Source organism: Dendrobates tinctorius, unplaced genomic scaffold (genome assembly GCF_039654945.1).
Source record: "Dendrobates tinctorius isolate UK_male_01 unplaced genomic scaffold, ASM3965494v1 ptg000177l, whole genome shotgun sequence".
In the NCBI taxonomy this organism is placed as follows: Eukaryota; Metazoa; Chordata; class Amphibia; order Anura; family Dendrobatidae; genus Dendrobates; species Dendrobates tinctorius.
The window spans coordinates 16,282,511-16,354,599 of NW_027361844.1; positions in this window are offsets into that span (position 1 = coordinate 16,282,511).

Consider the following 72,089-nt stretch of genomic DNA (forward strand, 5'->3'; position numbering starts at 1 on the left):
CAATGTGGAAGGAATATTTTAGCTGCTACTCATGACTATTATATTGAAAAAAATATAAGAATTGTTACCAGTCTTCAGTAAAGTTCATCTTTCAAGTTTGCACAAGACCCCCGGTGTATGCTTCTTTTCGTCTGAGGCCTCATACCTTGTGGGCATCAACATAACCCTCAGTCTCATATATCTGTCTTTTTCCCCTCTATAATTGCCACCTAACCTAGCGATTGTTAAGGTACTGTCACACTTAGCGATGCACCAGCGATCCCGACCAGCGATATGACGCGGTCAGGATCGCTGGTGCATCGCTAAGTGGTCGCTAGTGAGCTGCCACACAGGCAGATCTCAAAAGCGACATCGCAGGGGTCGGGGGTCGCTACTTACCTGTCAGACGAGGCGATCCTGCATCCTCCCGCCCGCGTCCACGCGTCACTCGTCTCCACAGCAGGAAGCCCAGCAGGAAGCTAACGACGAGAAACGGTCCAGGACGTTCTCACGCGATCAGCGATAACCAGCAGGTGAGCGGTCGGAGGTAAGTATCAGACATAGCGATATCGCTAGCAATATCGCTATAATGTCACAAAAACCAGTGACGTTATAGCGATATTGCTAACGATATCGCTTAGTGTGACAGGCCCTTTAGAGCCATCGGAGTCACCGCAACTGAACCGTCCTCCGAGATACTAGGCCCTGCATCTCACAAGGCGGTGCGTCACACCTTGGATTGTTCTTTGGAGAGGGCATTTATCTTCTTGGCCTCAGCTTCTCTAGTGTATTTCCCTAGTCTTGCAAAGTGTGCTGTTAGCCTTTATTTAGCAGTCTTTACGGCTTCAGTTGGGGGTAAGACATTTGCGCTTGTCCAGCTTGGTCTTATTCTTGATCTTTACACACTTCTGTATGTCTGTTAGTTGGTGGAGTTAGTGGAGCGCCCACAAGGGCTGTGGGCTACCTGGAAATGGACCGGACAGTTCAATGAGGAAGGTCACGGGGACTTTATCCATTTATGTGGCCCTGGCCATGTCATAAAATAGTGGATAGTTATGTGGTGTTTAATCGTGACGCCACCCGTGGTGTTCGGCAATGGGTGGCTGATGCTGCGGTTTTGGTCCACTGGGGCTGATGGTGACGCAGCAAAGATGGTTCAGCTCTCCACGGGTAGAGCGGGGCCCCCGGGCAAATATATTTGATTGTTCAGATGGTGGTGAACATTGGGGTGCAGAGAATAAGTGAAGGACACAGAGAGATTCAGTTTTCTTTACCTTTTACTTGAAAGTAGATGAAATCTGGGGTACCAATTACAGATGACAGATTAAGTCTGGCTTGCCTGGAGACATTCAGGGGATCCACCCTGCCATGTGGGGTTGCGGACCTTCCTTCTGCGCTCTCTCTTTGGGTCCCTGCTGCTGTAGCTTCACACAATAGTACCCCAATTCATAAAAATGCAGCAAAAGGTTAATGCCCGCACATACCGTATATACTCGAGTATAAGTCGACCCGAGTATAAGCCGAGCCCCCTAATTTTGCCACAAAAAACTGGGAGAACTTATTGACTCGAGTATAAGCCTAGGGTGGGAAATGCTCCATAGATTGTTCCCCCATATGCTGCCCCCATAAGAAGCTCCATAGATTGTTCCCCCATATGCTGCCCCCATAAGAAGCTCCATAGATTATTCCCCCATATGCTGCCCCCATAAGAAGCTCCATAGATTGTTCCCTCATATGCTGCCCCCATAAGCAGCTCCATAGATTGTTCCCCCATATGCTGACCCCAGAAGAAGCTCCATAGATTGTTCCCCCATATGCTGCCCCCATGCTGCTGCTGCATGTAAAAATAAAAAAAATGACATACTCACCTCTCCGTCGCTGGGTGTCAGATACTCACCTGTCCTGCGTCCATGGCTGCTCACTGCTATCTGCCACATCATCAGTCAGTGACGTTCAGACTGCAGGGGGCGCGGCGCGCACTAACCATGTCACCTCGCCCTCTGCTGTCTGAAGTCACTGACCGATGACAGACAGCAGCAAGCAGCCATGGACGCAGGACAGGTGAGTATCGCTATACTTACCCGTCCTGACGCTGTGTCTTGAGCCCCCAGCTTCTCCGCGCTCTCTCTTCCTGCCTATGGCGGTCATGTGGTACCGCTCATTAAAACTCATGAATATGCGCATATTCATGAGTTTTAATGAGCGGCTCCACGTGACCGCTGAAGGCAGGAAGAGAGAGCACGGGGAGAAGCTGGGGGCTCTAGACACAGCGTCTGGAGGGGTAAGTATGACCTGACACCTCCGCCCCCTCAGACCCCCTTTGTATATGACTCGAATATAAGACGAGAGGGGAATTTCAGCCCAATTTTTTGGGCTGAAAATCTCGACTTATATTCGAGTATATACGGTAGCTATTACCTTAAATTGGTACATAATAAGTGCTTCCATGCATGGTATTTCCTCTATTTAATTTTGTGTATTCTATTGTTTCTTATGTTTTTCTGTATTTTTATTTCTTTTTTTCTTATTTGCCCCCCTTTATTTTTCTTTGGACTAATTAATGCCCACTGCCCCATATTATTATGCATTTATTTGTGATTTTGTCCTCCTCCTATTTGCCATATTATTTAACATGCTACATTGTTTTTTTGATTACTATTTATTAGCGGTATATGTGAGACATAGGCTACTACTGGTCTCAGCATGCCTTGCTCTTTACATCTATATGAGATATGGATTTGTTGCACTTTTACTGTTCACTACCTCCCTGTTTTCCTGCAATATTTGTCTATTAATTCAATAAATTTTGTAGTTTTATAGAAAAATATTCAGAATTGAGAGTCCTCAGTGGTTGATATCTTTTAATGGCTAACTGAAAAGATGGTAACACATTGCAAGCTTTCGAGACTACTCAGGTCTCTTCTTCAGGCTAGACTAATACAAAATCTGAAGAGTCACATATTTATGCACAATACAACACAGAAAAAATGCAATGGATAAGACAAGTGACGTGAAGCAGAACTATCATTATGGGAGAGGGAGAAACATAAATATTGCTCCAGTTCATAGATAAGGAGTCCGGATGTTTTATTGTCCTCTGATTGGGGTCTCCTAATGTGTTGTGATGCCCCCACCAGGTCTACTGGCTAACATGGTACAAAGATATACATCTTTCCTGTATCAAAATGTAGTTTTATAGTAATTTTGGACTGCTTGGTCGCATTTTTGAGGTTCCCTCATGTTTCTTCTGCTGTTATAGTAGCATTTCATCAGATCCAGGTTCTCTTGCCTTGTCCATGAATGGTTCGTTCCAGTAGCCCATTTATTATTAGATTGTCCTGGTTCCTCAACAATGTTACTGGTGGGCCCTTAGCACCCCAGTCTGACACTGCATGGCAGCATCATGCTGAGAGGATGCTTTTCTTCTGCAAGGACAAGAAAGCTGGTCAGTGTTGATAGGAAGATGGCTGTAGCTAAATACAGGGCAATCCTACAGAAAAACCTATTAGAGACTGCAAAAGACTTCATACTGGGTCACAGGTTCACCTTCCGGCAGGACTACAACCCTAAACATACTGCTAAAGCTAAAACGGAATGGTTTAGATCAAAACATATTCACGTGTGTGAATGGCTCAGTCAAAGCCCAGGCCTAAATAAAAAATCTGTGGCAACACTTGAGAATTGTTGTTCACAGACGCGTGAGGGTCGACCAGGGTGGAAGTCACGGCTGAGGCAAGCAGCTCAGGTGCGCCCTGGTCTCCCGTTACATACATATCACAGTTCTGTGTCAGCATACCTGTGGATCTATTCTTCTCATCATCAGGGCTATCCCTAGGTTGCTGAATACTTTTTCAAGAAATTTTCAAGAAAATGGAGTCACAGTCCAATTCCAGGGTCAAACATGTAACTTTACACTAAAATATTCTCAGTCTGTTCACTTTAAATACAACATATACATCAGGTATCACACAGTTTGCCTTCTTCTCTTTCCCTATGTTCTCACTGTCACCTTCCAGAGTGTTCCCGGGTCGTCCCATCCCGGTCAACATCACAGCATCCTCCCTGTCCAGCTTTGCCACCTTTGGGATTCCCCCTGTCTGTTTCGCCCCAGACAAAAGGGCATCTGCCCACATAGCAAGCTGCCACATGATGAGCGAACTATGTTACTGTATGGCTACCAACTGACTTGATAAAGCCTGCTCTGCTGCAAACTCTGTTATTTTGATCTCAGCTGCTGTATACTGCGCTGTTATTCAATTTGACCCTCTGGACCGGAACGGCTGGGCTACTATCTTCCAAACGTTATCGGGCTGACTGCCCTGTCAGGGCTCCCCCGGCGTAACTGACTAAAATGCTGGATGCTCCCCAGCTTAACCACAGTTAGCCCCTCCTACATTTATCTACATACATCCTGAGCATAACTCTACCCCCATCTAAAGGACTAAATAGGGTACTACACTTTCCCTACCAAAAGGAATATAACAATATACATTTGTAGAACCATACATTAATATATGCACATCTCCTACTATATACACAGGACGGTCTTGTTAACCCCTTACACACGCTATCCGTCCAATCTATCTGAGCTAGAGCTAGTTTTGCAAAGAAGAATGGGCAAAAAAATTCATCCTCTAATGTGAAAAGCTGGTAGACACATACCCCAAATGACTTGCAGCAGTAATTGCATCAAAAGTTGGTCCAATAAAGTATTGGCTCAGGGTAGCTGAATACAAATATTTTTCACAACTTTAATATTTATATATTTTAACTATTTTAAAATGTATTATTTTAAAATATTTAGAAAACCATGTACCATTTCCCTTATACTTGTAAAATATTTGGCTATTTTGTGTTGATATAATACATACAACCCATATAAAAAACATTTAAACTTTTGGGTGTATTTTGAAAAAAAATATAAAGGTGCATTCTCAAGTTCCTAAATTGCTTTAATTGGTTAGACAACATAGAAATAAGACAGTATGCGATTGACTTGTTTTGTTTTATGTGTTGTCATTCTCCTGCAATGAGAGATTTTATCTTTTTTACTGTACAGTTTGTTTCCATGGAGCCCAGCATCTAGTGCTTGGTCTAAACTGTGCAGTAGATACATTTCAATAGATGCGTTAAAGGTTTGTGGATGTAATCCGCGCTGCCGATTAAAATGCAGGACAAAGATAACCAAATGAAAGAAAGCACACGTTTCGAAGTTCAGATGACTTCTTCCTCAGGAACACAACCACATGATATACATGTGCAATTTGAATAGATCGCTTATTTTGTCTATTGGATAAGACCCTATGTGCTCTGATTTTTTTTACAGTTACGTTCTAAGGCTAGTTTCACATTAGCGTTTTTTAGCACTGCGCTTCGTGCGCAATAGAAACGCATGCAAAAAACCCGTCATGTGTTTTGCATGCATTTTCGTTTTTTAGGCGCATGCGTTTTGACCAGTTTCTAGCCATGTTAACTCTTAAAACGCATGCGATTTCATACCCAGGCATGTGCATGTCCATGCGCACACCTGCGTTCCCATAGACTGTAATGTGTTATTTTTGCGCATTCCATGCGCAAGAGTGCGAAAGCGTTTTTTGACGCCATTGGAAGGACCCAAAAATGCAACAGGTTGTGTCGAGCGCACCAAGGCGCACACTACAAAAAAAACACATGCGTACGAAAATGCATACGAACGCATGCAAACGCTAGACCATGCACCCGCCATGTTAAACATAGGGGCACATGGCGCATGCGCATGGACGCGCAGGATGTGCTGTGCTAAAAAACGCTAATGTGAAACCAGCCTAAGGCCGGGGTCACACTGGCGAGGAATACGGCCGAGTGAGAGGCGCTAAAAGCACGCATTAGACACGGACCAATGATTCTCTATGGGGTCCCTCGCACAAGCCGTATATTTCTCATCCGTATTCTACGCTCCGTGCCAATCGCAGCATGCTGCGATTGTCAGTGTACTACGGCCATAGTACGCCAATGCAAGTCTATGGGTGCGCAAAAATACGGATTACACACGGACCACACATGTGACTTGCGAGAAATATGCACCAGGTGTCTTTTAGCAAAGCCGGCAATTCAGTGCGCTATACAGTAAACTCACACTGACAGGTTTAATAAAGAAACGAAAGAATAGATATATGCACATAGAATACATATATATATACAGTATATATATATAAATATATATATATGCATTCTATGTGTCTATATCTATTCTTTGGTTTCTGTCATAGGGCTCCATTATATGTCCATTTTGCAAGCCTGCGAGAAAATCTCGCCATACAGATGCCATATGGATTACATACAGATGCAGACATGCGCAAAATACGCGACCACACCTTGATTACGGATGACATACGGAGCACTGTTTAGAGGCCATTCTTCCGTATTACGCATGTAAAATACTGACCGGTTAGTGTGACCCCGGCCTAAGAGATGCGTTAACTCTTGACATCCCACTCAGCTCTCTCCAGTTTAATAATTTACATACACCAGTTAGCTGCTCCCCTCCAACCCCTCCCTCTCATCTTCTGAAAAAATCTAATATAAATATAAAGCTCAATGTGTGTGTATTAGAGTTGAGCGAAACGGGTCAAAAAAATTCAAAAGTCACTGACTTTCGCCAAAGTCGGGTTTCATGAAACGAAACCCGACCTCAGCGTGAGGTCGGCCACGAGGTCGGCGACTTTAGCGCCAAAGTCGGGTTTCAAAACATGCTTCAGCGCCCTTTTTCAGCCAATGAGGAAGAACGGACACTTTGGGCAACGTGATGACATAGGCAGCGGTCCCCACCATCTTTGAGAAGGGCATGCAAGTGATTGGCTTGCTTTGGGGGGCGTCACAGGGGGACCCTGCAGATTCTGTAGGGAGAGCGTTAGGCAGGGAAGAAGAAAAAAAATCAGCTGCTGCTGCTAGCGATTTTGCCTGTACAACACACCAGTCACTGTGCAGTGCAAGGGGAGGCTATATTTTGGTGGATCAGCTCTGCTGGTTGTTAGGCTGCCTTATAAGGCTACCTGATAGCTGCATTGCTGGTTTCACACTGCTTTGCAAACTGCTTTTTTAAAAGCAATCCTTTTTTTTTGTCCTGGTGAGATACCGAGCATGCATTTTTTCACACCGTACAGTGGTGTACGCTGCTCTCTCAGTACCGTGTAATGGCTTTTATCACGGCCACAGTGAAGCTAAGGGTGTGACTCTGTAAGAATAAGTCGAGGAGTTGTTCCGTTCTTACAGACCTCCACCTTATAGTTTTGTCTGTTTTTCATACAGTCTAGTCTATTTGCTGTTTGATTACATTCAAAACTATAGAGAGACAGCGTGTGTCAGTCCGTATACTCAAAAAACACGGAGCTTGACAATTTAGCATACACCGGACAGCGGTGTATGTGCACGCTGCTCTCTCAGTACCGTGTAACAGCTGTTATCACAGCTACAGTGAAGCTGAGGGTGTGACTCTGTAAGGATAAGTCGAGGAGTTGTTCCGTTCTTACAGACCTCCACCTTATAGTTTTGTCTGTTTTTCAAACAGTCTAGTCTATTTGCTGTTTGATTACATTCAAAACTATAGAGAGACAGCGTGTGTCAGTCCGTATACTAAAAAACATGGAGCTTGACAATTTAACATACACCGGACAGCGGTGTACGTGCACGCTGCTCTCTCAGTACCGTGTAACGGCTGTTATCACGGCCACAGTGAAGCTAAAGGGGGTTTCACACTAAGCGAGATCGCTAGCGATGTCGCTCAAGCGTCACCGATATTGTGACACAACAGCGATATCGCTAGCGATCTCGCTAAGTGTGAAATGTAGTTAGTGACCGGACCCCCCGTCGGCTATCGCTGATCATGCTCGAATGTGCAGGTACATTTTTCCATCGCTGGCGTCCCACTGGCCAGTAATCATCGTTGTGTTTGAAGCTTAAAAAACGATGAGCGACGTCGATAGCGACGCAGAGCAAAGGACACAGGCGTGACTTACCGGCCATGCCTCCTCTGCCCCTATTGGTCTTTACAGCGCTCACAATGTGCGAAATGTATCCGACGAAGGTATAAAAGACAACGCTGTAGCGTCTCATTCAACACTTTGTTCCCGTGCATAGTGGATGGTATTAACCGGTTTGGCTTCAACGTTCCTGTGGGTCGCTACAGCGTTTATATTTTAACGGCTTTCACACCGCGGTTGCTTCAGCGTCCCTATCGCAATCGCTATTGCACTTTTATTTGTGGATTCATGTTATTCATCAAAGGACAACTCTGTTTGCCAGGTATGTATTTAAATTGTACCGAAAGTTGCCTTCCCCCATTTTAGTTTGCCCCTTGTTGTACACTCGTCCACCTCCATTATCTCTATTGATAAGCGTTCACTTTTCAAGTTCTGTGATTCAAGATCAGCAATTTAAACATTTCTATGTACATTGTGTCCATACGCATTGGACTGGGCATCCATTTTTTGTTAAAAACCGTGCCCACCCCATTCTTGCTATTTTTGAGCGTAACAATTTGAAAGCGCAGCGACCATGTATCTGCAATTCAAACTCTTTTTTATTTCCTTTTCTATGGCCATTGTGTCCATACGCATTGTCGTTGGCAGCCATTTTAGATGACAGACCGCGCCCGCCCCCATGCTTGTTGTTTTGTAGCGTAATACTTTTATTGCTTATTATTAACCATGTTTCTGCAATTTAAATTTTTTTTACCTTTTGTATGTCCATTGTGTCAATACGCACTGGGCCTGCACAGCCATTTTAGTTTCAGACCGCGCCCGCCCCCCTTTTCTTGCTACTTTTCAGCGTGACACTTTTATAGCTCAGCGACCATGCATCAGTTTTTCACTCTCTGTTACCTATTGTATGTTCATAGTGTCCATACGCACTGGCCTGGGGCATACATTTCAGGTGTCAGACCGCTCCCACCCCATTGTTGTTATTTGTTGGCTTTATACAATTGTAGCTCTTGTTTCCAATTTGTCTAATGATTTTATTTTATTTTGCAGTTTTTATATCATGAACGGCGCAGAGCGTGCTATTGTGGCTGCTGCTTTGTTGTTGAAGGGTGGTCGGCTACATGAAGAGGCACTGATGCAAGAGAGGCGGTCCAAAAGAAAGCGGTGCATGTGGACCAGAGAGTGGCTGGCGAAGAGGTCCAAATTCTCACACATGCAGCTCGTAAGAGAACTGCAGGAGAACAATCCTCAGGCTTTCAGGAACTATCTGCGGATGTCAGAGGACTCTTTCAAATTTTTACTAGCCAGGGTGACGCCATTGATTGAAAGGAGAAGTACAAAAATGCGAGCTGCTGTGCCGGTAGATGAACGATTGACCGTGACGCTGAGATTCCTGGCCACCGGACGATCACTCAAAGATCTGCAATTTTCTTCTGCCGTTTCTTTGTCACTGCTCAGCAGTTTGATTCCTGAAACATGCAATGCCATAGTCCAAAGCCTCAGGAGCTACATCCAGTTTCCAAAAACAGAGGCGGACTGGAAAAATATTGCCTCTGATTTTGAGCGGCTTTGGCAGTTCCCAAACTGTGGGGGGGCTTTGGATGGTAAACATGTGAGGATCACCCAACCGCCAAAAAGTGGATCCTATTTTTTCAATTATAAGGGCTATTTTAGTGTAATCCTTATGGCCCTTGTTAATGCAAACTACGAGTTCATAAATGTTGATGTAGGCATGAACGGCAGGGTTTCAGATGGGGGAGTGTTAGAACACACACTTTTTGGAGAGCGATTGAACAACAGTGACCTGAACCTGCCTCCCAACACAGAGACAACCGCCAACCTCAACTTTCTTTTCGTCGGTGATGAAGCCTTCCTGCTGCATGCCAATCTGCTGAAACCGTACCCCCAAAAAAGTGTCACGGAGCAAACATGGATATTTAATTACCGTTTGTCAAGGGCACGAAGGGTTGTGGAGAATGCGTTTGGCATCATGGCCAGCCGCTTTCGGATTTTCCACACACCCATAAACCTAAAGTTGGAATCCATTGACTCGGTGGTTATGGCTTGTTGCGTGCTGCACAATTTTCTGCGGCGCCGCGACGCAAACGATTACACTCCGCCTGACTTTGTGGACTCTGTTGACACGACAAATGGTCAGGTTCTTCTTGGTGGGTGGCGTGACAATGATCCCGCAGTACCTGGACTTCAAGCACTGGCAAGGGGAAGAAACCGTGATGATGCAAAGGCCTGCAGGGAGCAATACTGCCAATATTTTAATGGGCCTGGTGCTGTTACTTGGCAGCATCAAATCTAGACAGCAAAAGTGTATATTTAACATGTTTCTTTTATTCTTGTGTGATAAATACAACAATAAATTCAAATTGTTACTACTTTACAAAGTGTTTGTGGTTTTTAAAAGAAAAAAAAAGGGAACGTTCCAATGTGCTATGTTCCACACAGTATATACATGACATCCCCACACGGTATATACAGGGCAACCACACACATTATACAATGCCCAGCACCGCATGGTATATACAAGGCAGTCCAACACGGTATATAAAGCCCAGCCCCGCATGCTATATGCTGGGCAGCCACACGCGTTATATAAATACCAGCCCCGCACTGTATATACAGCTCAGCCCCACACGGTATAAAAAGCCCAGCCCCGCACGGTATATACAGCCCAGCCCCACACGGTATATACAGGGCAACCACACACGGTATACAAAGCCCAGCCCCGTATGGTATATACAAGGCAGTCCAACACGGTATATAATGCCCAGCCCCGCATGCTATATGCTGGGCAGCCACACGCGTTATATAAATACCAGCCCCGCACGGTATATACAGCCAAGCCCCACACGGTATATAAAGCCCAGCCCCGCATTCTATATGCTGGGCAGCCACACACGGTATATACAGGGCAATCACACACGGTATACAATGCCCAGCCCCGCATGGTATATACAAGGCAGTCCAACACGGTATATAAAGCCCAGCCCCGCATGCTATATGCTGGGCAGCCACACACGTTATATAAATACCAGACCCGCACGCAGTGGCGGATTAAGTGGACCATTGTGCCCGGGGCTGTTCATAAAACCTGAGCCCCAGTACCCCCCTTCCCAGGAAAACATTTTCTGTCAAAATTTTGTGGCTCTTCTCATAAAAACACTGCATATGCTGATTTTTAGGTATACAAATTGTAACATTTATTAGACCATAAAAACAAAGAAAAATTACTTTTTTCTCACAAGAAATTGTATTGTATGGTCAAACAATATAAATAATATTAAATATTCCTCAAAATCAACAGTCAAAATATATAATGTGGTATATACTGGCCTGTATTTCTTCATACAAGGTAAACATAAGGCTACATTCACCGTACCACATGTAAGTGCAAATAAGAACATGTAAACATAATATTAAACAATAATTCAACATAATTATTTATCTATACAGATGTATATCTGTGTGAGTGGTAGCCTAACAGGAAAAGTGCAATGAGCACAGGCAACAATTTCTTAATGGACTAGAAACTCTGATTTTTTTTGACACTGAAGATCATAAACTGCTCACAGACTTTTTCGGCGAGATTTTTTGGTGCTAAAGTCGTTGATGATTTCTGAGAGGTCTAGACTCTTCAAAAGCTCTTGTTCAGTGCTCATTAAAGAGAGATGATTGAGTCTGTCTTGTCCCATTTGACTCCTCAACTCATTTTTAATTTGTTTAAGTTTTGAAAAGGATCTCTCACCTGTGCAGTTTGAAACCATCATGCATAAATACAGCTAGCTGAGCGCTGCGGTCCCCGTGCGGGAATTGACAGCCGTACGGACCGCAGCACTTGGTTTGCTGCGGGTCCGTACGGAAAACCCGCCACCATTCCGCCATGTGTGGACATGGCCTAAAAAGACGTTGCACATAAGCTGTAGGCCTACGGCCAATACGCACAAAATCGCCCAACGTGAACCTGGCCATAGAGGACGTGATGTGAGGACCTGAATGGGTTACATTACATAATGCGTGCAGTGCACTGCTCACTGGTCCGAGGCTGTGCCTAAAGTCTGGGCACCCGGCACCCCTCTTGACCAAGGCCCCCCCCCTGCCCACCCCCCCCATGCCCCCCACATCCACATAAAGTAGGTGAGAGAAAGATGTGGTAGGCAACTAAGGGCTAAAACACATGTGCCAGCGATCAAGGACGGAGGCCCAGATGTTATGCGGTGTACTCTTAGAGGGTAATCATCAATAGGCAGGAAATGTACATTCAGTTTATAATATTTAATGAGCAATCAACATAGGGCTAAAATACATGTATAACAAAGAGTGTTTTTTCCCACTTCCACATGAGTCAGTCATGACATACCTCCTCCCCACCCTGCTGCAACTTACCCCCAAGTTCGGAGAGGTGAGGAACAGGCAGTGCTGCTGCTGCTGCAACACTGTCCACCAGGCACCAGAGAGTTCTTCTTCCTCCTGTGAAACACGGCGTCGGCTGGGCTGTCAGTTGCCGGGCCCCGCTGTATCTATGGACACCAACGAAGGGGAGGGAACAGAGGAGCCGCTGCCAGAGTGTAAGTGGCCAGCGTCACTCTGATGCAGCCACGTGATGCCAGTTGCTGTCCGGAATGAGCGCGGACGCTGCGGAGAGAGGGGAGTAGTATCAGGTGACTGAGCCAGCCATTCAGCGCAGCGCAGCCGCCAACAATTGCCGCGACACACGACTATTGGGGGAAGCCAAAATTGCGCTGCGGCGGCTCCGGATTGGCTCCTGGGCCCCCAAAAAACCTTGGGCCCGGGGCGACCGCCCCATCCGCCCCTATTAAGATCCGCCACTGCCCGCACTGTATATACAGCCCAGCCCCACACGGTATATAAAGCCCAGCCCCGCATGGTGTCTACAGGGCTGTCAAAGACGGTATATAAAGCCCAGCCCCGCATGCTATATGCTGGGCAGCCACACACGTTATATAAAGCCCAGCCCAGCCTGGTATATACTGTAAAATCCCGCACATGGCCCTGCGACACAGTAACACCACTGTAGCATCGGCGTGAAGACGCCATTTTATGACCGCCCTCCAGTGGACGCTATAGTGTCACCGATAAGCGCGCACTAGTACCATATTTATTTAAATAACGCAGTAGCGTCACCAAAAGAGGCGCGATAACGTCGTGACGTCACGACGTTCTTGTGGTCGTCCCTGCTGTGGAGTGAAGGCAAAACAGGAAGCAATGGCTGGCAGACAGAGAGCTACACCTTGGGGGAGGCCGAAATGCGCTTCCTGGTACAGGAGATGGAGAGGCGGGATTATGCGTGTGGACAGGCGCATGCACACCCCATGAGACACAAGCGGGCTGTGTTGCGGAGGATCCGGCGAGGGCTGTTACGCCGTTTCGGAGTCGAGTGCACCACGACACAAATAAGAAAAAAAAAAAACTGGCGGATCTGCGCTTTCGCTCAAGAGACCTCCTCACCAGCCTCCAACAACAAGTGCGAAGGGAGCGAGGTGAGTGTTGCAGATTATATGTTCCTCATGTTATATTACTTTTTAAGGATTTTTTTTTTTTTTTTACATCAGGGTTTACAGTTTGAAAAAAAAAAAAAAAAATTACATTCGCACATGTGAAATTGCACAACTCAAGTTGAAGTGGTATTGCACTCAGTATTAATTTTTTTCCAACAGCGGCACATGCAGCGGCACCAGCCCCATCACCACCTGCAGCACCACCAGCCCCTGCTGAACACGCAAGCCCGCCGCTGCAAGCATCTCCTGAAGCTGAGCCCGTAAGTTTTTAAAATACGTTTATTTATGTTATTAGTATTTTAATTGGGTTGAAAGATAAAAGAAAAGGGGGGGGGAGGAGGTAGTAAAGGTTGACATATGGGGAAAGGAAAAGAGATTTTGATTTGTAATAATTTAAAAAAACGAAAGTGTGATCCAGGGAGGAAACCAAAGCAAAAACATTGTAAACAGACCTGATGGTAAAAATCAAATTTAAAAAAAATATATAAGTTATATACAAAAAAGTTGCATGTTGGAGAGAGAGATAATAACAACATTACAAAGAAGTAATCGGTTTCAATTATATAGTATTACAATACCATTTGATTTTGGATGTTTTAACCGCTTTGGAAATGCTCAATGCACAATTTCCAATTTTTAGATACCAGAGCCCGTAAGGACCCCCTCGCCCCCCTCTATGCCTCAACCACAAATCGCTTCCTCGACTTCATCCCCAATAGGTGTGTTTTCTCCAGCATCACTCCGAGAAGCTGGAGCAGACTCGACCTCCGGTAATCGAATAACTTTTTTCTTGTTTGAAGCATGTTTGAAATGATAATTTGTGTACGAGTTATTGACATAATATATATATAATTTTTTTTTCTAGTACGTGTTGCCACTCGACGTGGAAGGACTGTAATCTCCTCATCAGATGAGTCAGAGGCGGTACTAAAACGTAAGTGTTTGACCACAAGAATGAACCGTATGCACCCATCTGCTGCCACTTTACACTATAGCCCCATATTGCGACCCATAGGATATGGCCCCATATGCTACCACACCTACATTATGCCACCATATGCTGCCCCACACACTATGCCCCCATATGCAGCCACATAACACTATGCTCCCATTTTCAGACATATTGGATATGTCCACTTATGATGCCCCATCCATTATTCCCCCATATGCAGCCTCATTGAAAAAGCCCCCATTTTGCTGCCAAATACACAATGCCCCCATATGCTGCCGCCTATAACTATTACCCCATATTCTCACCAATACAATATGGGCCATTGATTATTCCCCCATATGCAGCCTCATTGTAAAAGCCCCCTTTTGCTGCCAAATAGACTATGCCTGGGGGTTATTTGGCTACAAACTGTGGGGGGGAGGGCTGGCTCCAGGTTTTCATGTGCCCTGGGCGAAAGAGCGCCCCTTTAACACATACCACAACTCATCATGCTCCGATACGGCAGAGAAATAGCGGTATAGTACAATGAAAAATACCTCACTTTTTACATCTCATGACGAGGCCCATCTATTTCTCCATACAGAATCATTGGTCCCATATAATGTTTGAAACAGTATATGATGAGCTCCACATAATGCTACAGTATATGTTGGTCCCCATGGATGAAGCTCCACTGTCTTATGGGCCCAAATAATGCTCCAAACATAATGGGCCCCATTTCTAATGCTCTAGTGTATAATGGGCCCTGTAAATGCTGCTCCAGTGTCTGATGTCCACCTTTGGAATGTTCCAGTGTATGGTGGGCCCCATCTATCATTCTCCAGAGTATAGTGCTCCCCAAAAATTGCTGTCCCAACATTGAAAACAATCAAATAAGTCTCCTCGCTAGGGAATCACTGTACTTGTCTGGACAGGTGCTGTAGCTTGCTTAACAGCTCGCCAGCCGTTCTCACGCCCAGTATGGATTACACGTTATTGCACAAAGGTGAGAAAGGGTACCGTATCCCCAGATAACATGTATGGATAGCGTACACATTCAAAATATATGTCTCAGGAGGCAGGCTCAGACGGTGTTAGGCCCAGTATGGATTGCACGTGATTGCACAAAGGTTAGAAAGGGTACCGTATCCCCGGATAACATGTATGGATAGCGTACACATTCAAAATATATGTCTATACAGCATGAGGCAGGCTCAGACGGTGTTAGGCCCAGTATGGATTGCACGTGATTGCACAAAGGTTAGAAAGGGTACCGTATCCCTGGATAACATGTATGGATAGCGTACACATTCAAAATATATGTCTATACAGCATGAGGCAGGCTCAGACGGTGTTAGGCCCAGTATGGATTGCACGTGATTGCACAAAGGTTAGAAAGGGTACCGTATCCCTGGATAACATGTATGGATAGCGTACACATTCAAAATATATGTCTCAGGAGGCAGGATCAGACGGTGTTAGGCCCAGTATGGATTGCACGTGATTGCACAAAGGTTAGAAAGGGTACCGTATCCCCGGATAACATGTATGGATAGCGTACACATTCAAAATATATGTCTCAGGAGGCAGGCTCAGACGGTGTCAGGCACAGTATGGATTTGACGGCCCAGATTACACAGCGGAGGAGCAGGGAGAGGTAAAGATTGCAAATGCTGGGGCCCTGCCCAAGCAAGGGGGGCCCACTCGTGGGCGTCGGTACTGGCACTGGGCCCCTCATAGTACAGCGGTGTGTCTGACGGCGGGTGTGCACCACCACCGTCAGAGACACTTGATTGCACTATGAGGGACCCTGTGCCAGATTCGGCCTACCCACCTGTCCAGGGCAACGGCACTCGCACGGTGTCGTGCGGTAGGTGGTGACCCCGGCCATGGGGGGGGGGGGGGCAGCACAGTTAGGGAGTTTTAGAAAGTGGCATATGTTGATGTTGGACATTCAGCTGATGCAAAAGGCGAAATAGGTGAAGTACCAGGAAGATGTGGACCAAAGCAAGCCATTTTTCTGTCACCCTATGTGTCATCAGGGGAAGGTGGGACAAAATCCTTGGAAACCCATGCGTGGTTCATTTTAATGAAGTTTAGATCATCCACATTTTGGGTTGACAGACGGGTCCTTTTTTCTGTCAGGATTGATCCAGCTGCACTGAAGACTCTTTCCGATAGCACACTTGCAGCTGGGCAAGCGAGCTCCTGTAAGGCATATTGGGCCAATTCAGGCCAGGTGTCCAGTTTAGCGGCCCAATAGTCAAAGGGGAATGACCTGTGTGGGAGAACATCGATATGGGAGGAAAAGTAGTTTGTTACCATAGTTGACAACTGCTGTCTCCTGTCACTTCCCATCGATGCAGTATTACCAGTTGTGTGAGCGGTATTTGAAAAATCAGTCCACAACATTGTCATGAAACCCCTGTCTCCAACACCACTTCTGCTGTGTGCACCACGAACACCTCTGCCAAGCTGCCCCCGGCCCGTACGGCTCGTGTGAGAACCATCACCGCTGCTGTGTGCTGGGAATGCCTCAAGCAACCGATTTACCAGAGTTGCTTGTTTATTAGCCAATATTAGGTCAAGGTTCTTCTGTGGCATGATGTTTTGTAATTTGCCTTTATAGCGTGGATCCAGGATGCTGGCCAACCAGTAGTCGTCATCGTTCATCATTTTGGCAATGCGGGGGTCCCTTTTTAGGATCCGCAAGGCATAATCTGACATGTGGGCCAATGTTCCCGGTGTCAATGATGCACTGCGAGTGCTGGTTGGAGGAGCACTTTCTGGCAAATCCACATCCCTCCAGTCACGCACAAACCCTGTACCAGACCTTGCCACGCCAACATTTTCACTTGCCCCACGAGATGCATCCTCTTCCCCTAAGAAATCATCCCCATCATCCTCCTCCTCCTCCTCTTCTTCCTCCACCTCGTCCAGGAGAGGTCCCTGAGCAGACAATGGCTGAATGTCATCAAGGATTCCCTCCTCCTCTTCCTCCTCATCAACATTGGCTGCAGACGCCTGCTCCTTAAGGTGCGTCAAAGTTTGCATGAGCAGATGCATAAGTGGGATGCTCATGCTTAGGATGGCGTCGTCTGCGCTTACCAGCCGTGTGCATTCCTCAAAACACTGAAGGACTTTACAAAGGTCTTTCAGCTTCGACCACTGCACACCTGTCAACTCCATGTCTGCTCTCAAAGTGCCTGGCCGTGTATCCTCCCACAAATGCATTATGGCCTGCCTCTGCTCGCACAGCCGCTCCACCATGTGCAGGGTGGAGTTCCACCTTGTTGCAATGTCGATAATGAGGCGGTGGTTGGGAAGGTGGAGCAATCGCTGCAGCTTCTGCATACGAACGGAGTGTACAGGCGACCGGCGGATGTGCGCGCACAGTCTTCGCACGTTCTGGAGCAGGGCTGTTAACTCCGGATAATTTTTGAGGAAGCACTACACCACCAGGTTCAAGGTGTGAGCCAAGCAAGGTATGTGGCTGAGTTTTGAAAGGGCTATTGCTGCCACAAAATTACGGCCGTTATCACTAACTACCTTGCCTGCCTCAAGATGTACACTGCCCAGCCATGACTCAGTTTGTCGCTTCAAGTACTCGGCCAGCACCTCGGCGGTGTGTCTGTCGCCCAAACACATCATCTGCAACACAGCCTGCTGACGCTTTCCACTAGCTGCTCAATAGGGGGACACATTGTGTGCAACAGTGGCAGCTGCAGATGGAGTGCTCGTACGACTGCGCTCTGTGGACGAGCTTTCGCTTCTGGAGGAGGTGGAGGAGGAGGAGGGTCGAACGCCTACAGCCAACTGTTTCCTATACCGTGGGCTAGGCAGCACTGTCCCACCACCGCTGTCCCCTGTGGACCCTGCATCCACCACATTAACCCAGTGCGCAGTGATGGACACGTAACGGCCCTGGCCATGCCGACTGGACCATGCATCAGTTGTGAGGTGCACCTTTCCGCTCACTGACTGCTTGAGTGCATGGACAATGCGGTCTTTCACATGATGGTGGAGGGCTGGGATGGCTTTGCGAGAGAAGAAGTGGCGACTGGGTAGGTCATAGCGTGGTACTGCATAGGCCATGAGTTCGCGGAATGCTGTGCTTTCCACCAACCGAAAGGGCATCATCTCAAACGAGATTAGTTTGGCAATGTGGGCGTTCAAACCCAGTGTACGCGGATGAGAGACTGAGTACTTTCTTGACCTACTCATAGTGTCTGGGAGGGTGAGCTGGACTTGAGAGCTGCATATGGTGGAAGTAGCGGTGGACAGGGCGGACTGAGAGAGGGTTGATGATGGTGATGGAGTTGGTGTTCTTTCTGATGGCCTAGAATCAGTCTTTCATTAATATAACAGTGGGATTCCCTGACTGCTGTGGCCTTGCAACGACACCTCAACATTTGCTGCTGTGCTAACCGGTGGGCTTACAGTGGGGGAAACAATGTAGCGTTGCTGACTACCTTCGTTGTGATCAGTTGCACATGTGGCACTTGAGGTTTGGTGTTGTGTCCACGCTTGCAAGTGCATGCTGGTTAAATGTCTAAGCATGCAACTGGTATTCAAATTTTTCAGATTTTTCCCTGGGCTAAAGGTCTTTGCGCACTTCTTACAGATAACCTTGGCCTGATCATGAGGATTTTGGTCAAAAAAGTGCCACACTGCACTCTTCCTACTTTGGCAGACATTTTGCGGCCTAGCACGCTGTGATCTTTTGACCCTCTGGACAAGCTGTCCAGCAACTCTTTTGATGTTTGGAACCTGTTTTTGGAGTGCTCCGGGCCTGCCAGATAACAGCTGTTGCGATGTCGATGTCTGCTGTGGATGCTCCTCATCTGAGCTATTGGAAGCAGTACCCTCTTCCCCCAATGGATGCCAATCTGGGTCAACAACTGGGTCATCCATCACCTCCTCTTCTATGTCATGTGCACCTTCCTCTGTGTCACCGTGTATGGTGGTATAGTGTGCGGGAAGGGGCACCTGAGTCTCATCAGGGTCAGAATCTGGCTCTGTACACTGCGAGGACAATGTAGTGCTCTGAGTGAATGTACCAGCAGAATCATCCATCAGCGGCTGTGCATCAGTGCACTCCATGTCAGATTCCTCTTGGCCTGGGTAATTCACCATTTGACTTGATAATCCAGGCATGGTATGTGAAAACAGCTCCATGGAGTAATCAGTAGTATGGCCTGCGTCATCCTTCAATCTTGGTTGGGGTGAAGGACACAAGGAAAGGTGTGGTTCATGAACATGAGCCTCCAATGACGACTCAGTGCTTTTACCTTTTACAACTGAAGAAGAGGAGGCGATAGAGCTGGAGGCTGAGTCAGCAATGTAAGACAAAACTTTTTCCTGATGCTCTGGCTTTAAAAGCGGTTTGCCAACTCCTAGAAAACTAAGCGTTCGAGGCCTTATGTAGCCAGACGATGACGCAGGGTCAGCACCTCCTGCATTCGGTCCTATTTTGCTCTTGCCACTACCATCAGATCCACCACCAACACCATCATTACCAGCTGCCAACCCCCGCCCAATTCCACGGCCTCTTCCACCAGCCTTCCTCATTTTTGGTAGAAATGTAGACAAAATCCAACAAACTATATAGTAATGTAAAACAAGGTACAAGGTGTCTACAGGACAGGGGAGATTTTGAATTTCTGCACACACTTGTGGACAGTGGACACTTTTGGATTGTGTGAGGCCCACTGATATCTGAGCGCTATGTGACAGGCTCGATGGCACTGCTGTGACAAAAGTGACTAGAGGATAAGGGAGATTTTGAATATCTGCACACACTTTTGGACACTGGACACTTTTGGATTGTGTGAGGCCCACTGATATCTGAGCGCTATGTGACAGGCTCGATGGCACAGCTGTGACAAAAGTGACTAGAGGATAAGGGAGATTTTGAATTTCTGCACACACTTTTGGACACTGGACACTTTTGGATTGTGTGAGGCCCACTGATATCTGAGCGCTATGTGACAGGCTCGATGGCACTGCTGTGACAAAAGTGACTAGAGGATAAGGGAGATTTTGAATATCTGCACACACTTTTGGACACTGGACACTTTTGGATTGTGTGAGGCCCACTGATATCTGAGCGCTATGTGACAGGCTCGATGGCACTGCTGTGACAAAAGTGACTAGAGGATAAGGGAGATTTTGAATATCTGCACACACTTTTGGACACTGGACACTTTTGGATTGTGTGAGGCCCACTGATATCTGAGCGCTATGTCACAGGCTCGATGGCACTGCTGTGACAAAAGTGACTAGAGGATAAGGGAGATTTTGAATATCTGCACACACTTTTGGACACTGGACACTTTTGGATTGTGTGAGGCCCAATGAATATCTGAGCGCTATGTGACAGGCTCGATGGCACAGCTGTGACCAAAGTGACTAGAGGATAAGGGAGATTGGATTGCTTTTAAAAAAGCAGTTTGCGGAGCAGTGGGTAAACAGCAATGCAGGAATGTCAGGAAGCCTTAGAAGGCAGCCCAACAACCAACACCACTGATACACCACTATATAGCCTCCCCTTGCACTGCACACACAGTGACTGGTGTGTTGTGCAGGCCAAATCGCTAGCAGCAGAAGCAGGTTTTTTGTCTTCTTCCCTGCCTAACGCTCTCCCTACAGAATCAGCAGCAACCTCTCCCTATACTAAGATCGGCAGAAGTAAGATGGAGGTCGGCGTGCACGCCCTTTTATACCCCCTGTGACGCCCACCAAAGCAAGCCAATCACTTGCATGCCCTTCTGAAAGATGGTGGTGACCCGTGCCTATGTCATCACGTTGCCCACAGTGTCCGTGGATCCTGATTGGCTGAAAAAGAGCGCAAAACAAACTTTTGAAACGCGACTTTGGCGCGTAAGTCGCCGACCTCGTGGCCGACCTCATCCTAGGGTCGGGTTTCGTTTCATGAAACCCGACTTTGCCAAAAGTCGGCGACTTTTGAATTTTTTCGACCCGTTTCGCTCAACTCTACTGAAAAGGCCAGCGTTTGTCGCTTACAGGTGCAGATAACCCGCTGAACTACGTTAGTGATGGGGATCACTGATTACAATTATTACCCGCGAACAATGATTTCCCAGTAAGTGCAGGTCAACCGCAGTTCCGGAATTAGGCCTAACCGTCATTCCTGAAAAAATGAAAAACTTACGTGTGCAAACCACAGGTGCTGTAGCTTGCTTAACAGCTCGCCAGCCGTTCTCACGCCCAGTATGGATTACACGTGATTGCACAAAGGTGAGAAAGGGTACCGTATCCCCAGATAACATGTATGGATAGCGTACACATTCAAAATATATGTCTATACATCAGGAGGCAGGCTCAGACGGTGTTAGGCCCAGTATGGATTGCACGTGATTGCACAAAGGTTAGAAAGGGTACCGTATCCCCGGATAACATGTATGGATAGCGTACACATTCAAAATATATGTCTATACATCAGGAGGCAGGCTCAGACGGTGTCAGGCACAGTATGGATTTGACGGCCCAGACTACACAGCGGAGGAGCAGGGAGAGGTAAAGATTGCAAATGCTGGGGCCCTGCCCAAGCAAGGGGGGCCCACTCATGGGCGTCGGTACTGGCACTGGGCCCCTCATAGTACGGCGGTGTGTCTGACGGCGGGTGTGCACCACCACCGTCAGAGACACTTGATTGCACTATGAAGGACCCTGTGCCAGTGCCCGCGCCCAAGAGTCGGCCTACCCACCTGTCCAGGGCAACGGCACTCGCACGGTGTCGTGCGCTAGGTGGTGACCCCGGCCATGGGGGGGGAGGCAGCACAGTTAGGGAGTTTTAGAAAGTGGCATATGTTGATGTTGGACATTCAGCTGATGCAAAAGGTGAAATAGGTCAAGTCCCAGGAAGAGGTGGACCAAAGCAAGCCATTTTTCTGTCACCCTATGTGTCATCAGGGGAAGGTGGGACAAAATCCTTGGAAACCCAAGCATGGTTCATTTTAATGAAGGTTAGATCATCCACATTTTGGGTTGACAGACGGGTCCTTTTTTCTGTCAGGATTGATCCAGCTGCACTGAAGACTCTTTCCGATAGCACACTTGCAGCTGGGCAAGCGAGCTCCTGTAAGGCATATTGTGCCAATTCAGGCCAGGTGTCCAGTTTAGCGGCCCAATAGTCAAAGGGGAATGACCTGTGTGGGAGAACATCGATATGGGAGGAAAAGTAGTTTGTAACCATAGTTGACAACTGCTGTCTCCTGTCACTTTCCATCGATGCAGTATTACCAGTTGTGTGAGCGGTACTTGAAAAATCAGTCCACAACATTGTCATGAAACCCCTGTCTCCAACGCCACTTCTGCTGTGTGCACCACGAACACCTCTGCCAAGCTGCCCCCGGCCCGTACGGCTCGTGTGAGAACCATCACCGCTGCTGTGTGCTGGGAATGCCTCAAGCAACCGATTTACCAGAGTTGCTTGTTTATTAGCCAATATTAGGTCAAGGTTCTCCTGTGGCATGATGTTTTGTAATTTGCCTTTATAGCGTGGATCCAGGATGCTGGCCAACCAGTAGTCGTCATCGTTCATCATTTTGGCAATGCGTGGGTCCCTTTTTAGGATCTGCAAGGCATAATCTGACATGTGGGCCAATGTTCCCGGTGTCAATGATGCACTGCGAGTGCTGGTTGGAGGAGCACTTTCTGGCAAATCCACATCCCTCCAGTCACGCACAAACCCTGTACCAGACCTTGCCACGCCAACATTTTCACTTGCCCCACGAGATGCATCCTCCTCCCCTAAGTAATCATCCCCATCATCCTCCTCCTCCTCATCTTCTTCCTCCACCTCGTCCAGGAGAGGTCCCTGAGCAGACAATGGCTGAATGTCATCAAGGATTCCCTCCTCCTCTTCGTCCTCATCAACGTTGGCTGCAGACGCCTGCTCCTTAAGGTGCGTCAAAGTTTGCATGAGCAGACGCATAAGTGGGATGCTCATGCTTAGGATGGCGTCGTCTGCGCTTACCAGCCGTGTGCATTCCTCAAAACACTGAAGGACTTTACAGAGGTCTTTCAGCTTCGACCACTGCACACCTGTCAACTCCATGTCTGCTCTCAAAGTGCCTGGCTGTGTATCCTCCCACAAATGCATTATGGCCTGCCTCTGCTCGCACAGCCGCTCCACCATGTGCAGGGTGGAGTTCCACCTTGTTGCAATGTCGATAATGAGGCGGTGGTTGGGAAGGTGGAGCAATCGCTGCAGCTTCTGCATACGAACGGAGTGTACAGGCGACCGGCGGATGTGCGCGCACAGTCTTCGCACGTTCTGGAGCAGGGCTGTTAACTCCGGATAATTTTTGAGGAAGCACTGCACCACCAGGTACAAGGTGTAAGCCAAGCAAGGTATATGGCTGAGTTTTGAAAGGGCTATGGCTGCCACAAAATTACGGCCGTTATCACTAACTACCTTGCCTGCCTCAAGATGTACACTGCCCAGCCATGACTCAGTTTGTCGCTTCAAGTACTCGGCCAGCACCTCGGCGGTGTGTCTGTTACCCAAACACATCATCTGCAACACAGCCTGCTGACGCTTTCCACTAGCTGCTCAATAGGGGGACACATCGTGTGCAACAGTGGCAGCTGCAGATGGAGTGCTCATACGACTGCGCTCTGTGGACGAGCTTTCGCTTCTGAAGGAGGAGGAGGGTCGAACGCCTACAGCCAACTGTTTCCTATACCGTGGGCTAGGCAGCACTGTCCCACCACCGCTGTCCCCTGTGGACCCTGCATCCACCACATTAACCCAGTGCGCAGTGATGGACACGTAACGGCCCTGGCCATGCCGACTGGACCATGCATCAGTTGTGAGGTGCACCTTTCCGCTCACTGACTGCTTGAGTGCATGGACAATGCGGTCTTTCACATCATGGTGGAGGGCTGGGATGGCTTTGCGAGAGAAGAAGTGGCGACTGGGTAGGTCATAGCATGGTACTGCATAGGCCATGAGTTCGCGGAAAGCTGTGCTTTCCACCAACCGAAAGGGCATCATCTCAAACGAGATTAGTTTGGCAATGTGGGCGTTCAAACCCAGTGTACGCGGATGAGAGACTGAGTACTTTCTTGACCTACTCATAGTGTCTGGGAGGGTGAGCTGGACTTGAGAGCTGCATATGGTGGAAGTAGCGGTGGACAGGGCGGACTGAGAGAGGGTTGATGATGGTGATGGAGTTGGTGTTCTTTCTGATGGCCTAGAATCAGTCTTTCGTTGATATAACAGTGGGATTCCCTGACTGCTGTGGCCTTGCAACGACACCTCAACATTTGCTGCTGTGCTAACCGGTGGGCTTACAGTGGGGGAAACAATGTAGCGTTGCTGACTACCTTCGTTGTGATCAGTTGCACATGTGGCACTTGAGGTTTGGTGTTGTGTCCACGCTTGCAAGTGCATGCTGGTTAAATGTCTAAGCATGCAACTGGTATTCAAATTTTTCAGATTTTTCCCTCGGCTAAAGGTCTCTGCGCACTTCTTACAGATAACCTTGGCCTGATCATGAGGATTTTGGTCAAAAAAGTGCCACACTGCACTCTTCCTACTTTGGCAGACATTTTGCGGCCTAGCACGCTGTGATCTTTTGACCCTCTGGACAAGTTGTCCAGCAACTCTTTTGATGTTTGGAACCTGTCTTTGGAGTGCTCCGGGCCTGCCAGATAACAGCTGTTGCGATGTCGATGTCTGCTGTGGATGCTCCTCATCTGAGCTATTGGAAGCAGCACCCTCTTCCCCCAATGGATGCCAATCTGGGTCAACAACTGGGTCATCCATCACCTCCTCTTCTATGTCATGTGCACCTTCCTCTGTGTCACCGTGTATGGTGGTATAGTGTGCGGGAAGGGGCACCTGAGTCTCATCAGGGTCAGAATCTGGCTCTGTACACTGCGAGGACAATGTAGTGCTCTGAGTGAATGTACCAGCAGAATCATCCATCAGCGGCTGTGCATCAGTGCACTCCATGTCAGATTCCTCTTGGCCTGGGTAATTCACCATTTGACTTGATAATGCAGGCATGGTAAGTGAAAACAGCTCCATGGAGTAATCAGTAGTATGGCCTGCGTCATCCTTCAATCTTGGTTGGGGTGAAGGACACAAGGAAAGGTGTGGTTCATGAACATGAGCCTCCAATGACGACTCAGTGCTTTTACTTTTTACAACTGAAGAAGAGGAGGCGATAGAGCTGGAGGCTGAGTCAGCAATGTAAGACAAAACTTTTTTCTGATGCTCTGGCTTTAAAAGCGGTTTGCCAACTCCTAGAAAACTAAGCGTTCGAGGCCTTATGTAGCCAGACGATCACGCAGGCTCAACACCTCCTGCATTCGGTCCTATTTTGCTCTTGCCACTACCATCAGATCCACCACCAACACCATCATTACCAGCTGCCAACCCCCACCCCATTCCACGGCCTCTTCCACCAGCCTTCCTCATTTTTGGTAGAAATGTAGACAAAATCCAACAAACTATATAGTAATGTAAAACAAGGTACAAGGTGTCTATAGGACAGGGGAGATTTTGAATTTCTGCAGACACTTGTGGACACTGGACACTTTTGGATTGTGTGAGGCCCACTGATATCTGAGCGCTATGTCACAGGCTCGATGGCACAGCTGTGACAAAAGTGACGAGAGGATAAGGGAGATTTTGAATTTCTGCAGACACTTGTGGACACTGGACACTTTTGGATTGTGTGAGGGCCACTGATATCTGAGCGCTATGTCACAGGCTCGATGGCACAGCTGTGACAAAAGTGATGAGAGGATAAGGGAGATTTTGAATTTCTGCAGACACTTGTGGACACTGGACACTTTTGGATTGTGTGAGGCCCACTGATATCTGAGCGCTATGTCACAGGCTCGATGGCACAGCTGTGACAAAAGTGACTAGAGGATAAGGGAGATTGGATTGCTTTTAAAAAAGCAGTTTGCAGAGCAGTGGGTAAAGAGCAATGCCAGCCTGTCAGGAAGCCTTAAAAGGCAGCCCAACAACCAACACCACTGATACACCACAATATAGCCTCCCCTTGCACTGCACACACAGTGACTGGTGTGTTGTACAGGCCAAATCGCTAGCAGCAGAAGCAGTTTTTTTTTCTTCTCAGCAGGACAAAAAAAAAAAATTGGGATTGCTTTTAAAAAAGCAATTTGCGGAGCAGTTGGTAAACAGCAATGCAGGAATGTCAGGAAGCCTTAGAAGGCAGCCCAACAACCAACACCACTGATACACCACTATATAGCCTCCCCTTGCACTGCACACACAGTGACTGGTGTGTTGTGCAGGCCAAATCGCTAGCAGCAGAAGCAGGTTTTTTGTCTTCTTCCCTGCCTAACGCTCTCCCTACAGAATCAGCAGCAACCTCTCCCTATACTGAGATCGGCAGAAGTAAGATGGCGGTCGGCGTGCACGCCCTTTTATACCCCCTGTGACGCCCACCAAAGCAAGCCAATCACTTGCATGCCCTTCTGAAAGATGGTGGAGACCCCTGCCTATGTCATCACGTTGCCCACAGTGTCCGTGGATCCTGATTGGCTGAAAAAGAGCGCAAAACAAACTTTTGAAACGCGACTTTGGCGCGTAAGTCGCCGACCTCGTGGCCGACCTCATCCTAGGGTCGGGTTTCGTTTCATGAAACCCGACTTTGCCAAAAGTCGGCGACTTTTGAAATTTTTCGACCCGTTTCGCTCAACTCTATATATATCTGTTTGTAGTTGAAGATGTTCATCAACTAAAATTTTGATATCAAGAAAATCTACCTCGGTCTTACTGACCGTATAGGTTAATTTAATATTAAGACTATTATGATTTAGTCTCTCCATGAACCCATGCAGATATTGTTCAGTCCCCTGCCAGATGATGAATACATCGTCTATGTATCTCAGCCAGCACTGCACATGGTCAGCGGCCTGGGCCCCCTCCCCCCAAAAAACCTCCCTCTCCCAAAAACCCAGAAAGAGGTTGGCGAAGGAGGGTGCACAGGCCGCACCCATTGCAGTGCCGCATCTCTGTAAATAAAAACATTCTTTAAAAACAAAGAAATTACGAGTCAGAATGTATTCAAGTAATTCTAGAATCAGATCACAGAGGGAACCATCAAGGCCACTACTAGTCAGAAAAAATCGACAGGCTTCAAGGCCATCCCGATAGCGAATGCATGTATAAAGTGCCTCAATATCAGCAGTCACCAGAATCATATCATGTTCCAAAATCATGCCATCGATCCTGGCTAGGACGTCCATTGTGTCTCGGGCATAGGAGGGCAAGGCCCCAACCAAGGGCTTAAGGTAGTAGTCAATGAATTTACATATAGGTTCACATAGCCCCCCTATGCCCGACACAACTGGGCGTCCCGGTGGGTCGGTGGCATTTTTATGAATTTTAGGTACGAAGTATATCGTTGGTATTTTTGGAAATTTAGTTAATAAGCCATCTAATATCTTTTTAGGAATAATGCCTTTTTCAAAGGCTTGATTTAGAATGATTTCTAGTTCTGCTGAAAAGGCCTTTAAAGGACTATGATCAAGTTTGAGGTAGGTGTTTTTGTCTTTAAGCTGTCTGTATGCCTCCTTTTCATACATATCCTGCGGCCAGATCACTATGTTTCCCCCCTTGTCTGCTGGTTTGATGATTATGTCATCTAAAGAACGTAATTCTCTCAAAGCCCCACGTTGTACATTCGTGAGATTATCTTTCTTACGTCTATGAGAGATTTTCTTGAAATCTTCTGCAACCAGTCTCGTAAAAATGTCCACTGAGGGACATAAAGACAAGGGGGGAAACCTAGTGGAGCGTGGGCAGGATGATTGGGGGAACATACCTTCAGGCAGCATGTCTTGTTCTTTAAGTAGTTCTTCTAAAGCCTGTAAGGCTTCTTCCTCCACATCCATCAATTGTTTTTGATCAATATTTCCTTTTGTATGTAACTTCTTAAGGACCAATTTTCTTGAAAATAAGTATAAGTCCTTTATTGCTGTGAAAGAGTCATAAAGGTTAGTGGGAGAAAACGTAAGGCCCTTAGATAATACCTCAAGTTGAGCTATAGTGAGAACATGTTTAGATAAATTGATTACCTCCAAATTATTCTTCCTATCTCTCTTGTCTTGTTTATTCGGAAATGTAAATTTCCTTTTTGCTGCCTGCATATCTCTAGTAGGGAGTGAGGCAACAGGTTGGTGTTTAGCTGGCATGGATTTGGAGGATTCCTCACTAGAAGCATAGGATGTATAGGAGGTAGATCTCTTTCTGGGTGGGTTCCTGGCCCGACGTGATCTCCTATTCCACCTATACATAGTGTTGTTTATCACTGGTATCTCGTTGAAATTTTGAGGTTTTATTGACATAAATTTCTTTCTCCCACTTTTGGAATTCATTATCGATCTCCTGGTTTATTGTCTCCAAATCACCATCGGAGATTTCCTGTTTAAGTTTCTTTTGGATACCCTCTATCTCTTGATCTAGGGCATCGATTATTTCCTGATTTTGGGCTGCCAGGAGTTCCATAAAGCCTTTCGAACAGTTGTTCGCCAGGTCCTCCCATTTATGTCGAAACACTGTATCCTCCACCTCGAATGAAGGGAACACTTGGACGCGCAGACCTCTCGGTACCAGACCTCTCTCAATGTATTTAATTAAAAAAGCTCGATTCCACCAAATGCGTGTACGTTTATTTAAGAGGCTCTTGAGCCTCTTAATCAAATCCTTTGTATCCTTACCACCATTTGCTACTGATACTGTGGGTTGGTCACTAAAGACCTCATTAATACGTGTCAACCACGTCTGCTCACACGTCTTATAGTCCATTGAATTTTTGGAGAAAGTAGCTGTGAAAAACACAGAAAATACAGATAATACAAGAAATCTCCAATTCATAATATCTAATTAGTGGTGGAAAAATACCACCATGTTCAAACATGAACATATAAGCAACGACTCTGAATACAATTAGAACAGATAAGAAAGATTGAGTCTAAGCTAATATACAAAAATACCAAATTTTATTTAATCATAAAAAGGCTGACATGTACAAAAATTAGTACAAGCAACATTAAATATCAGACATGAGCAGAACGAATAAAAGAGGGTCGAGGATCAATCCTCAATATAGTGACCTATAAACCCTAGATCGTAACAAATACCCTACCCATGGTAGAAGTACATATAGGACGGAAAATGTGCCAGTAAATTATATCTGCTGTCTGTATGCAGAAAGAGTATAGTACAAAGAGTATAGATCACCCAGATAGTTGGCCGCATACTCAAAACAAGCCTGATAATAAGAATGAGTAACTAAATGCAAAAGTAAGAATAATTACCCGTCATAATGTAGTTCCCAGGGGTAGGGAAAAAGACCCCGATGCACGTTTCGGTGTAGATGTCCTTCTTCAGGGGGCATGGCTTTAATGAGCCCACATTCCCATTTAAATACCCACTACGTGTGCTATTTGACCAATCAGCGCATAAGTAGCAAATGACGCTGCTATGTCATCATAGGTAGGCGTCTCACATATCTATGTTGGCCAATGGTATTACACAGGTGTCGACATGTCCTCCAATACCATGCTAAAACGTCATTAGCCACTTCCCGGGGGATCAGTGAACGGAAGAGCAATAACTCCTATTGCCAGCTTAATACCACAACGTCACTTCCGCCCACAGTGGGGCGGAAGGACGTCACTACTACCCGGGAGACCAGATCACATACGGCGGCCAACGCCTAATAATGAAAGGACAGGAAGACAATGACTCCTGCTGCCAGCTTAATGCCATAACGTCACTTCCGCCCACTAAGGGGCGGGAGGACGCAATATTAAAGGGAGGGAATAGAATGTCCTCCAATGGCAGACCGACCCGTCACTACCACCCGGGGAAACCAAGTCACGTGGAGCGGCCGGCGCCTGGCCGTAACCAGGCAACATGGCAACAAACACGGGTAGCAAGTGCGCGCCGGAAATGCCCGGCGGAATCTAATACATATACTCTGAGTCATATAGAATCAGGCAATGAAAAAAAGGAAGGGGCAAAATAAGGCAGGCACCAGGGGTAATCAGCATATATACCAATATATAATACACGCATTTGGTGGAATCGAGCTTTTTTAATTAAATACATTGAGAGAGGTCTGGTACCGAGAGGTCTGCGCGTCCAAGTGTTCCCTTCATTCGAGGTGGAGGATACAGTGTTTCGACATAAATGGGAGGACCTGGCGAACAACTGTTCGAAAGGCTTTATGGAACTCCTGGCGGCCCAAAATCAGGAAATAATCGATGCCCTAGATCAAGAGATAGAGGGTATCCAAAAGAAACTTAAACAGGAAATCTCCGATGGTGATTTGGAGACAATAAACCAGGAGATCGATAATGAATTCCAAAAGTGGGAGAAAGAAATTTATGTCAATAAAACCTCAAAATTTCAACGAGATACCAGTGATAAACAATCTAACACTATGTATAGGTGGAATAGGAGATCACGTCGGGCCAGGAACCCACCCAGAAAGAGATCTACCTCCTATACATCCTATGCTTCTAGTGAGGAATCCTCCAAATCCATGCCAGCTAAACACCAACCTGTTGCCTCACTCCCTACTAGAGATATGCAGGCAACAAAAAGGAAATTTACATTTCCGAATAAACAAGACAAGAGAGATAGGAAGAATAATTTGGAGGTAATCAATTTATCTAAACATGTTCTCACTATAGCTCAACTTGAGGTATTATCTAAGGGCCTTATGTTTTCTCCCACTAACCTTTATGACTCTTTCACAGCAATAAAGGACTTATACTTATTTTCAAGAAAATTGGTCCTTAAGAAGTTACATACAAAAGGAAATATTGATCAAAAACAATTGATGGATGTGGAGGAAGAAGCCTTACAGGCTTTAGAAGAACTACTTAAAGAACAAGTCATGCTGCCTGAAGGTATGTTCCCCCAATCATCCTGCCCACGCTCCACTAGGTTTCCCCCTTGTCTTTATGTCCCTCAGTGGACATTTTTACGAGACTGGTTGCAGAAGATTTCAAGAAAATCTCTCATAGACGTAAGAAAGATAATCTCACGAATGTACAACGTGGGGCTTTGAGAGAATTACGTTCTTTAGATGACATAATCATCAAACCAGCAGACAAGGGGGGAAACAGTGATCTGGCCGCAGGATATGTATGAAAAGGAGGCATACAGACAGCTTAAAGACAAAAACACCTACCTCAAACTTGATCATAGTCCTTTAAAGGCCTTTTCAGCAGAACTAGAAATCATTCTAAATCAAGCCTTTGAAAAAGGCATTATTCCTAAAAAGATATTAGATGGCTTATTAACTAAATTTCCAAAAATACCAACGATATACTTCGTACCTAAAATTCATAAAAATGCCACCGACCCACCGGGACGCCCAGTTGTGTCGGGCATAGGGGGGCTATGTGAACCTGTATGTAAATTCATTGACTACTACCTTAAGCCCTTGGTTGGGGCCTTGCCCTCCTATGCCCGAGACACAATGGACGTCCTAGCCAGGATCGATGGCATGATTTTGGAACATGATATGATTCTGGTGACTGCTGATATCGAGGCACTTTATACATGCATTCGCCATCGGGATGGCCTTGAAGCCTGTCGATTTTTTCTGACTAGTAGTGGCCTTGATGGTTCCCTCTGTGATCTGATTCTAGAATTACTTGAATACATTCTGACTCGTAATTTCTTTGTTTTTAAAGAATGTTTTTATTTACAGAGATGCGGCACTGCAATGGGTGCGGCCTGTGCGCCCTCCTTCGCCAACCTCTTTCTGGGTTTTTGGGAGAGGGAGGTTTTTTGGGGGGAGGGGGCCCAGGCAGCTGACCATGTGCAGTGCTGGCTGAGATACATAGACGATGTATTCATCATCTGGCAGGGGACTGAACAATATCTGCATGGGTTCATGGAGAGACTAAATCATAATAGTCTTAATATTAAATTCACCTATACGGTCAGTAAGACCGAGGTAGATTTTCTTGATATCAAAATTTTAGTTGATGAACATCTTCAACTACAAACAGATATATATCGTAAACCTACGTCAGTAAACTCACTACTCCATGCCAGCTCCTGCCATCCAGAGGCCACCATCAGGGCCATTCCCACAGGACAATTTCTCAGACTAAGGAGGGTCTGTTCATCGGACCAAAGATGTGAAAATCAGGCTATGGACCTTAAATCTAGATTCCAAATGAGGGGTTATAGCAATAGGAACATCAAGTTTGGATATGAGAGGACCAAGAGGAGTCATAGGACCTCCCTCTTGCATTCAAAGAACAGGAAAAGCAAACAAACTGAGAGTCACATCAGTTTCTAGAGTTGAGCGACTTTTGATTTTTTAGGGTGGCGTTTCGTTTCGTGAAACCCGACTTTTCCAAAAGTCGGGTCGAGCAAGATCGTCCGATTATAGGGAAAAGTCGGGGTCGTACCGAAACACGAAACCCAATGTAAGTCAATGGGGAATAAAAGTCGGCAGTGAGAGGAGGACAGGAAACACACCAACAGTGCCCATTTGAATGCCAAAAGCATCAATTCTTCTTACTTAAGCTTGTCAACCTTAATTAACTTCATAATATAAGTTACGCACTGAAAAATGGGTGTTATTTGGCTAAAGTTGTGGGGGGGGGGAGGGCTGGCTGCAGGTTTTCAGGTGCCCTGGGCGAAAGAGCGCCCCTCTAACACATACCACAACTCATCATGCTCCGATACGGCAGATAAATAGCGGTATAGTACAATGAAAAATACCTCACTTTTTACATCTCATGACGAGGCCCATCTATTTCTCCATACAGAATCATTGGTCCCATATAATGTTTGAAACAGTATATGATGAGCTCCACATAATGCTACAGTATATGTTGGTCCCCATGGATGAAGCTCCACTGTCTTATGGGCCCAAATAATGCTCCAAACATAATGGGCCCCATTTATAATGCTCTAGTGTATAATGGGCCCTGTAAATGCTGCTCCAGTGTCTGATGTCCACCTTTGGAATGTTCCAGTGTATGGTGGGCCCCATCTATCATTCTCCAGAGTATAGTGCTCCCCAAAAATTGCTGTCCCAACATTCAAAACAATCAAATAAGTCTCCTCGCTAGGGAATCCCTGTACTTGTCTGGACAGGTGCTGTAGCTTGCTTAACAGCTCGCCAGCCGTTCTCACGCCCAGTATGGATTGCACGTGATTGCACAAAGGTTAGAAAGGGTACCGTATCCCTGGATAACATGTATGGATAGCGTACACATTCAAAATATATGTCTATACAGCATGAGGCAGGCTCAGACGGTGTTAGGCCCAGTATGGATTGCACGTCATTGCACAAAGGTTAGAAAGGGTACCGTATCCCCGGATAACATGTATGGATAGCGTACAAATACAAAATATATGTCTATACAGCATGAGGCAGGCTCAGACGGTGTTAGGCCCAGTATGGATTGCACGTCATTGCACAAAGGTTAGAAAGGGTACCGTATCCCCGGTTAACATGTATGGATAGCGTACACATTCAAAATATATGTCTATACAGCATGAGGCAGGCTCAGACGGTGTTAGGCCCAGTATGGATTGCATGTCATTGCACAAAGGTTAGAAAGGGTACCGTATCCCCGGATAACATGTATGGATAGCGTACACATTCAAAATATATGTCTATACAGCATGAGGCAGGCTCAGATGGTGTTAGGCCCAGTATGGATTGCACGTCATTGCACAAAGGTTAGAAAGGGTACCGTATCCCCGGATAACATGTATGGATAGCGTACACATTCAAAATATATGTCTATACAGCATGAGGCAGGCTCAGACGGTGTTAGGCCCAGTATGGATTGCACGTCATTGCACAAAGGTTAGAAAGGGTACCGTATCCCCGGATAACATGTATGGATAGCGTACACATTCAAAATATATGTCTATACAGCATGAGGCAGGCTCAGACGGTGTTAGGCCCAGTATGGATTGCACGTCATTGCACAAAGGTTAGAAAGGGTACCGTATCCCTGGATAACATGTATGGATAGCGTACACATTCAAAATATATGTCTATACAGCATGAGGCAGGCTCAGACGGTGTTAGGCCCAGTATGGATTGCACGTCATTGCACAAAGGTTAGAAAGGGTACCGTATCCCCGGATAACATGTATGGATAGCGTACACATTCAAAATATATGTCTATACAGCATGAGGCAGGCTCAGACGGTGTTAGGCCCAGTATGGATTGAACGTCATTGCACAATGGTTAGAAAGGGTACCGTATCCCTGGATAACATGTATGGATAGCGTACACATTCAAAATATATGTCTATACAGCATGAGGCAGGCTCAGACGGTGTTAGGCCCAGTATGGATTGCACGTCATTGCACAAAGGTTAGAAAGGGTACCGTATCCCTGGATAACATGTATGGATAGCGTACACATTCAAAATATATGTCTATACAGCATGAGGCAGGCTCAGACGGTGTTAGGCCCAGTATGGATTGCACGTCATTGCACAAAGGTTAGAAAGGGTACCGTATCCCTGGATAACATGTATGGATAGCGTACACATTCAAAATATATGTCTATACAGCATGAGGCAGGCTCAGACGGTGTTAGGCCCAGTATGGATTGCACGTCATTGCACAAAGGTTAGAAAGGGTACCGTATCCCCGGATAACATGTATGGATAGCGTACACATTCAAAATATATGTCTCAGGAGGCAGGCTCAGACGGTGTCAGGCACAGTATGGATTTGACGGCCCAGATTACACAGCGGAGGAGCAGGGAGAGGTAAAGATTGCAAATGCTGGGGCCCTGCCCAAGCAAGGGGGGCCCACTCGTGGGCGTCGGTACTGGCACTGGGCCCCTCATAGTACAGCGGTGTGTCTGACGGCGGGTGTGCACCACCGCCGTCAGAGACACTTGATTGCACTATGAGGGACCCTGTGCCAGTGCCCGCGCCCAAGAGTCGGCCTACCCACCTGTCCAGGGCAACGGCACTCGCACGGTGTCGTGCGGTAGGTGGTGACCCCGGCCATGGGGGGGGAGGCAGCACAGTTAGGGAGTTTTAGAAAGTGGCATATGTTGATGTTGGACATTCAGCTGATGCAAAAGGCGAAATAGGTGAAGTACCAGGAAGAGGTGGACCAAAGCAAGCCATTTTTCTGTCACCCTATGTGTCATCAGGGGAAGGTGGGACAAAATCCTTGGAAACCCATGCGTGGTTCATTTTAATGAAGGTTAGATCATCCACATTTTGGGTTGACAGACGGGTCCTTTTTTCTGTAAGGATTGATCCAGCTGCACTGAAGACTCTTTCCGATAGCACACTTGCAGCTGGGCAAGCGAGCTCCTGTAAGGCATATTGGGCCAATTCAGGCCAGGTGTCCAGTTTAGCGGCCCAATAGTCAAAGGGGAATGACCTGTGTGGGAGAACATCGATATGGGAGGAAAAGTAGTTTGTAACCATAGTTGACAACTGCTGTCTCCTGTCACTTTCCATCGATGCAGTATTACCAGTTGTGTGAGCGGTATTTGAAAAATCAGTCCACAACATTGTCATGAAACCCCTGTCTCCAACGCCACTTCTGCTGTGTGCACCACGAACACCTCTGCCAAGCTGCCCCCGGCCCGTACGGCTCGTGTGAGAACCATCACCGCTGCTGTGTGCTGGGAATGCCTCAAGCAACCGATTTACCAGAGTTGCTTGTTTATTAGCCAATATTAGGTCAAGGTTCTCCTGTGGCATGATGTTTTGTAATTTGCCTTTATAGCGTGGATCCAGGATGCTGGCCAACCAGTAGTCGTCATCGTTCATCATTTTGGCAATGCGGGGGTCCCTTTTTAGGATCCGCAAGGCATAATCTGACATGTGGGCCAATGTTCCCGGTGTCAATGATGCACTGCGAGTGCTGGGTGGAGGAGCACTTTCTGGCAAATCCACATCCCTCCAGTCCCGCACAAACCCTGTACCAGACCTTGCCCCACGAGATGCATCCTCCTCCCCTAAGTAATCATCCCCATCATCCTCCTCCTCCTCCTCCTCTTCTTCCTCCACTTCATCCAGGAGAGGTCCCTGAGCAGACAATGGCTGAATGTCATCAAGGATTCCCTCCTCCTCTTCCTCCTCATCAACATTGGCTGCAGACGCCTGCTCCTTAAGGTGCGTCAAAGTTTGCATGAGCAGACGCATAAGTGGGATGCTCATGCTTAGGATGGCGTCGTCTGCGCTTACCAGCCGTGTGCATTCCTCAAAACACTGAAGGACTTTACAAAGGTCTTTCAGCTTCGACCACTGCACGCCTGTCAACTCCATGTCTGCTCTCAAAGTGCCTGGCCGTGTATCCTCCCACAAATGCATTATGGCCTGCCTCTGCTCGCACAGCCGCTCCACCATGTGCAGGGTGGAGTTCCACCTTGTTGCAATGTCGATAATGAGGCGGTGGTTGGGAAGGTGGAGCAATCGCTGCAGCTTCTGCATACGAACGGAGTGTACAGGCGACTGGCGGATGTGCGCGCACAGTCTTCGCACCTTCTGGAGCAGGGCTGTTAACTCCGGATAATTTTTGAGGAAGCACTGCACCACCAGGTTCAATGTGTGAGCCAAGCAAGGTATGTGGCTGAGTTTTGAAAGGGCTATGGCTGCCACAAAATTACGGCCGTTATCACTAACCTCCTTGCCTGCCTCAAGATGTACACTGCCCAGCCATGACTCAGTTTGTCGCTTCAAGTACTCGGCCAGCACCTCGGCGGTGTGTCTGTCGCCCAAACACATCATCTGCAACACAGCCTGCTGACGCTTTCCACTAGCTGCTCGATAGGGGGACACATCGTGTGCAACAGTGGCAGCTGCAGATGGAGTGCTCGTACGACTGCGCTCTGTGGACGAGCTTTCGCTTCTGGAGGAGGAAGAGGAGGAGGAGGGTCGAACGCCTACAGCCAACTGTTTCCTATACCGTGGGCTAGGCAGCACTGTCCCACCACCACTGTCCCCTGTGGACCCTGCATCCACCACATTAACCCAGTGCGCAGTGATGGACACGTAACGGCCCTGGCCATGCCGACTGGACCATGCATCAGTTGTGAGGTGCACCTTTCCGCTCACTGACTGCTTGAGTGCATGGAAAATGCGGTCTTTCACATGATGGTGGAGGGCTGGGATGGCTTTGCGAGAGAAGAAGTGGCGACTGGGTAGGTCATAGCGTGGTACTGCATAGGCCATGAGTTCGCGGAAAGCTGTGCTTTCCACCAACCGAAAGGGCATCATCTCAAACGAGATTAGTTTGGCAATGTGGGTGTTCAAACCCAGTGTACGCGGATGAGAGACTGAGTACTTTCTTGACCTACTCATAGTGTCTGGGAGGGTGAGCTGGACTTGAGAGCTGCATATGGTGGAAGTAGCGGTGGACAGGGCGGACTGAGAGAGGGTTGATGATGGTGATGGAGTTGGTGTTCTTTCTGATGGCCTAGAATCAGTCTTTCATTGATATAACAGTGGGATTCCCTGACTGCTGTGGCCTTGCAACGACACCTCAACATTTGCTGTTGTGCTAACCGGTGGGCTTACAGTGGGGGAAACAATGTAGCGTTGCTGACTACATTCGTTGTGATCAGTTGCACATGTGGCACTTGAGGTTTGGTGTTGTGTCCACGCTTGCAAGTGCATGCTGGTTAAATGTCTAAGCATGCAACTGGTATTCAAATTTTTCAGATTTTTCCCTCGGCTAAAGGTCTTTGCGCACTTCTTACTGATAACCTTGGCCTGATCATGAGGATTTTGGTCAAAAAAGTGCCACATTGCACTCTTCCTACTTTGGCAGACATTTTGCGGCCTAGCACGCTGTGCTCTTTTGACCCTCTGGACAAGCTGTCCAGCAACTCTTTTGATGTTTGGAACCTGTCTTTGGAGTGCTCCGGGCCTGCCAGATAACAGCTGTTGCGATGTCGATGTCTGCTGTGGATGCTCCTCATCTGAGCTATTGGAAGCAGCACCCTCTTCCCCCAATGGATGCCAATCTGGGTCAACAACTGGGTCATCCATCACCTCCTCTTCTATGTCATGTGCACCTTTCTCTGTGTCACCGTGTATGGTGGTATAGTGTGCGGGAAGGGGCACCTGAGTCTCATCAGGGTCAAAATCTGGCTCTGTACACTGCGAGGACAATGTAGTGCTCTGAGTGAATGTACCAGCAGAATCATCCATCAGCGGCTGTGCATCAGTGCACTCCATGTCAGATTCATCTTGGCCTGGGTAATTCACCATTTGACTTGATAATCCAGGCATGGTATGTGAAAACAGCTCCATGGAGTAATCAGTAGTATGGCCTGCGTCATCCTTCAATCTTGGTTGGGGTGAAGGACACAAGGAAAGGTGTGGTTCATGAACATGAGCCTCCAATGACGACTCAGTGCTTTTACTTTTTACAACTGAAGAAGAGGAGGCGATAGAGCTGGAGGCTGAGTCAGCAATGTAAGACAAAACTTTTTCCTGATGCTCTGCCTTTAAAAGCGGTTTGCCAACTCCTAGAAAACTAAGCGTTCGAGGCCTTATGTAGCCAGACGATGACGCAGGGTCAGCACCTCCTGCATTCGGTCCTATTTTGCTCTTGCCACTACCATCAGATCCACCACCAACACCCTCATTACCAGCTGCCAACCCCCGCCCAATTCCACGGCCTCTTCCACCAGCCTTCCTCATTTTTGGTAGAAATGTAGACAAAATCCAACAAACTATACAGTAATGTAAAACAAGGTACAAGGTGTCTATAGGACAGGGGAGATTTAGAATTTCTGCACACACTTGTGGACAGTGGACACTTTTGGATTGTGTGAGGTCCACTGATATCTGAGCGCTATGTGACACGCTCGATGGCACAGCTGCCTGTGACCAAAGTGACGAGAGGATAATGGAGATTTTGAATCTCTGCGTACACTTTTGGACACTGGACACTTGTAGATTGTGTGAGGCCCACTGATATCTGAGCGCTATGTGACACGCTCGATGGCACAGCTGCCTGTGACCAAAGTGACGAGAGGATAATGGAGATTTTGATTCTCTGCGTACACTTTTGGACACTGGACACTTGTAGATTGTGTGAGGCCCACTGATATCTGAGCGCTATGTGACACGCTCGATGGCACAGCTGCCTGTGACCAAAGTGACGAGAGGATAATGGAGATTTTGATTCTCTGCGTACACTTTTGGACACTGGACACTTGTAGATTGTGTGAGGCCCACTGATATCTGAGCGCTATGTGACACGCTCGATGGCACAGCTGCCTGTGACCAAAGTGACGAGAGGATAATGGAGATTTTGAATCTCTGCGTACACTTTTGGACACTGGACACTTGTAGATTGTGTGAGGCCCACTGATATCTGAGCGCTATGTGACACGCTCGATGGCACAGCTGCCTGTGACCAAAGTGACGAGAGGATAATGGAGATTTTGATTCTCTGAGTACACTTTTGGACACTGGACACTTGTAGATTGTGTGAGGCCCACTGATATCTGAGCGCTATGTGACACGCTCGATGGCACAGCTGCCTGTGACCAAAGTGACGAGAGGATAATGGAGATTTTGATTCTCTGCGTACACTTTTGGACACTGGACACTTGTAGATTGTGTGAGGCCCACTGATATCTGAGCGCTATGTGACACGCTCGATGGCACAGCTGCCTGTGACCAAAGTGACGAGAGGATAATGGAGATTTTGAATCTCTGCGTACACTTTTGGACACTGGACACTTGTAGATTGTGTAAGGCCCACTGATATCTGAGCGCTATGTGACACGCTCGATGGCACAGCTGCCTGTGACCAAAGTGACGAGAGGATAATGGAGATTTTGAATCTCTGCGTACACTTTTGGACACTGGACACTTGTGGATTGTGTGAGGCCCACTGATATCTGAGCGCTATGTGACACGCTCGATGGCACAGCTGCCTGTGACCAAAGTGACGAGAGGATAATGGAGATTTTGATTCTCTGCGTACACTTTTGGACACTGGACACTTGTAGATTGTGTGAGGCCCAGTGATATCTGAGCGCTATGTGACACGCTCGATGGCACAGCTGCCTGTGACCAAAGTGACGAGAGGATAATGGAGATTTTGAATCTCTGCATACACTTTTGGACACTGGACACTTGTAGATTGTGTGAGGCCCACTGATATCTGAGCGCTATGTGACACGCTCGATGGCACAGCTGCTTGTGACCAAAGTGACGAGAGGATAATGGAGATTTTGAATCTCTGCGTACACTTTTGGACACTGGACACTTGTAGATTGTGTGAGGCCCACTGATATCTGAGCGCTATGTGACACGCTCGATGGCACAGCTGCCTGTGACCAAAGTGACGAGAGGATAATGGAGATTTTGATTCTCTGCGTACACTTTTGGACACTGGACACTTGTAGATTGTGTGAGGCCCACTGATATCTGAGCGCTATGTGACACGCTCGATGGCACAGCTGCCTGTGACCAAAGTGACGAGAGGATAATGGAGATTTTGAATCTCTGCGTACACTTTTGGACACTGGACACTTGTAGATTGTGTGAGGCCCACTGATATCTGAGCGCTATGTGACACGCTCGATGGCACAGCTGCCTGTGACCAAAGTGACGAGAGGATAATGGAGATTTTGAATCTCTGCGTACACTTTTGGACACTGGACACTTGTAGATTGTGTGAGGCCCACTGATATCTGAGCGCTATGTGACACGCTCGATGGCACAGCTGCCTGTGACCAAAGTGACGAGAGGATAATGGAGATTTTGAATCTCTGCGTACACTTTTGGACACTGGACACTTGTAGATTGTGTGAGGCCCACTGATATCTGAGCACTATGTGACACGCTCGATGGCACAGCTGCCTGTGACCAAAGTGATGAGAGGATAATGGAGATTTTGAATCTCTGCGTACACTTTTGGACACTGGACACTTGTGGATTGTGTGAGGCCCACTGATATCTGAGCGCTATGTGACACGCTCGATGGCACAGCTGCCTGTGACCAAAGTGATGAGAGGATAATGGAGATGTTGAATCTCTGCGTACACTTTTGGACACTGGACACTTGTGGATTGTGTGAGGCCCACTGATATCTGAGCGCTATGTGACACGCTCGATGGCACAGCTGCCTGTGACCAAAGTGACGAGAGGATAATGGAGATTTTGAATCTCTGCGTACACTTTTGGACACTGGACACTTGTGGATTGTGTGAGGCCCACTGATATCTGAGCGCTATGTGACACGCTCGATGGCACAGCTGCCTGTGACCAAAGTGACGAGAGGATAATGGAGATTTTGATTCTCTGCGTACACTTTTGGACACTGGACACTTGTAGATTGTGTGAGGCCCAGTGATATCTGAGCGCTATGTGACACGCTCGATGGCACAGCTGCCTGTGACCAAAGTGACGAGAGGATAATGGAGATTTTGAATCTCTGCATACACTTTTGGACACTGGACACTTGTAGATTGTGTGAGGCCCACTGATATCTGAGCGCTATGTGACACGCTCGATGGCACAGCTGCTTGTGACCAAAGTGACGAGAGGATAATGGAGATTTTGAATCTCTGCGTACACTTTTGGACACTGGACACTTGTAGATTGTGTGAGGCCCACTGATATCTGAGCGCTATGTGACACGCTCGATGGCACAGCTGCCTGTGACCAAAGTGACGAGAGGATAATGGAGATTTTGATTCTCTGCGTACACTTTTGGACACTGGACACTTGTAGATTGTGTGAGGCCCACTGATATCTGAGCGCTATGTGACACGCTCGATGGCACAGCTGCCTGTGACCAAAGTGTCGAGAGGATAATGGAGATTTTGAATCTCTGCGTACACTTTTGGACACTGGACACTTGTAGATTGTGTGAGGCCCACTGATATCTGAGCGCTATGTGACACGCTCGATGGCACAGCTGCCTGTGACCAAAGTGACGAGAGGATAATGGAGATTTTGAATCTCTGCGTACACTTTTGGACACTGGACACTTGTGGATTGTGTGAGGCCCACTGATATCTGAGCGCTATGTGACACGCTCGATGGCACAGCTGCCTGTGACCAAAGTGACGAGAGGATAATGGAGATGTTGAATCTCTGCGTACACTTTTGGACACTGGACACTTGTAGATTGTGTGATGCCCACTGATATCTGAGCGCTATGTGACACGCTCGATGGCACAGCTGCCTGTGACCAAAGTGATGAGAGGATAATGGAGATTTTGAATCTCTGCGCACACTTTTGGACACTGTACACTTGTGGATTGTGTGAGGCCCACTGATATCTGAGCGCTATGTGACACGCTCGATGGCACAGCTGCCTGTGACCAAAGTGATGAGAGGATAATGGAGATTTTGAATCTCTGCGTACACTTTTGGACACTGGACACTTGTGGATGGTGTGAGGCCCACTGATTTCTGAGCGCTATGTGACACGCTCGATGGCACAGCTGCCTGTGACCAAAGTGACGAGAGGATAATGGAGATTTTGAATCTCTGCGTACACTTTTGGACACTGTACACTTGTGGATTGTGTGAGGCCCACTGATATCTGAGCGCTATGTGACACGCTCGATGGCACAGCTGCCTGTGACCAAAGTGATGAGAGGATAATGGAGATTTTGAATCTCTGCGTACACTTTTGGACACTGGACACTTGTGGATTGTGTGAGGCCCACTGATATCTGAGCGCTATGTGACACGCTCGATGGCACAGCTGCCTGTGACCAAAGTGACGAGAGGATAATGGAGATTTTGAATCTCTGCGTACACTTTTGGACACTGGACACTTGTAGATTGTGTGTTGCCCACTGATATCTGAGCGCTATGTGACACGCTCGATGGCACAGCTGCCTGTGACCAAAGTGACGAGAGGATAATGGAGATTTTGAATCTCTGCGTACACTTTTGGACACTGGACACTTGTAGATTGTGTGAGGCCCACTGATATCTGAGCGCTATGTGACACGCTCGATGGCACAGCTGCCTGTGAACAAAGTGACGAGAGGATAATGGAGATTTTGAATCTCTGCGTACACTTTTGGACACTGGACACTTGTAGATTGTGTGAGGCCCACTGATATCTGAGCGCTATGTGACACGCTCGATGGCACAGCTGCCTGTGACCAAAGTGACGAGAGGATAATGGAGATTTTGAATCTCTGCGTACACTTTTGGACACTGGACACTTGTAGATTGTGTGAGGCCCACTGATATCTGAGCGCTATATGACACGCTCGATGGCACAGCTGCCTGTGACCAAAGTGACGAGAGGATAATGGAGATTTTGAATCTCTGCGTACACTTTTGGACACTGGACACTTGTGGATTGTGTGAGGCCCACTGATATCTGAGCGCTATGTGACACGCTCGATGGCACAGCTGCCTGTGACCAAAGTGACGAGAGGATAATGGAGATTTTGAATCTCTGCGTACACTTTTGGACACTGGACACTTGTAGATTGTGTGAGGCCCACTGATATCTGAGCGCTATGTGACACGCTCGATGGCACAGCTGCCTGTGACCAAAGTGACGAGAGGATAATGGAGATTTTGAATCTCTGCGTACACTTTTGGACACTGGACACTTGTAGATTGTGTGAGGCCCACTGATATCTGAGCGCTATGTGACACGCTCGATGGCACAGCTGCCTGTGACCAAAGTGACGAGAGGATAATGGAGATTTTGAATCTCTGCGTACACTTTTGGACACTGGACACTTGTAGATTGTGTGAGGCCCACTGATATCTGAGCGCTATGTGACACGCTCGATGGCACAGCTGCCTGTGACCAAAGTGACGAGAGGATAATGGAGATTTTGAATCTCTGCGTACACTTTTGGACACTGGACACTTGTAGATTGTGTGAGGCCCACTGATATCTGAGCACTATGTGACACGCTCGATGGCACAGCTGCCTGTGACCAAAGTGATGAGAGGATAATGGAGATTTTGAATCTCTGCGTACACTTTTGGACACTGGACACTTGTGGATTGTGTGAGGCCCACTGATATCTGAGCGCTATGTGACACGCTCGATGGCACAGCTGTGACAAAAGTGACTAGAGGATAAGGGAGATTGGATTGCTTTTAAAAAAGCAGTTTGCGGAGCAGTGGGTAAACAGCAATGCCAGCGTGTCAGGAAGCCTTAGAAGGCAGCCCAACAACCAACACCACTGATACACCACAATATAGCCTCCCCTTGCACTGCACACACAGTGACTTGTGTGTTGTGCAGGCCAAATCGCTAGCAGCAGAAGCAGTTCTTTTGTCTTCTTCCCTGCCTAACGCTCTCCCTACAGAATCAGCAGCAACCTCTCCCTATACTAAGATCGGCAGAAGTAAGATGGCGGTCGGCGTGCACGCCCTTTTATACCCCCTGTGACGCCCACCAAAGCAAGCCAATCACTTGCATGTCTTTCTGAAAGATGGTGGTGACCCGTGCCTAGGTCATCACGTTGCCCACAGTGTCCGTGGATCCTGATTGGCTGAAAAAGAGCGCAAAACAAACTTTTGAAACGCGACTTTGGCGCGTAAGTCGCCGACCTCGTGGCCGACCTCATCCTAGGGTCGGGTTTCGTTTCATGAAACCCGACTTTGCCAAAAGTCGGCGACTTTTGAATTTTTTCGACCTGTTTCGCTCAACTCTATCAGGTTCATCTCGACATATAATAATGAATGGTCAACTATGAGGGAGTGTCTGCAACGGCACTGGAATATTCTTAAAATTGATCCATCTCTAGCAACCGTTTTACCAGAAAGGCCCTCTATGACAGCCAGGAGAGGTAATAATTTATCTGATATACTGGTACATAGCCATTACGCCCCACGAATAAAAAATATTTTCAATTCTAAAGGCCCACCCCAGGGATGTTTCCCTTGTGGAAATTGCATGTCCTGTAAAAATATTATGCGCACTAATAACTTCACGTCGTCTGATGGTCTTCAACAATTTTCAATCAGACAATATATTACCTGTAGCACGACACACGTGATATACTATGCTACCTGTGGATGTAATAAAATCTATATTGGTCTAACCTCACGTCAACTTCGAACCCGCACACGGGAGCATGTACGGGACATTATGGCGGCAGCTACCGCCACAGACCTCTCGACTCTTAAGACCATACCAAAACATTATAAAGCATTCCACCAATGCAACCCAAAATCATTCTTGGTTAGGGGTATCCAACATGTTCATAGTGGAATACGAGGTGGAGATATACAGCGCTTATTAGCGCAGAAAGAATGCAGATGGATTACTATCCTAGGAACTATGTGTCCACAGGGTCTAAATGAGTCACAGGGCTTTGCCTCGTTTCTGTGAACCATTTGTGCCTCAGTTTCGTGTTCCCCTATGATGTTTTATTTATCCGCAAATTGCCTTGCCTGAATTTTAATTGGCTTTTAATTCAATGTTGGTGTTTATATGTGGTTTATTTGTTGTGTATATTTTTTCTAGTGACAAACTTTCATCTCACCCCTTGTCCCATTGATGATCCCCTAACGAGCTATTATCTGCTGCTATCAAGAGTCTGTGGACACCTTATCAAGACTTGGCAAATCTGAATAGGCTCTACATATACTTTCTAAACTGGACTCGGTTTGAGCACTGTGGACTAGTGCCATCTACATAATGTATTATTGGATGTTCTATTAATCATATTTTTTTGTCTAACATACTGTATAGCATAAGTTTATTAGATGTCTACTCTCTTTGGATCTACTTTGTATATAGACATATGCGTATTAATAACTAATTCAATGAACACTGGCTACCCATCCACTCCAGAATTCAGTATAAACTTATTACCCTCACCCACAAAGCCCTCCATGGCTCAGCACCACCCTACATCTCCTCCCTTGTTTCAGTATACCACCCTACCCGTGCCCTCCGTTCTGCTGATGACCTGAGGTTAGCATCCTCAATAGTCAGAACCTCCCACTCCCGTCTCCAAGACTTTACACGTGCCGCGCCAATTCTTTGGAATGCACTTCCCAGGTCAATACGATTAGTCCCCAATCCCCACAATTTTAAGCGTGTCCTGAAAACGCATTTATTCAGACTGGCCTATCGCCTCAACACATTAACCTAACCTATCCCTGTGTGGCAGAGCCAAAAGTTTTACCATAACCAGGTTCCCAGCATCATGTTCCCACATGCTTTATGCATCCATTAGCCCTCTGTGTCTGTACTGTTACACACTTAACATTATGGCTGGTCCATACAATCAGGGCAACTGTTACCACCCACCTTTCGTGTCTACCTCTTTCCTCATAGACTGTAAGCTTGCGAGCAGGGCCCTCACTCCTCTTGGTATTTGTTATAATCTACTGTATGTGATTATTGTTATGCTGTAATGTCTATTGTCTGTACAAATCCCCTCTGAAATGTAAAGTGCTGCGGAATATGTCGGCGCTATAAAAATAAAATTTATTATTATTATTATTATAATGAAGAGACAGTATATCATCAGACTTGATTAACCTCTATTTGGTTTATGCACTGACTATTATAGAATTGCAGTTAGAACAATTTACATTTATGTAGTCCATTATTTACTACATCATGTATAGAGATTTTTCATCATGATTGTCCTTTTATAGGAAAGTATATTGGTATATATGCTGACTACCCCTGGTGCCTGCCTTATTTTGCCCCTTCCTTTTTTTCATTGCCTGATTCTATATGACTCAGAGTATATGTATTAGATTCCGCCGGGCATTTCCGGCGTGCACTTGCTACCCGTGTTTGTTGCCATGTTGCCTGGTTACGGCCAGGCGCCGGTCGCACCATGTGACTTGGTTTCCCCGGGTGGTAGTGACGCGTCGGTCTGCCATTGGAGGACATTCTATTCCCTCCCTTTAATATTGCGTCCTCCCGCCCCTTAGTGGGCGGAAGTGACGTTATGGCATTAAGCTGGCAGCAGGAGTCATTGTCTTCCTGTCCTTTCATTATTAGGCGTTGGCCGCCGTATGTGATCTGGTCTCCCGGGTGGTAGTGACGTCCTTCCGCCCCACTGTGGGCGGAAGTAACGTTGTGGTATTAAGCTGGCAATAGGAGTTATTGCTCTTCCGTTCACTGATCCCCCGGGAAGTGGCTAATGACGTTTTAGCATGGTATTGGAGGACATGTCGACACCTGTGTAATACCATTGGCCAACATAGATATGTGAGACGCCTACCTATGATGACATAGCAGTGTCATTTGCTACTTATGCGCTGATTGGTCAAATAGCACACGTAGTGGGTATTTAAATGGGAATGTGGGCTCATTAAAGCCATGCCCCCTGAAGAAGGACATCTACACCGAAACGTGCGTCGGGGTCTTTTTCCCTACCCCTAGGAACTACATTATGACGGGTAATTATTCTTACTTTTGCATTTAGTTACTCATTCTTATTATCAGGCTTGTTTTGAGTATGCGGCCAACTATCTGGGTGATCTATACTCTTTGTACTATACTCTTTCTGCATACAGACAGCTGATATAATTTACTGGCACATTTTCCATCCTATATGTACTTCTACCATGGGTAGGGTATTTGTTACGATCTAGGGTTTATAGGTCACTATATTGAGGATTGATCCTCGACCCTCTTTTATTCGTTCTGCTCATGTCTGATATTTAATGTTGCTTGTACTAATTTTTGTAGATGTCAGCCTTTTTATGATTAAATAAAATTTGGTATTTTTGTATATTAGCTTAGACTCAATCTTTCTTATCTGTTCTAATCTTCTGTTACATGCTGCAAGAACAGAAAAACCAGGTTAAAACACAGAAAAATTAAAAAGTGTTGTCTAAATACATAACAGAAATTATTATGAGGGGGGGAGAAGTGGTACTGGCTATGTAATGACATCGACCGTTTGTAGAAATTATGTAATGATAACACAATTACACGTGTACAGTTATCAGCTGTGGACAAAGTTTTCAATCATGGACTCATTCATTAAAATTCAACAATAGCATGTACATTGCTATGTATCATTGGTTTTTAAAGGGAAACCCAAAACATACTTACATCGCCAAGAGGGGAATCAGGCCGTGTCACTGTTTCTTCCTCTTCAGGCAGTGACATTGAACAATGCATAGGCCGCGGGATTTCCTGGTCTCGTGTAAACTCCAGTAAGTTGTAGTACCACAACCTCGGAACATACACATCATCGGTAACCACCCCTGACCTGGTAGACTTTTCCACCTTGTTCAATTCCTTCTTGTAGACAGTGCGTAGTGCCTGTATTTTTTTTTAATAACAGCCTTATCTACCGTTTCGCTGGGATGATGTTCTTGATATAGTTGCACAAGTTTCTCATATGCAACCTTCTTTTTGTACTTATTACTGTAGTCAGGTGACTTCACCTTCCAGAGGCAGGGCATTGACCGATACATGTCAATAAATTGGCGTATGAAGTCTTGGCTACTTGCTTCTTGGCTACTTGCTGCCATCTTAAAAAAAAAAGAAAAGGAAATGGTGAGAACGTTTCATTTCGGCACGGTGGCTCAGTTACAGCATGCTTCAAGAATGGGGGCGGGCGCGGTCTCAAAAGTAAAATGGCTGCCCAGACATGTGTATATGGACACAATGGACATACACTAGATAAAAAACAGTTTGAATCGCATAAGCTTGGTCGCTGACCTATAAAAGTATCACGTTCAAAAATTACAAGAATGGGGGCGGGCGCGGTTTCTAAACTAAAATGGCTGCCCAGACATGTGCATATGGACACAATGGACATACACTAGATAAAAAAGAGTTTGAATCGCATAAGCTTGGTCGCTGACCTATAAAAGTATCACGTTCAAAAATTACAAGAATGGGGGCGGGCGCGGTTTCTAAACTAAAATGGCAGCCCAGACATGTGCATATGGACACAATGGACATACACAAGATAAAAAAGAGTTTAAATCGCAGAAGCTTGGTTGCTGACCTATAAAAGTATCACGTTCAAAAATTACAAGAATGGGGGCGGGCGCGGTCTCTAAAGTAAAATGGCTGCCCAGACATGTGCATATGGACATACAAAAGTTTATGCTTTCAAAAAGAAAGCAATGGTGGTGAGCCCGGAAAACAAATAAAATTGCGTACACACAAATTATAACTTTTGACCCAAAACAAACCTACCTTTGACGGTGTGAAAAATCCGAAAGTTATGGAGGAGAAAAAAAAAAAAAACGTAACTAGCACTGTTCATTCTTCAGATGGTCCCAAAAATGGAGGTGTTGTAAAATAACGCTGATGAGTCTTCAAGAGGGTTGATGAAGGACGAATAGCAAAATCAAACCAAAAAATGCACTTGTGTCTCTAAGGAGAAAAATGCTGGTTTTGAAGCTAACCACAGCGCTCCAGAGATTTAAACAGAAACGCTACTACGTCCTCTTTAATGACGCCGCCGGCCAATGAGAGCGCAGCAGTGACCACCAATCGGTGCTTGGGGGGCGTTGTAAATGAAACGCTGAAGCACGCCCACCGAGGTCTGAATCGCTTTCTGTTAAGTAATGTGAAAGGTACTCAACGACCAATGAGGTCGCTATGCAGATCGCTGATATGTCTAGAGTCGTTGACGAGATTGGACTGTTTGAAAGCTATCTAGCGATCACGTAATGACGCACCAGCGATCTATGCCTGGTCGGATCGCTATCGTTATCACTGGTGCATCGCTATGTGTAAAAGGCCCTTTAGGGTGTGACTCTGTAAGGATAAGTCGAGGAGTTGTTCCGTTCTTACAGACCTACACTCTAGGGAGATTCCAATCCTGCCCTGTCCTATATAACATTTTTCACACCTGCCAAATTCATCCTGTCATACAGCGGTGTGCTATACACTGGGCCTGACACAATACATCAGTGTCCAGAAGTGTGTAAGGACATTCCATTTCTCCCGTCCTATATAACATTTTTCACACCTGCCAAATTCATCCTGTCATACAGCGGTGTGATATACACTGGGCCTGACACAATACATCAGTGTCCAGAAGTGTGTAAGGACATTCCATTTCTCCCGTCCTATATAACATTTTTCACACCTGCCAAATTCATCCTGTCATACAGCGGTGTGATATACACTGGCCTGACACAATACATCAGTGTCCAGAAGTGTGTAAGGACAATCCATTTCTGCCATCCTATGTCACATTTTTCACACCAGCCAAATTCAGCCTGTCATACAGCAGTGTGATATACATTGGGCCTCACACAATACATCAGTGTCCAGAAGTGTGTAAGGACAATCCATTTCTGCCGTCCTATGTCACATTTTTCACACTAGCCTAATTCAGTCTGTCATACAGCGATGTGATATACATTGGGCCTCACACAATACATCAGTGTCCAGAAGTGTGTAAGGACATTACATTTCTCCCGTCATATATCACATTTTACACACCAGCCAAATTCAGCCTGTTATACAGCGGTGTGATATACACTGGGCCTGACACAATACATCAGTGTCCAGAAGTGTATAAGGACATTCCATTTCTCCCGTCATATATCACATTTTACACACCAGCCAAATTCAGTCTGTCATACAGCGATGTGATATACACTGGCCTGACACAATACATCAATGTCCAGAAGTGTGTAAGGACATTCCATTTCTCCCGTCATATATCACATTTTACACACCAGCCAAATTCAGCCTGTCATACAGCAGTGTGATATACATTGGGCCTCACACAATACATCAGTGTCCAGAAGTGTGTAAGGACAATCCACTTCTGCTGTCCTATGTCACATTTTTCACACCAGCCAAATTCAGCCTGTCATACAGCGGTGTGATATACATTGGGCCTCACACAATATATCAGTGTCCAGAAGTGTGTAAGGACAATCCATTTCTGCCGTCCTATGTCACATTTTTCACACCAGCCAAATTCAGCCTGTCATACAGCGGTGTGATATACACTGGCCTGACACAATACATCAGTGTCCAGAAGTGGTAGGAGAATTAAATTCTCCCCTGTCCTATATACACCTTGTACCTTGTTTTACAGTTCCATATCGTTTGTGGAATTGTGGGTACATTTTTCAAAAAAATGAGGAAGTGTGGTGTAAGAGGCCGTGTTAGTGGGCGGGGGTTGCCAGCTGTTAATGATGGTGTTGGAGTTGGATCTGCTGGTAGTGGCAAAAGCAAAATAACACCTAATTCAGGAGGTGTTAAGCCTGCGTCATCGTCTGGCTCCACAAGACCTCGAAGGCTCTTTTTTCTGGGAGTAGGTAAACCGCTTTTAAAGTCGGAGCTTCAGGAACAAGTTTTGGCCTACATTGCTAACTCGGCCTCCAGCTCTATCGCCTCCTCTTCTGAACTTGTAAAAAATAAAAGCACTGAGTCGTCTTTGGAGGCTCATGGTCATGAACCACACCTTTCTTTGTGTCCTTCACCCCAACCAAGATTGAAGGATGACGCAGGCCATACAACTGATTACTCCATGGAGCTGTTTTCACATACGATGCCTGGGTTATCAAGTGAAATGGTGAATTACCCAGGCCAAGATGAATCTGACATGGAGTGCACTGATGCACAGCCACTGATAGATGATTCTGCTGGTACATTCACTCAGAGCAGGACATTGTCCTCGCAGTGTACTGAGCAAGATTCTGACCCTGATGAAACTCAGGTGCCCCTTCCCGCATACTATACCACCGTACACGGTGACACCGAGGAAGGTGCACATGACATTGAAGAGGAGGTGATGGATGACCCAGTTGTTGACCCAGATTGGCATCCATTGGGGGAAGAGGGTGCCACTGCCTAGCCCATGGTATAGGAAACAGTTGGCTGTAGGCGTTCGACACTCCTCCTCCTACTCCTCTAGAAGCGAAAGCTTGTCCCCAGAGCGCAGTCGCAGCAGCACTCCATCCGCAGCTGCCAGTGTTGCACACGAGGTGTCCCCCTATCGATCAGCTAGTGGAAAGCGTCAGCAGGCTGTGTTGAAGATGATGTGTGTGGGCGACAGACACACCGCGGAGGTACTGGCTGACTACTTTCAGCAACAAACTGAGTCATGGCTGGGCAGTCTACATCTTGAGGCAGGCAAGGTAGTCAGCGATAACGGCCATAATTTTGTGGCTGCCATAGCCCGTTCAAAACTCAGACACATACCTTGCTTGGCTCACACCGTGAACCTGGTGGTGCAGTGCTTCCTCAATAATTATCCAGAGTTAACAGGCCTGCTCCAGAAGGTTCGAAAACTGTGCTCGCACATCCGCCGGTCGCCCGTACACTCCAGTCGTATGCAGAAGCTGCAGCAATTGCTACACCTTCCCAAGCACCGGCTAATTATCGACGTTGCAACAAGGTGGAACTCCACCCTGCACATGGCTGAGCGGCTGTGCGAACAGAGGCAGGCCGTAATGCATTTGTGGTAGGATACCCGGACAGGCACTTTGAGGGCAGACATGGAGTTGACAGGTGTGCAGTGGTCAAAGCTGAAAGACCTCTGTAAAGTCCTTCAGTGTTTTGAGGAATGCACACGGCTGGTAAGCGCAGACGACGCCATCATAAGCATGAGCATCCCACTTATGCGTCTGCTCATGCAAACTTTGATGCACATTAAGGAGCAGGCGTCTGCAGCGAGGTTGATGAAGAGGAAGAGGAGGAGGAAATCCTTGATGACAGTCAGCCATTGTCTGCTCCGGGATCTCTCCTGGACGAGGTGGAGGAAGAAGAGGAAGAGGTGGAGGAGGGTGATGATGGGGATGATTATTTTGGGGAGGAGGATGCTTCTCGTGTGTCCAGAGAAAATGTTGGCGTGGCAAGGTCTGGTACAGGGTTTGTGCGTGACTGGAGGGATGTGGATTTGCCAGAAAGTGCTCCTCCACCAAGCAGTCGCACTGCATCATTGACACCTGGAACATTGGCCCACATGTCAGATTATGCCTTGCAGATCCTAAAAAGGGACCCCCGCATGGCCAAAATGATGAACGATGACGACTACTGGTTGGCCACCATCCTGGATCCACACTATAAAGGCAAATTCCAAAACATCATGCCACAGGAGAAGCTTGACCTAATATTGGCTAACAAACAATCTACTCTGGTAAACCGGTTGGTTGAGGCATTCCCAGCACACAGCAGCGGTGATGGTTCTCACACGAGCCGTAGGGGCCAGGGGCAGCTTGGAAGAGGTGTTCGTGGTGCACACATCAGAAGTGGCGTTGGAGACAGGGGTTTCATGACCATGTTGTGGACTGATTTTTCAAGTCCCGCTCACACGACTGGTAATACTGCATCGATGGAAAGTGACAGGAGACAGCACTTGTCAACTATGGTTACAAACTACTTTTCCTCCCATGTCGATGTTCTCCCTCACAGGTCATTCCCCTTTGACTATTGGGCCGCTAAACTGGACACCTGGCCTGAATTGGCACAATATGCGCTACAGGAGCTCGCTTGCCCAGCTGCAAGTGTGCTATCGGAAAGAGTCTTCAGAGCTGCTGGATCAATCCTGACAGAAAAAAGGACCCGTCTGTCGACTAGAGTTGAGCGATACCAGCCGATACTTGAAAATATCGGATCGGAATGGATCGGCCGATCTTAAAAAAAAGTATCGGTATCGCCGATTCCGATACCGGGAACCAATGCAAGTCAATGGGGCCAAAATATCGGAATTAAAAAAAAACCCTTTCTTTCCTTGTAGGTTAATTCTACATGAAGAAAAACAACTAAGAATAATGTAGAATGTATTGTGGGAGGTGGAGGAGACATTAAAGCCATAGAGGTTTAGCCCAATCAAATGGAATAGCAGGAATTAAACTTTTTTTTTAAAGATGTTAGGAGTTACAAAGATATTGACTATGTTAGCCTCATTTATATTTTGCCAGACATGTATGTCTTCTTCTTCTTTCTTCTTTCTTCTTCTTTCTTATTCTTCTTCCTTTTTTACCTTCTTCTTCTTCTTCTTATTCCTTTTTTTACATTCTTCTTCTTCTTCTTCTTCCTTTTTTTACATTCTTCTTCTTCTTCTTCCTTTTTTTACATTCTTCTTCTTATTCCTTTTTTTACATTCTTCTTCTTCTTCCTTTTTTAAATTCTTCTACTTCCTTTTTTTACATTCTTCTTCTTCTTCTTCCTTTTCTTACATTCTTCATATTCTTCTTATTCAACAATTATTATTCTACATATTCAACTTCTTCATCTTCTTCCTATTCTTCTTCATCATATTCTTGTTTGTGTCAGGCATTCCTGTAGTTGTTATCTGGAAAAGTTAGAAGTTTACACCTTCCGTTCTGCCTGTCACAAAAGATTTACAACAGGATTTGTCCGCGTTCAGTTTGGCCTGCAGCAGCAGGCCTTTTCCAGGGGCACCACGAGGAGGAACGGACTCACCCCCATACACTGCTTAGTCTTCTTCTGCTTATAAATAAGATAATATCATTTGCTCAGAGTATTAGTCTTATGCTTAATGTTCTTCTGCTTTGTTTTTTTTATGCTTCTTTGTCTTCTCTCTCTTGTTGTTCTGCATCTTGGTGGTTGTCTTCCTGTTCTTTGTCCTCTTGAACCAGCTGACGGTACTGGCACCGGGAGGGGCAGCAGAAGGAACAAGAGCCAATGGCACTACCGAGGACCAGCTGACGGTGCTGGAACCCGGTTACTAAGCAGGAGGTACCTGTGCTACAAAGCACTACCAAGGACCAGCAGACGTTGCCGGAACTCGGATACCGAGATGGAGGCACCTAGGCCAAAGGCTCTGACGAGAACCAGCTGACGGTGCTGGAACCCGGAGGGGTAGCATAAGCTGCAAGAGCAAATGGAAATAGCGAGGACCATCTGACAGTGCTGGCACCCGGAGGGGCAGCAGAAGGAATAAGAGCCAATGGCACAACCAAGGACCAGCTGACGGTGCTGGAACCCGGTTACTAAGCAGGAGGTACCTGTGCTACAAAGCACTACCAAGGACCAGCAGACGTTGCCGGAACTCGGATACCGAGATGGAGGCACCTAGGCCAAAGGCTCTGACGAGAACCAGCTGACGGTGCAGGAACCCGGAGGGGTAGCATAAGCTGCAAGAGCAAATGGAAATAGCGAGGACCAGCTGACAGTGCTGGCACCCGGAGGGGCAGCAGAAGGAATAAGAGCCAATGGCACAACCGAGGACCAGCTGACGGTGCTGGAACCCGGTTACTAAGCAGGAGGTACCTGTGCTACAAAGCACTACCAAGGACCAGCAGACGTTGCCGGAACTCGGATACCGAGATGGAGGCACCTAGGCCAAAGGCTCTGACGAGAACCAGCTGACGGTGCTGGAACCCGGAGGGTTATCAGAAGTTACCCCTGAAAAGCAAAGTTGGCATGCCGCAAGCTGGCCGCAGTTACCGAATCACACAGTCCTACAGGGGGTGCTTGTCCTACTGGCACTATGGAACAAGCCTTTCTTACCAGAACCCGCAGTCCACATAGGAAGCACCTAAACTGCTGGCACCCTAGCCTCGGCCAACCCAACCGCAACACGACATGGCAACTTGGGGTGGCAAACTGACATTGACACTTCCCGGAAACAGCAGGCAGGGCTGGAACCAAGCTGGGCAGGAGGGAGTACCCGTGCCAAAGTCAGTTATGAGCAGCAACTGGCGATGTTGGAGCCCAGGACAAGCACTTAGCAGGCTGAGGCCTGATGTGCTGTCAATTTGGAGGCAGCAGGACAGATTGCCATCAAAACAGCAGGGGAACAGCTGACGTTACTGAACCCCACAAACACAGGAGCTAGTGTTTTACTCTGTGAAGACGGCACTTCCGAGCAACAACTGGCTGTGTTGAAGCCCAGGGACAAGCACGGAGCAGGCTGAGGCTGCATTGAAGAAATTTTAAGATCGGTTGTAGACTACTAATTTGAACCAAGCTCCACTTAGGCCTGTGGCTTCACTGATTTTCGTATTTCCCCTGTCCTCCAACCCCGCCAGTTACAGCTCCGAAGTGGCGTCTGCACAATCCACACTTGTTCCTGTGTTACAGGTGTTCAGTCCGGTCAGTTAATCCCCTGATGTGTGTCCGGCAATGTCGCCTGCTCTGTCCACATTCCCATAATGGGAATGTGGACAGAGCAGGCGACATTGCCGGACACACATCAGGGGATTAACTGACCGGACTGAACATCTGTAACACAGGAACAAGTGTGGATTGTGCAGACGCCACTTCGGAGCTGTAACTGGCAGGGTTGGAGGACAGGGGAAATACGAGAGACAGTGGAGCCACAGGCCTAATTGGAGCACGGTTAAAAATCAGTAGTGGTATGACTGTGTAGGCAGCAGGAGACTTTGCCATCTACACAGCAGGGGATCAGCTGACGTTACTGAACCCCACTGAGACACGGGAGCAAGTATCTCTTTCCGTGTGGACGGCACTTCCGAACTACAACTGGCTGTGTTGAAGCCCAGGAAATAGGAGGGTGTAGGCAGAGGCCTACTGTATTTTGAATGAGGTGACAGCAGGAGAGACTGCCATCCACACAGCAGGGGATCAGCTGACGTTACTGAACCCCACTGAGACACGGGAGCAAGTGTCTCTTTCCGTGTGGACGGCACTTCCGAACTACAACTGGCTGTGTTGAAGCCCAGGACATAGGAGGGTGTAGGCAGAGGCCTACTGTATTTTGAATGAGGTGACAGCAGGAGAGACTGCCATCCACAAAGCAGGGGATCAGCTGACGTTACTGAACCCCACTGAGACACGGGAGCAAGTGTCTCTTTCCGTGTGGACGGCACTTCCGAACTACAACTGGCTGTGTTGAAGCCCAGGAAATAGGAGGGTGTAGGCAGAGGCCTACTGTCTTTGTAATGCGGAGACAGCAGGAGAGACTGCCATCCACACAGCAGGGGATCAGCTGACGTTACTGAACCCCACTGAGACACGGGAGCAAGTATCTCTTTCCGTGTGGACGGCACTTCCGAACTACAACTGGCTGTGTTGAAGCCCAGGAAATAGGAGGGTGTAGGCAGAGGCCTACTGTATTTTGAATGAGGTGACAGCAGGAGAGACTGCCATCCACAAAGCAGGGGATCAGCTGACGTTACTGAACCCCACTGAGACACGGGAGCAAGTGTCTCTTTCCGTGTGGACGGCACTTCCGAACTACAACTGGCTGTGTTGAAGCCCAGGAAATAGGAGGGTGTAGGCAGAGGCCTACTGTATTTTGAATGAGGTGACAGCAGGAGAGACTGCCATCCACACAGCAGGGGATCAGCTGACGTTACTGAACCCCACTGAGACACGGGAGCAAGTGTCTCTTTCCGTGTGGACGGCACTTCCGAGCTACAACTGGCTGTGTTGAAGCCCAGGAAATAGGAGGGTGTAGGCAGAGGCCTACTGTCTTTGTAATGCGGAGACAGCAGGAGAGACTGCCATCCACACAGCAGGGGATCAGCTGACGTTACTGAACCCCACTGAGACACGGGAGCAAGTGTCTCTTTCCGTGTGGACGGCACTTCCGAGCTACAACTGGCTGTGTTGAAGCCCAGGAAATAGGAGGGTGTAGGCAGAGGCCTACTGTATTTTGAATGAGGTGACAGCAGGAGAGACTGCCATCCACACAGCAGGGGATCAGCTGACGTTACTGAACCCCACTGAGACACGGGAGCAAGTATCTCTTTCCGTGTGGACGGCACTTCCGAACTACAACTGGCTGTGTTGAAGCCCAGGACATAGGAGGGTGTAGGCAGAGGCCTACTGTATTTTGAATGAGGTGACAGCAGGAGAGACTGCCATCCACACAGCAGGGGATCAGCTGACGTTACTGAACCCCACTGAGACACGGGAGCAAGTGTCTCTTTCCGTGTGGACGGCACTTCCGAACTACAACTGGCTGTGTTGAAGCCCAGGAAATAGGAGGGTGTAGGCAGAGGCCTACTGTATTTTGAATGAGGTGACAGCAGGAGAGACTGCCATCCACACAGCAGGGGATCAGCTGACGTTACTGAACCCCACTGAGACACGGGAGCAAGTGTCTCTTTCCGTGTGGACGGCACTTCCGAGCTACAACTGGCTGTGTTGAAGCCCAGGAAATAGGAGGGTGTAGGCAGAGGCCTACTGTATTTTGAATGAGGTGACAGCAGGAGAGACTGCCATCCACACAGCAGGGGATCAGCTGACGTTACTGAACCCCACTGAGACACGGGAGCAAGTATCTCTTTCCGTGTGGACGGCACTTCCGAACTACAACTGGCTGTGTTGAAGCCCAGGACATAGGAGGGTGTAGGCAGAGGCCTACTGTATTTTGAATGAGGTGACAGCAGGAGAGACTGCCATCCACACAGCAGGGGATCAGCTGACGTTACTGAACCCCACTGAGACACGGGAGCAAGTGTCTCTTTCCGTGTGGACGGCACTTCCGAACTACAACTGGCTGTGTTGAAGCCCAGGAAATAGGAGGGTGTAGGCAGAGGCCTACTGTATTTTGAATGAGGTGACAGCAGGAGAGACTGCCATCCACACAGCAGGGGATCAGCTGACGTTACTGAACCCCACTGAGACACGGGAGCAAGTGTCTCTTTCTGTGTGGACGGCACTTCCGAGCTACAACTGGCTGTGTTGAAGCCCAGGAAATAGGAGGGTGTAGGCAGAGGCCTACTGTATTTTGAATGAGGTGACAGCAGGAGAGACTGCCATCCACACAGCAGGGGATCAGCTGACGTTACTGAACCCCACTGAGACACGGGAGCAAGTATCTCTTTCCGTGTGGACGGCACTTCCGAACTACAACTGGCTGTGTTGAAGCCCAGGACATAGGAGGGTGTAGGCAGAGGCCTACTGTATTTTGAATGAGGTGACAGCAGGAGAGACTGCCATCCACACAGCAGGGGATCAGCTGACGTTACTGAACCCCACTGAGACACGGGAGCAAGTGTCTCTTTCCGTGTGGACGGCACTTCCGAACTACAACTGGCTGTGTTGAAGCCCAGGAAATAGGAGGGTGTAGGCAGAGGCCTATTGTCTTTGTAATGCGGAGACAGCAGGAGAGACTGCCATCTCCACAGCAGGGGAACAGCTGGCAGTGCTGAACCCCACTAACACTTGAACGAATGTGTTTGGCTCTGTGGAGACGACACTTCTGAACACCAACTGACGCTGTTGGAGCCCAGGATTAGGCGAGGAGCAGGCTGGGGCCTACTGGATTTTGGCAGGTGAAGGCAGCAGGAGACTTGCCATCTCCACAGCAGGGGAACAGCTGGCAGTGCTGAACCCCACTAACACTTGAACGAATGTGTTTGGCTCTGTGGAGACGACACTTCTGAACACCAACTGACGCTGTTGGAGCCCAGGATTAGGCGAGGAGCAGGCTGGGGCCTACTGGATTTTGGCAGGTGAAGGCAGCAGGAGACTTGCCATCTCCACAGCAGGGGAACAGCTGGCAGTGCTGAACCCCACTAACACTTGAACGAATGTGTTTGGCTCTGTGGAGACGACACTTCTGAACACCAACTGACGCTGTTGGAGCCCAGGATTAGGCGAGGAGCAGGCTGGGGCCTACTGGATTTTGGCAGGTGAAGGCAGCAGGAGACTTGCCATCTCCACAGCAGGGGAACAGCTGGCAGTGCTGAACCCCACTAACACTTGAACGAATGTGTTTGGCTCTGTGGAGACGACACTTCTGAACACCAACTGACGCTGTTGGAGCCCAGGATTAGGCGAGGAGCAGGCTGGGGCCTACTGGATTTTGGCAGGTGAAGGCAGCAGGAGACTTGCCATCTCCACAGCAGGGGAACAGCTGGCAGTGCTGAACCCCACTAACACTTGAACGAATGTGTTTGGCTCTGTGGAGACGACACTTCTGAACACCAACTGACGCTGTTGGAGCCCAGGATTAGGCGAGGAGCAGGCTGGGGCCTACTGGATTTTGGCAGGTGAAGGCAGCAGGAGACTTGCCATCTCCACAGCAGGGGAACAGCTGGCAGTGCTGAACCCCACTAACACTTGAACGAATGTGTTTGGCTCTGTGGAGACGACACTTCTGAACACCAACTGACGCTGTTGGAGCCCAGGATTAGGCGAGGAGCAGGCTGGGGCCTACTGGATTTTGGCAGGTGAAGGCAGCAGGAGACTTGCCATCTCCACAGCAGGGGAACAGCTGGCAGTGCTGAACCCCACTAACACTTGAACGAATGTGTTTGGCTCTGTGGAGACGACACTTCTGAACACCAACTGACGCTGTTGGAGCCCAGGATTAGGCGAGGAGCAGGCTGGGGCCTACTGGATTTTGGCAGGTGAAGGCAGCAGGAGACTTGCCATCTCCACAGCAGGGGAACAGCTGGCAGTGCTGAACCCCACTAACACTTGAACGAATGTGTTTGGCTCTGTGGAGACGACACTTCTGAACACCAACTGACGCTGTTGGAGCCCAGGATTAGGCGAGGAGCAGGCTGGGGCCTACTGGATTTTGGCAGGTGAAGGCAGCAGGAGACTTGCCATCTCCACAGCAGGGGAACAGCTGGCAGTGCTGAAACCCACTAACACTTGAACGAATGTGTTTGGCTCTGTGGAGACGACACTTCTGAACACCAACTGACGCTGTTGGAGCCCAGGATTACGCATGCCGCATGCAGAGGCCAATGGGCAGCGGTTTTTATGGAGGTTGTGGACTACTACTGATTCTAACCATGCTCCACTTAGGCCTCTGCCTCCACTGTCTCTACTATTTACCCTGGCCTCCAACCCCGCCAGCTACATCTCTGAAGTGGCGTCAGCACAATCTACACTTGTTCCTGTGTTACTGGTGCTCAGTCCCGTCAGTTGATCCCCTGATGTTTGTCCGGCAAGTTTGCCAGCTCTGTCCTCATTCCCACTACTGGTTATGGGAATGTGGACAGAGCAGGAGACCTTGCCGGACACACATCAGGGGATAAACTGATGGGACTGAGCCACAGGAACACAGGAACAAGTGTAGATTGTGCTGACGCCACTTCAGAGATGTAGATGGCGGGGTTGGAGGTCAGGGGAAATAGTAGAGACAGTGGAGCCAGAGACCTAAGTTGGGCACGGTTAAAAATCAGTAGTGGTTTGAATGTTGATGGAGCTGGTGACTCTGCCGTCCACACAGCAGGGGATCAGCTGGCATTACTGAACCCCACTAACACAGGAGCTAGTGTGTTTCTCTGTGCAGACGACACATCTGAGCGACAACTGGCTGTGTTGAAGCACAGGGATTATAGTTCAGGTGGTAGAAAAATGAACACACCAGCAGACCTGGATACAGTTGCCAACCACTAATTTAGTCTGTAAGAGGAATGGCAAAGTCTTTGGAGATCCAGGCCTTGTTCATTTTCAGAAAAGTCAGCCGGTCAACATTATCGGAAGATAGTCGCGTGCGACGGTCTGTTAGTACACCACCTGCGGCACTAAAGACACGTTCCGATAATACACTGGCAGCAGGGCAAGCCAGCACCTCCAATGCATACTGGCTAAGCTCTGGCCATGTATCCAGCTTTGAGACCCAAAACTTGAAGGGGGAAGAGCCATCTGGGAGTACAGCGACAGGGCAAGACATGTAGTCTGACACCATCTGACGGAAGCGTTGCCTCCTGCTGACTCGAGGCGTCGCTGATGGTGTAGACAATTGTGGTGGACACACAAAACTTTGCCACATTTGGGCCATAGTGGTCTTGCCTTGTGCTGCGGCACTGCCTCTGCTCCCTCTTTGTGCAGAGTTTCCTCCACTGCCTCGACGCACAGAGCTGCTTTGTAAAGCACTAGCAACAATGCTGTCGGGTGGAATGGAAAACATTATGGACTGCACCAGTGACTCTTCGTACTCCCGCATTTTACGCTCCCGGTTCAACGTTGGTATGAGCCTTTGTACGCTGTCCCGGTAGCGAGGATCTAGGAGGGTGTACACCCAATAATCAGCCGAGACGAGAATGTGGGCTATGCGGCGGTCGTTTCTCAGGCACTGCAGCATGAAATCAACCATGTGCTGCAGACTCCCAACTGCCAAAGAACCGCTGTCCCCTGTTTGAGGCGTGACCTCGGCCTGCTCTGCATCACCCCACCCTCGCTGTACATACTGAGTAGAGGTTTGTGTACCTCCCTCCTCTGGAGAGATGTCTTCCTCCTCCATCGACTCCTCCTCATCCTCCTCACAAAGTGTCCCCTGCCTAGGCCTTTGTGAGGAAACACGTAGCGCAGACTGTCCAGAAGCAGATGGCATTTGGGACTCCTCATCCTCCACCTCTTCTGAAACCTCATCCCTTAGTGCTTGCAGTGTTTGTTGAAGCAGGCAGATAAGGGGGACAGTCATGCTGACTAGTGCATCATCTGCACTCGCCATCCGCGTGTATTCATCGAAGGCACGCAAAACGAGGCAGATGTCCTTCATAGAGGCCCACTCAATGGTGCTGAAGTGTGAACGGCGCACAGTGCGACTTGTTTGCGCCTGATGCAGCTGGTACTCCATGACTGCTGCCTGCTGCTCACACAACCGCTCCAACATATGTAACGTTGAATTCCACCGGGTGGGTAGGTCACATATGATGCGATGTTCCGGAAGGCCAAATCGTCGCTGCAGAGCAGCGAGGCGCGATCTTGCCGTGCTGGAACGTCGCAAGTGAGCGCACTCTATGCGGACCTTGTGCAACAGTGCAGCAAGATCCGGATAGTCCCTCAGAAAGCTCTGCACGACCAAGTTAAGAACATGTGCCAGACATGGGATGTGTGTGAGGTTGCCTAGGCCAAGAGCTGCCACCAGATTTTGGCCATTGTCACACACTACCAAGCCCGGCTGGAGATTCGCTGGCCCAAACCACACATCGCTCTCCAGCTTGATAGCATTCCAGAGCTCCTGCGCTGTGTGGCTTCGATTCCCCAAAGAAATTAATTTGAGTACAGCCTGTTGACGTTTGGCCACGGCTGTGCTCATATTGGTCGTAACAGGCTCCTGCTCTGCTGTTTCTGAGGAACTTGAGTAGGAGGAGGAGTCTATGTGTACAGACTGGAGTCCTGCAATCCGTGGCGTTGGAAGAACACGTACAGCGCCACTCTCCAGATCGGTACCCGGCTCCACAACATTGACCCAGTGGGCAGTGAGGGAAAGGTATCGTCCCTGTCCATGGTTACTGGTCCACGCATCGGTGGTCAGGTGGACCTTGCTACTAACGGCGTTTAGTAGCGCATGTTTTATTTTGCCCTCAACATGTTTCTGCAGGGCAGGGACGGCTCGCCTGCTGAAATAAAAGCGGCTGGGCACGTTGTATTGGGGGACTGCCAATGCCATTAAGTCCCGGAAGGTGTCAGTGTCCACCAGCCTGAATGACAGCATTTCAACTGCCAGAAGTTTGGCAATGCCAGCATTCAGAGACTGTGCTCGGGGATGGTTTGCCGAGTAAGGGCGCCTTTTATCCCATGCCTGTGCTACCGATGGCTGTGATGGATGGGAACGTGCTGCTATGGGTGTAATCTGACAGGGTCTCCGGACAACAGTGGCAGAGGTTCTTCCTTGGCGATCCTGTGAGGAAGCCGAACCAGCAGTGTGTGAGCTGGAGGAAGAGGGCCCAACACGAACTGAAGAGGTGGTAGGTGGTGCTGTACGTTGGCCTACGTCTTCAGGGTGTCTCTGCAACTCCAACTCGTGCTTGGTGCGCACATGTTTCCACATATTTGTGGTATTGAGGTTGCTGACATTTCTCCCTCTTTTGACTCTCTGATGACACAGCTTGCATTTGACAAAGCAAATGTCATCTGCAACTGTGTCAAAAAAGGACCACGCACTGCAACTCTTGTGAGCGCCCGGTTTGCCTTTGGAAGGAGGAATGCTCCTAACGGGTGCCGAAGTGGAGGGTACAGGCAACCAAGTCTTCCCCCTCCCTCTGCCTCCTGTTTTGGCCGGTAGGGGAATCTCTTCCTCAGAGCTGCTCCCACCACCTTCCTGTTGCTCACGCCATGATGGGTCAAGGACCTCATCATCTTCCCTCCCCTCTTCAAACAGCTGGTTCTCCGGGGTTGTCTCGCCAGCACCGTACGCACCAGAAAGTGGCAACTGAGTCTCGTCATCATCTGATGCGTACTGAGGTGTGCTGACCATAGGCACTGGCCCACTCGCCTCTTCAGATTCAGAGGGACAAAGAAGTTGCGCATCACTGCATACTCCCTCTTCTTCACATTCAGGAATGCTGCTTGGCTGGCCCCCTCTTTCCAAGCCAACAGATTCCGAGAACAGAAGTAGAGACTGTGATGGCTCCTGTCCATGTCTCTCTGACTGCCTGGGCACTTTGGCAGGTGGTGAAGAGACAGATGGTTGCTCTTCGGTGCTCTGACCCTGAGAGGATGCGGAAGTAATTGAAGTCGATGCGTTAGCTGCCATCCATCCGACAACGGCTTCAATTTGTTCCTCCCGCAGCAGTGGGGTACGTTGAGGTCCTACAAAGCTGCGCATAAAGGACTGTTGCCTGCTAAAACTGGGGGATGCTGATCCACTGGTGCCCGCAGCAGGCCCAGAATCCCCACGTCCTCTACCTGTAGAATCCCCACGTCCTCTCCCTGCAGAATCCCCACGTCCTCTCCCTGCTGAAACTCCACGCCCACGCCCACGCCCCCGCGCCTTACTCCCTGCCTTCTTCATCTTGCAAGACTGCTTAAGATAGGCAAAAAAGTACAAAGGGGGGCCTTAGTGTGCTTATTCCTGAACAGCTGGTTACAGGTACAAGAAACACTAATTTTATGAAGTGTGTGTGTGTGGACTAGACTTTAATAGGAGCTGATGTGGCCTACACAAGTTCAAAATGTAGTGTTTGGTGAACTTTTTATGTGGTTTCTTTGTTTGAAACAAACTCAAAGTATGTGAACAAAGAATTGAAACTGATAGTATCACCAACTTTTTGGAGCTATTACAATGCAGGCAGGTAACCTACAATGCAAAAGATGAGGCTCCCAAAAAATTGGGTAATACTAATCTGGCTGCGCCGGCAGGGCACAAGCCAGAAAAAAAGACTCCTCTATCTACTCCTATATAGTGTTTGCAACCAACCAATGTTGATGGATACGGATGGATGCACACTAATAGGAGAAGAAAAAATGAGCTGCACTCAAAGACAAATATGTGTGAGGCAGTGACGCACGTTGAGCGTCCTACAACCAGACGTAGCTGCAGGACACTCTACTCAGCGTGAGCTGCACTCACACACAGTCAGAGACCTCTCAGACAGCCGTCAACAGTGCAGCTAAGTGGGCACTGGCACTGACAGGCTGCAGAAAGGCTCCGCTGTGTACTCCTATATAGTGTTTGCAACCACCGTAGATGGAGACGGATGGATGCACACTAATAGAAGAAAAAATGAGCTGCACTCAAATAAAAATATGTGTGAGGCAGTGACGCACGCTGAGCGTCCTACAGCCAGACGTAGCTGCAGGACACACTACTCAGCGTGAGCTGCACTCACACACAGTCAGAGACCTCTCAGACAGCCGTGAACAGTGCAGCAAAGTGGACACTAGCACTGAAAGGCTGCAGAAAGGCTCCGCTGTCTACTACTAGTGTTTGCAACCAACGTATATGGATACGGATGGAAGCACACTAGATTGAAATTATGTAAAAAATGCAGCTCAAAAAATAAAAGATGTATGAGGCAGCAGTGATCACACTGGGTGGCCTACAGCCTGACGTGGCTGCAGGACCCACTCCACAGCGTGAGCTGCACTCACACAGCCCTTGCAGACAGCTGTGAACACTGCTGCTAGGGCAAAGAACGCTACAGTGGTGGTTTATGTAGCCTGGGTAAAGCACTAGATGTTTGGTGGAATCGCTATTTCTAACTGTCCCTCACAGTCTTCTACAGCAGCCTGTCCCTAACTGAATTCACAGCAGAGTGACCAGAAATGGCGGCTGCGGTGGCTTTTATAGTGCATCATGACATCATTTCGGCAGCCAATCACAGCCATGCCAATAGTTAACATGCCTACATGCCTAACAGGATGTGCCCACACTTCGGAGGATTCCCATTGGCTTAATCAAAGCAAGCAGGCTCATAGCATGATGGGAACTTCCGAATCCGATTCCGATCCCGGAATCCGATATGACAAAAGTATCGGAATTAAGTATCGGAATTCCGATACCGCTAATATCGGCCGATACCCGATACTTGCGGTATCGGAATGCTCAACACTACTGTCGACCCAAAATGTGGATGATTTAACCTTCATTAAAATGAACCATGCATGGGTTTCCAAGGATTTTGTCCCACCTTCCCCTGATGACACATAGGGTGACAGAAAAATGGCTTGCTTTGGTCCTCCTCTTCCTGGGACTTGAACAATTTCCCCTTTTGCATCAGCTGAATGTCCAACATCAACATATGCCACTTTCTAAAACTTCCTAACTGTGCTGCCTCCCCCCCCCATGGCCGGGGTCACCACCTAGCGCACGAAACCGTGCGAGTGCCGTTGCCCTGGACAGGTGGGTAGGCCGACTCTTGGGCGCGGGCACTGGCACAGGGTCCCTCATAGTGCAATCAAGTGTCTCTGACGGTGGTGGTGCACACCCGCCGTCAGACACACCGCCGTACTATGAGGGGCCCAGTGCCAGTACCGACGCCCACGAGTGGGCCCCCCTTGCTTGGGCAGGGCCCCAGCATTTGGAATCTTTACCTCTCCCTGCTCCTCCGCTGTGTAGTCTGGGCCGTCAAATCCATACTGGGCCTGACACCGTCTGAGCCTGCCTCCTGATCTATAGACATATATTTTGAATGTGTACACTGCTATCCATACATGTTATCCGGTGATACGGTACCCTTTCTCACCTTTGTGCAATCACGTGTAATCCATACTGGGCCTGACACCGTCTGAGCCTGCCTCCTGATCTATAGACATATATTTTGAATGTGTACACTATGCTATCCATACATGTTATCCGGTGATACGGTACCCTTTCTCACCTTTGTGCAATCACGTGTAATCCATACTGGGCCTGACACCGTCTGAGCCAGCCTCCTGATCTATAGACATATATTTTGAATGTGTACACTATGCTATCCATACATGTTATCCGGTGATACGGTACCCTTTCTCACCTTTGTGCAATCACGTGTAATCCATACTGGGCCTGAGATTGGCTGGCGAGCTGTTAAGCAAGCTACAGCACCTGTGGTTTTCACACGTAAGTTTTTCATTTTTTTCAGGAATGACGGTTAGGCCTAATTCCGGAACTGCGGTTGACCTGCACTTACTGGGAAATCATCGTTCGCGGTTAATAATTGTAATCCCAGATCCCCATCACTAACGGTGTTCAGCGGGTTATCTGCACCTGTAAGGCTGGTTTCACACTTGCGTTTTTTTGCGCTGTATTTTAGCGCAAAAAAAGCATGCATTTTTTCCCCCTATATTTTGCATGGGATGCGCTTATGTGAGCATACACATGCGTTTGTATGCGTTTTTACGCGCATGCGTTTTTTTGTGGTGTGCGCTCGGGCACACAAAATGCATCCTGTTGCATTTTTTGGGTGTTTGACTTGCCTCAAAAAAACGCATGTGCGCGCAATGCGTTTTTTTACAGAAGACACCCATTATAAGTCTATGGGTGCGCATATGTGCGCATTGGCATGCTCATGTATGCGTTTTTTTGCGCATGCGTTTTTTTGTTGACCATTAGTTAGACAATGGAATTTAGGGGTTTGGGTTAGAGTTAGGGTTAGTTAAGGGGAATTAGGGTTAGGGTTTGGGTTAGGGTTAGTATGGTTTGGTTAAGGGTTAGGGTTAGTTAGGGTTTAGGGTTAGGGTTACGGTTTGGGTAGGGTTTGGTTAAGGGTTAGGGTTAGGGTTAGTATGGTTTGGTTAAGGGTTAGGGTCAGGGTTAGGGTTAGGGTATGGTTTGGTTAAGGGTTAGGGTTAGGGTCAGGGTAAGGGTTAGGGTTAGTAAAGTCATGGTTTGGGTTAGTGTGGGGCAACTAATGTTGGAAAAAACGCAAACGCGGTAAAAACGCATACAAACGCATAAAAACGCTGCGTTTTTTTCATGCATGCTCATAAAAATGCTTGATAAAAACGCAGCATTTGTATGCGCTTGTATGCGTTTTTCTATGCGTTTTTTTGCGGGAAAAACGCGCTGCAAAACAAAGCAAGTGTGAAAGTAGCCTAAGCGACAAACGCTGGCTCTTTCAGTGTAGCGCACATGCAGCCACGGACATGTAAGAGCATGACACACCAGTTATTGGCCAATCTCACGTGCCAGAGCCTCGCGTGTCCCTCTAGTAAGCCGGACTCGGACCGTGGGGCATGACAGAGTCTCGTTCGTTAACGGAATTAAGCTTGCAATGTGTGCATCTTTTTTGTTGCTGGATGGTTGAGGTTACCCGTGTTGAGTCAAATTACGCCGCAGGCTCCACTCCTGGTGGTGCCCTTCTGGACATTCCTTTAAGGTTCAGCTTTGCAACCATACTGCCCACGTAAAACAAACACTTTGCCTTCATGAACGCTGTTTGGAGGGTCGTGACTCATGGGAATAACGCCGCCCAATCAGTTAACCTGCTAGAGAGATCCTTCGTTGCTCCCAAGCATGACATCACACTCCCTAGGAGGAAGGTAATGCCACTGTGGCGACCGTACTCCTGGGGGCGACACAAGTGCACTGATGCCCAGCCACTGCTCGATGAATCTGCTGTTACATTGACCCAGACCACTACATACCCCTCGCACTCTACACGGCCTGAATCTGACCCTGATGAAACTCAGGTTACCCTTCCCATATACTGTTCCATCTTACACGGTGACAAAGAGGAAGCTGCAGATGAAAGTGCAGGTTCGGCCCACCTGCCGTCAGACACACCACTGTACTATCAGGGGCCCTGTGCCAGTGCCGTCGCCAACGAGTGGGCCCCCCCTGCTTGCTCAGGATCACAGCACTTGCAAGGTTGAAATACTGTGCAGTGAGATGGAAGATGGGGACGACGAGGAGTCCAGACTAGTACAGGGATTCCCTAGCGAGGAGACTTATTTCATTGTTTTCAATGTTGGGACAGCAATTTTTGGGGAGCACTATACTCTGGAGAATGATAGATGGGGCCCACCATACACTGGAACATTCCAAAGGTGGACATCAGACACTGGAGCAGCATTTACAGGGCCCATTATACACTAGAGCATTAGAAATGGGGCCCATTATGTATGGAGCATTATATGGGCCCATAAGACAGTGGAGCTTCATCCATGGGGACCAATATATACTGTAGCATTATGTGGAGCTCATTATATACTGTTTCAAACATTATATGGGACCAATGATTCTGTATGGAGAAATAGATGGGCCTCGTCACGAGATGTAAAAAGTGAAGTATTTTTCTTTGTAGTATACCACTATTTCTCTGCCGTATCGGAGCAGCATGAGTTGTGGTATGTGTTAAAGGGGCGCTCTTTTGCCCAGGGCACATGAAAACCTGGAGCCAGCCCTACCCCCCCACAACTTTAGCCAAATAACCCCCATTTTTCAGTGCGTAACTAGTATTATGAAGTAAATAAAGGGTGATAAGCTTCAGTAATAAGAATTTATGCTTTTGGCATTCAAATGGGCACTGTAAGTGTGTTTCCTGTCCTCTTCTCACTGCCGACATTTCTTCCCCATTTACTTACATTGGGTTTCGTGTTTCAGTCGGACCCCCGACTTTTCCCTATAGTCGGCCGATTTCGCGAAACCCAACTCGACCCGAAAAAAGGCAAAGTCGCTCATCTGTAGTGTGTATGTATGTATGTATGTATGTATGTATGTCCGGGATTGGCATCTGCACCGTCGCAGCTACAGCCAAAAAATTTTGCACAGTCACACGTCTGGACCCTGAAAGCGTCATAGGCTATGTTGTGAGGCAAAATTTTAATCCCACGCGTTCCAATTCACCAAACAATTTTGCCCCTATCTACATAATGGGGAAAATGTCTATGTATGTATTGGCATCTGCACCGTCGTAGCTACAGCCACAAAATTTTGCACAGTCACACATCTGGACCCCGAGAGCGTCAAAGGCTATGTTGTGAGGTGAAATTTTAACCCCGTGCATTCCAATTCACCAAACAATTTTGCCCCTGTCTACATAAAGGGGAAAAAGTGAAAGGAAAAGTGTTGGAGGCAAATTGTCAGCTGCCAGATGTGAACAAGGGGGACTTAAAGAATGAGTGCGATGTTGCCAAAGAGTATATACCGTACAGTTGCTAAGGTGGGGCCCTGACATGGGATACTCACCACACATGGGGATATGAACACACACACACTATCTTGTGTTTCAACACATATACCACCCTCAGCACACATTTCACCACACATACACCAACCTCGCCACATAAAAGTCGAAACATAAAAGTCGCCACTCAAAACTCGCCACGCTGTCCCAGAGCTGTTTAAAAGATGAAAAATGAGCTGTGATTGGTTGTTATCAGCAACAGTTTTCTTTGTAGACAGTTTTGGTAACTGAGGCCTATTCCCATCATCATTTTTATGGTGTTATCGTCCTTCTGTAAAGCTGGAAATAACACAATTTATTATCGTGCCAACACAGATCACCCTCTGACACAAACTGCAGGGGGAGCCCAGTATCACACAGGATAAGATTAGATACACAGCTCAGCAGTCAGTATCACACAGGAGAGGATTAGACACATATGTAGCTCAGCGGGCAGTATCACACAGGATAGGATTAGATACACAGCTCAGTAGTCAGTATCACACAGGAAAGGATTAGATACACAGCTCAGCAGTCAGTATCACGCAGAATAGTATTAGATACATGGCTCATCAGACAGTATCACACAGAATAGTATTAGATACACGGCTCAGCAGACAGTATCACACAGAATAGGATTAGATACACGGCTCAGCATTGAGTATCACACAGGATAGGATTAGATGCACGGTTTTTATGTGCAATATAATCATTATAATTTGTTATAACTAACCACAGTTGGTTACTATGCCCAGGTAACGCCGGGCTCTTCTGCTAGTACAGTTATTAATCACTAGCCGTGCAGCTTTCACAGCAGGTCTCCAAATCATGGCTCTCTGCTCAGCTCTAACTAGTAAAGAAGCAACTCTTTTATTATAATCATTCACGGTTTTCTATAGACATTGCACTCTGCAAGAGATGTGATATTTGTACAGTAGGTAGCATGATATTGTACATGCCACCCAGTACCATGATACACGTCACCTGACACAAAAGAGGATTGTTGTATTCACATGTCATGTGTGTCCCTCAATGGTAAAAAAGCTGAAAAGGAAAGAGCGCAATAGGGTCTTACCCAAGTAAAGATTGATATAAACTCAATTCATTATACTCACCTTATGCAGGAGAGATTCAGACACATAGAAGTAGGTAGTCAGCCTGCTGCACATCCAAAGGGCCACGCCATGACCACAAATCATCAGATTATAAAGGAGAAAGTTTATGGATTAAAAGTGCGCTGCTTGACAAATCAATCCTTCCAGGTTTTATGAACTGTACTTTTATTTCCCAACGCGTTTCGAAGTCTATACTTCTTACTCAGGGGATGACATGTCATCCCCTGAGGAAGAAGTATAGACTTCGAAACGCGTTGGGAAATAAAAGTACAGTTCATAAAATCTGGAAGGATTGATTTGTCAAGCAGCGCACTTTTAATCCATAAACTTTCTCCTTTATAATCTCATGTGTGTCCCTCAAGCATAGTTCTTAAAAATAAATCCACACATATGTATATACTTTATAATGATTTCATAAATTAAAGTAAAATACAGCA